The sequence below is a fragment of the Dromaius novaehollandiae genome, chromosome 1 (assembly GCF_036370855.1).
Source record: "Dromaius novaehollandiae isolate bDroNov1 chromosome 1, bDroNov1.hap1, whole genome shotgun sequence".
NCBI lineage: Eukaryota > Metazoa > Chordata > Aves > Casuariiformes > Dromaiidae > Dromaius > Dromaius novaehollandiae.
Window position 1 is genome coordinate 52,024,489 of NC_088098.1, and position 69,528 is coordinate 52,094,016.

A 69,528-nucleotide genomic window follows, 5' to 3' on the forward strand; every position below is an offset into this window, starting at 1 on the left:
TCTTTTGAAGCTTATTTCCTCTAGCCAGAACGATGAAACATGTTTCTGAATATAGCCTTCACACAACATTTGAGGCTGTTTTCCTAGCTGGGAATTTTGCTTTTTTTTTTTTTTTTTTTTTTTTTTTTTTTTTTTTTTTGAGAGAGAGAGTTAGGCAGATCTGGTTCAGCATACATTTATGGTTGTGGAGTTTTGGGTTTTTTTGTTTAGGAAATAGCAATGATTAACTTCTTTACTTTTGACTTTTGTCAGATCTGTCTGAATGAAAACTAGAAGTAAATGCATAAGCAATTTTTTTTTGTTAAAATAAGTAATTAAGTTCATTTAAATGAATGGGGAAGAGATGCATTTTTCTACCTTTAATTTTCAATGTAGAAGTGTAGCTCGAACAAACGAAATATTTCCTGTTTGAAAGGAACTGGACTGACTGTATGTGGCTACCGTACTTGAAATTTTAGCTCTACTGGAACTCATTTCCTGCAAATAAAAGCTTGTGTAAGACTGAAGGACAGTAGCAGCTTTCTTGCTTGCTTGTTTTAATTTCTGTTCAGCTTCTTAACTTTGAATTAGTCCTGAACTGAACTGAAACAAGATAATATATTCTCTTTGAGCTTGCAAAGGAGTCTCCTGCTTTCACAATCTAGGATAGTACTTTAATAAATCTTGATGTCTAGTAATAACTCCTTTTTTAATGTAGCAGCCTGACTTTCTGTAAAACAGCAGTACTGAGTATAGACAGCTAAAATGATGTTAAATAGCTCATAAGCATTATTTGCCTGAGATTGTCATAAGCATTTTGTATAGAAACATATTTTTATTTAACCTGAGTGAAAAATTTAGTTATGTTAAAGTAACATATTTACTCTGATAATATTTGATATCGCATATTTCAATGGATGAAAATACAGCATTGCTGTTAAAGATAAAAGGAGCAGAGGTATTATGGGAAAGTATCATTTCAACTGATATTTTTGACCTCCAAGCATTGTGTAAGAACATTTATAACTGAAGCAGAGGCCCTGCTCCACATTCTCCATTTTAAAAGTTTTATTTTGTGAATTTCAACTACTGCAAGTTTGAAGAGCGGAGGACAGGAAGCTGCAGATCAACTGCTGCTATAATTTATACAAAACACAGTTAGGTATTGGAACTCTTATTCCTGTTTTTCTGATCTAATCAGTGCCTGTAAGGAAGGGGTAAAAGTTACTGGATACAGCATTTTAGAAAGCATATAGGATGTGGGATTTTGTTTTAATGACTGCCACCGTGTGGAAGGAGTATGGTTCACTCTCATAGACATACCACTAATGATCTGTTTTCTTTTAAGTGCATTTCCGGTACGTGGTCTTCCATCCCTTTCTGGATGAGATTCTGATTGGAGAGATTAAAAGCTGCAGTCAGGATGGAGTTCACGGTAAACTGGAACTTCTCACACTGGGGGCACTAGAGCTGCAGAGCTTTACTGAGAGACTGTGATTTCAAGTTGCATAATACTGTATGTAGGCTAGTTAAAGGCTACTGCTGGCCTCTAGCGCTGCTCTGATCTAAAAATAGTTGGTAGTTTGAGCCTGGCAGCTTCTCCTGCACTTGGTTTTGTCTGTACCGCCTCCCCCTTTTGTCGTTTGTGTGTGCCCAGGAAAAACAAGGATATAAACCCATCTGGAGCATAGACTGGGTTTATTTTCTTGCATCAGTTAACAGAACTTGTTTGTTTAAAATGGTAGTATTGGGTCATGTTGGTCTGAACAATCTTCCCCGTAGTTCTGTGAAAATCCGTGATCATTTCCTGTATCTGAGAAGATGATAGGGAAACTTCTCTCCTAGCACAAAGTGCTGTCAGATCCATGAAATACGTAGTCAGTGAGTTGCCTTCCTTTTTTGAAGGAGTTTTCCATGCAAGCAAGCTCCTCTGCCCAGCTGTTAAGATTAGAAAAATGAGACTATAGTGTGTGCATTTGTCACTGAATTTGGGCAGGTCCGCTATCTGTTAATATTCAACATCGTGAAATCTCAGAATCTCAGGGGGAGGGTTTTGTTCTAACTTTATGTTGGTCCTTATTTAACATGTTGCATCTGTGATTGCTAAGCTCTTTTCTGTCACAGACCTCTTTAGCATCTGACTCATTTCTCGGAAGGCTTTCATTGTCAATCCAGCTCCAAACAGCCTTTTCCTTTCCCAGTGAGCATGAAGACTGTGCCCTCTGTTGCTTTATGTACTTTCAGCTGGTGATTGCTTTCCTGCCAACTGAAATTGAACATTGTGGCTCAAGGAATAATTCCCGCATAATCTCAGATGCCCTTCCTGAAAGAGGAAGGATAATGAGTCTACAAATTGTGTTTTAGGAATTGCTGTGATACATAAGTTGTAAAGAAGCATTTCAGTCTCTATCAAATTCTTTCTTCCACAGTTTCTCTTGGATTCTTTGACGATATTGTCATCCCTCCAGAATCCCTGCAGCAGCCGGCTAAGTTGTATCCTTTGACCACCTCTGATAACTTTACTACTTCATTTCAAAAGATGGTGCAGTGGTGTCCTAACAGGCATTCTCTAGTGCATAATGCTAGTGAAGTAATAGTGAAGTATATAAATAGAAAAGTAATAGTGAAGATGCTCAGTGGCAGAATCTAAGCTGCTATGTCAGGCAAGTCTCACAGACTGTTATCACACTTAGACAGGCGTCACACTTGCTCGGTTTTGTAGAATCATTGTGCCAGCTAATAGGAATGAATAGCAATGTCCCTCACACAACTGCTTTGTAATCCCTGCCTCTAGTCTTGGCTGCTACTGAAAACAGAATGCAGTTTTTTCCACATATTGTAATGTCTAGATACATGGTGTGTCCAATATACTTACTTGAGGTAGGTGATGTCTTGCTCTTAAGCTTGAGGATTTTTTTAGTTTGTTGTTTTTGTGGGGGGGAGGGGGGGGTTGTACCACCCATCAGCATATACCTTGAAGCAGGAAAATTGAAGACAGGATCGGGGTCCTGGAATGTGCAGATGATGACCTAGGCCAGTGCACTGCAGTTAGAGAAGTAATTGTGAAAGGATTTTTGAGCTGAGAGTCTATTCTCAAAAGAAAGTGATCTGTCACGTAGACTGCTATTCACTTACCATGCTGTGTGTTTCTGTCCTTAACCCTTGGCCTGGCCAGTGATGAAGCAGAGCAGGTGTGGGTGTGGGAATATGAAACAGAAGAAGGGGCTCACGACCTTTACATGGACATCGGGGAGGAGATCCGCTTCCGCGTCATGGATGAAACGTTTGTTGATACATCACCTACAGGGCCAAGCTCGGCAGAGGCTTCCACTTCAAATGCCACAGAAGAAGTCCAGAAGAAAGAGGCACCCTACACCCTTGTGGTAACTACGTGCATAATTCACATAGCCTTGTAAACCTTGTGGTTTATTCTACGTCTAAAATAACATCCTTTTTCCAAGCAACTGATTGATTTAAGTTGACCATGGAGCAATGAAAGTCAGAGAATGAAAGGAGTGGAAAACAAGAGAAATGAGATGTGTGTGAGAGTGTGTTCTTGTGGTCTGTTTGTACTTGCTGTGTGTTTTCTTTGTAACGAATTATAGTTGTTGGTGGAGTTCAAGCCTGGGAGGCTGATTTAAAACAGACTTTAGATGTAGGATCTGCAGATAAAAATGAGCATACAAGGAATACAGAGCTAGGAGAACCACATCAAGACTCACACAGCAGCTAAACAGTCTTTCCCCTGCAGTGTTTTGGCATAAGAACTACCTGAGTACAATACAACAGAAAGACAGGAGTAAACAGGGAAAGCTCTGTTTTCTCACAATGAGGGTATGTTGGGCAGTGAGCACAGTCGGGAAATGGAACAGGCAAGCATTCGATTTTCAAGTGGTGAACGTTTGGCGTAGTGTTGTCAAAGATTAAAGGAGTCTGGACCAGTGCTGGGCAGGCTCTGACAGGGAAAAAAGTGAATACCTCATCAATAACCCAGGGGAGGGGGAGAATTTATATCTTTATGCATTTACTCCTGTATTCTCTTTGCAGTTTAAAATCACATGCTCTCTTTTTCTCTCTGTGAACAGGGATCAATCAGCGAACCAGGCTTGGGCCTCCTGTCGTGGTGGACAAACAGTTAGCTGCAATCAGAACTGGCTCTGCAGAAAGTCTTTCTGGTGGATGTTTTGGTGTATTAAGGGATCCTGCTGGTGCTCATTGCTCCCTTGAAGCTGAATGAGAAATTAGACCTGCCACTTTCTGTTTCCCCTTCAGCTTCCAACCTGCCAGATCAAGGAAGTCGCGTCCAAGAAATGTCTTTACTGAGCTGTAGAAGTGAAATTACAGGCACAAAAAGTCTTGAGCCCAGCAGCAACAAACTCAGCTGGAGCTTTGGTCTCCTGCACTGGAGGCAAAACTGGAGGTCTTTAGGGAATTGACTTCAGTGAATGAAAGCAGGAGAGAATGCCTGTCTAGAAGTATTGCTTCCTTGGGTTGAGAGCTTGGTCTCAGGGGTGTAGAAGTATGTGCCTGCCCTTCTTTTGACAGCAAACAGCAGGATCTTGCTCTGCAAAGTACTGGGAGAAGAAACAGCAAAATCCTAGAGGTAAGAGAGGTGTGGTCTTCTCATGACTTGGGAAATGCTGCTGCTGGAAGGGCAAGGAAGCCAGTGATAATGTTCTCCTAAGAATGGGACCTTAATCCATGAAGACAGCCCAGAAAAACTGGAATGAGAGTAGTTTACCCAAAAATAACTTAGGTACTGTGAAGATGACCACTGTGGAAAGCTATTGGTTGCTTATTATGGTGAATTGAAATACTTTATTAGGTGGGTTGTATTTATGCCAAGTGAGTTAAACTTCACTGGAGTTTGACTGAAAATATGTAATTATGGACTGAAACAAACCAGTGTCTTTGGGTAAGTTGAAAATACGTGTTTGTACGGGTGTGTTAATACCAGAAAAAGAATAAATAGTAAAAAAACCACACAGCCTGCCTTCTGGTACATATTGTGGAGAAACTCTAAGCTTCCTGGCCAGCAGGAAGAAAAAAGTTGTCTCCTGCAGTTTAGCTACTTGTATTTCAAGGCAGACAGTCTTTAGTGTTGAGACTAACACTTCACTGTGCTGTAACAGCCAATAACAAACAATTGCCATCACCCTCTCTGACAGCAGTGAAAGGAAAGAGGGGAACAAAACAGTGAATCTATGCAGGGCCCATTGCCAAGAGGGGGGGGTTGATGTACATAATTACAAAGCAGGCACATTTGGCAGGAAGGGGGTATAATTCCCTGGGATAGCGGATCTGCTAACCTCCAACTGTGAAAACAAAGCCTGAGTCACCAGCGTCCTCCCTGCAGTGAAGTTGCAACCCCTTAATTCTGAACTGTTATTCCTGGTGCATAGCTCTAATTAAAAGGGAGCCTAGAATTCTTTAGGTTCACATAGTAACTGAGGTCCATCTGCTCAGACAATAAGCTTACTGAATGCTAGCTATATAGCAGTGGTGCTCAGCCATACAATCATCTTGACATTGTGGAAACAGTTTGCAGAAAACCCCCAACTTTTTTTTTTTTTTTTTGGGGGGGGGGGGGCACAAGGGGGAATTTGGGTGAAGCTGACCCTCCACAGCCATGGAAGCTTCTACACAGGCTGTTTTGGGGTAGTGTGCATGTGGAGAAAAACGCCTTGGGCACCTCCAAGAAGCTGTTGTGCTCAGCTCCCACTTCACAGGGTCAGTGCTACTAGGAGGTTAGCAAAGTAGTAGTTGCTTTGTGTGTGATGTGCTATTCCAAATGAACTGACACCAGTGACAGTGAGACATGAAGGTGAGCTGTGCTTGAGGAATTCAGTTTACCATGTAATTCTAGGAGAGCATGCAAATTACTTGCTCCTTGCAAGCTTTGCCTCTGCTGCAGCTGTGTACAGTGTTGTGAAGGAGGTGGTAGTTTTGAGTGCTGCCTGCAGTAGTCAGTGGTAGTGGATACAGAGTGCAAGGCACCTGCTTCTACTGCTTTTAGACCACTGACTGGTGTGTGAGGTTTTTTTTTGCCACGCTTTTTGCATAGCAATGACTTAACAGAATAAAAGCTGAGGGCAGGTACCTTCATATCTCCATGGAGAAGTTCTTTCCCATTCTCCCAGTGACAGTGAAGCAGGGGCTGAACAGCAGGATTATGAATACAAGAATACTTGAGGCAGGAGAGATGGTCACAGTCTTTATTTTCATTTTAAGTCTTTAGCCATCAGTAAAGTGAAGGGGCAGAAAACAACCAACTGAGCAGACAAACCCACCTTAGCTGGTCATTTCCAAATATAAATAACTGTAGGACAACTGAAATTGAGCCAAAATAGAAAAAGGGAGCAGGGGAATTTAAAAGACAAAAGTAAGCCTAGCTGCACTCCCTTTTCATAATGTCAGTGAAGAGGAAGTACCATAACAAAAAGGAAGCTATGGTTACATTTGATCAGACATTTATTCGAACAGTAGGCATGGAATTGCACTTTCATGAAAATGCCAAAGCTGAATCGAGTCCAGTGCACTGCAGGCATTGTGTGCACTTAGCTTCATTTTTGCTGCAGCTCCTTCATTCTGTTCAGGGCACTGCCAGCTTGAAACCACTCTATTTGTGACTCGTTGAAGGTGTGGTTCAACATGATTGTTTCTTGGCTCCCATTGGGATGCTTGATGATGCATTTCAGAGGCTAAGGAAAGAAGACAGTTTTTATTTTCCCCATTCTCTTTCAGGGAGCAAACCAAAGCTCAAGGAGCTTAACCAAAGCTTCTCACTGGAAAATCTCTACACTTCTAAAGGACTTGCAAACGGTAAATTTTAGCCCAGTGACGTCTTCTTGTATGAGTATGGTTGCAGCTGGTTCTAGAAAGCACTACTCATGCTTAAGGCAGCAAGTCCAGGAATTCAGACTATCGTGCAGGGCCTTCTCACAACAGCTCAGAATAGTGCAATCTGACACAGACCTGCTCTCTAGCCAGCAGGACCACTGGTGCAAAGTGTCCAAGGTCTGGCTGGCAGGCTGCACTGCCCATCAGTGGCTGCACTGCTTCAGGCCCTTAGCACACCACTCCACTCTACACTTTCCCCTCTACAGTCAGTGGCACATCTCTGCCCCCCCAAGTGCGGTGGCAAGGCATGCAGACAGGTACCTTTCCAGGTGCAAAGTCTGCCAGCCCTACAATGCTTAGCTTGTCCACAGGATGAATCTTGTTGTAGTCCGCTGGATCAGCAAAAGTGAGAGGCAGTAGACCTTGCTTCTTCAGATTGGTTTCTGCAGGGAATAAACCACAAAGCTTGTGTTCAGCCCCCTTGTAACACATTACAGGGGATCAAGATCATCATCTGGGTGTTCAGTGCTTCTCTGAGTAGTATTCCAACAATAATTACTGTTTGTGTAGCAAAATCAGTATCTCCACCACTTGTGGCATATCTAGCTAGATATGTAACAGGACTCTTGACAACTCGAGGTACCATGTGACCTATCAGCAGATACGGTTCCTTTTCATGCCCCACAGCTCAACACCTACAGGAAACATCTCTTCCACCCAGGCTGAGTACATCCTGTTTATACACATCACAGGCAAGTGTGACTCACCATGGATCCTGGCAAAGCTCTTGGTGATGATGACCCTGCCCCCCAAGTGACGTGGCTCCAATGCTGCGTGCTCTCTGCTTGATCCTTCACCATAGTTTTCATCTCCAACAACTGCCCATTTGACACCCATTTTCTGTGACAAAAGGAACAGATTTAGACTTGTGCCGCCCAGTCACTCAAGTTAGGAATTAACAACAAATATGTGCCCACACATCTAATTTCAGTGCTACGCTGATGACATTGCTGAGGAAGTTTCTCCCAGAAATCACTCTTTGGTTCTGATGAAAGACAGAAATAAAGGAATTACATGTTGAGAGCAGCTAGGCATTGCCGTCCTTGGCTAACGAGGGCTGAAGAGGATTGCCTGTGGGATCTAGAGCAAGCCTTGCAGCCACTTTCCTTCTGTGGTCTTGTGGCAGTGCAGCATTCATGCAAGCTGTGATCCCTGGTCTACTTCTGGAATTGATACTGAGAGCTGTAACTTCTGTCTACCAGAATAAAAAATCTTGGACCACTATCAAGCTATGCAGAGGGTGAAAGGACACTTCCTGAGTTTCTGAGCCAAGTTTTAAAGAATGAACAGGACAAGATTAGATTTTTCTTAAACATCAGACTAGTCACAGGTGAGAAACTCCAGCAGGCAAGACTCCACCACAGCTTGATGACACCAATATCTAGTAAGGCATGCGGCGCCAAGAGGAGTTTTCCCCCTTTGGTCTAGGATTTCTGGTCCTCTCTGGGTCAGAAGACCTTCCTCCCTCTTCCCCTCAGTGGGTAGGAGGAGAATCTGCTACAGGAACTGCCATCAGAGTTAAGTATTGAGGCTTTTTCCTGGGACTAAGTGAATTCACAGCTGCTGTTAATTGAGAACAGTAGGGTGACATGCTCTGCCTTGGCACAGACTGCACAAAATGTAAACACCCTTACAGAAGAGATGTGTTAGCAGAAAGTCTCACCTTGTAGTAACGAGCTGTGTCTGGGACCGGCCCAAACTCCTGGGTTAACGCATTCCTCACAGAGTTGGCTTTGCCATTTTCAACATTGATGGCGCCAATGAGCAGGTTGTTGGAGATGTTGTCCAGATGACCACGGAATTTGAGCCAGGGTCCGGCTGCGGAGATATGGTCAGTGGTGCATTTCCCTTTTACCTAAAGGGTAGTAGAAGAGATAAAGTGTCTCAGGAAGAACCAGCAACTTGACCCTTCCTCAGCACTTTTTATTCTGAAGGATCTTTATATCCCTTTTTAAAAGCAGCAACCCAAGACTACTGTGTCTGTTACAGAATCAAGGCAGCTCTAAGGCAGAACGCAACAGTTGTTCTATATGTTTGGGGAAGGACGAAGAACATCACTACTCCGAAGGGTAGAGTTGCAACAAAGGAGCTTAGCCGTAACACCTCCTGCTATATCCTTACCTCCCTTAGCAGCAGGTTCTTCAACTACAAAAGGCAATTAAGTCCTTCCTGTTACAGCTCAGCCTCCCTGTTGGGGGAGCTCAGCAAGATGCTAGGTCTGATTCCCAGAAGTTTCCAATCCACACGTAAACTTTCTCAGTCTATAGGAGCAGAACTCCCACCCAGAGATAACGGCCTTCCAGCTGGCTGCCTCAAAGCATTTGCAAAGAACTATGCACATCGAAACACTCAGGAATACAAGCACAGATCAGTTTGGAAGGGTTGCCCCTGGGAATACCAGCAACTCTGCCAGTGAGACTCAACAATGCTCCTGAAGGTCCCATTCCTATGGGACTGCATTTCAGCACCTATCACTGTATTAACTGAAGTTTTCATTCTGTCAGCTCACCAGGGACAGTGAAGAGACTGAAATGTAATGTTTAACTGTTGTGAAGGAACTTTTCCTTCTGTAAAATGGAAGACAACACAAATACTGATGGGTAAGAAGTTCCTAAAGACCTCATTTTAGGCAAAATGCATCTCACAACAGTCATGTATTAGAGAGACTAATTAATGAACCTTTCTACTGTAGGTCATAAATGGGACAAATTCTATGGACTGTATAGTATGTGTGGGATCATACCATATGGTATAGGATCATATTACATGGTATAACAAACTTCATTTTTCATGATACTAGCTAACCACTAGGCCAAAGCAGAAATGTCTCTTAGTTATAAACAGGAAAAAGTATCAGAAGGAAACATCAACACATGGGAAGATGATCCTCACCTCACTTTCCATAACAATGCAGGGGTGGGAGGGACCAGGGGAAGAAACCACAGACAGTTCAAGGCATAGCCAAAGCTTCTAGCAAATGATGTGCAAATCCCCGTTCATACAGTCCTATCATAGCTGGTGCTTCCCACCCTTTGCTCCTGACCTTGATGAGGATTAGCATGTCTTCTAGATCCTTGCCATCCCACTTATCGAAGGGCTCAAGAAGCTGGAGGCGCTGACTGGTGGGGCTCACATCCACGTGCTGCCCACTGCCATCCTTGGGAGGGTACTGATAGGTATCCTGGCCTGGGTCAAACTCCTTTCAAAAAAAGGAAGAAAAAGTCATCAGCCTCAGCCATCCCCAACAGCACATGTTGAGAACAAGCCAAAACAGGCAGCTGTACCAATTCTAGCTTTAACATTAAGAAGGAGGTCAGTGCACAAAAATTCTGGTAACACATATACAATACTTCCAGTGACAGGCCTTCCCTCCCTCCATCCCCAGACTGAGCAGTTACCAGCTTGGGCAGCTCATCTGCATCAGGTGCTTCTAGTTTAAACTTCTTCCCATCTGCTCCTGTGAGGTAATCCACTTCAGGATTAAATTTTAGAGTGCCAGCAATAGACAGGGCTGTGACAATCTGAAAGAAAAAAATAACAAATTTAAAGGCATATTCTCCTTCCACCCATCTCTGGATTTGAAAGTCCTACACCTACAGTCTCAAAGTCAGCAGTCAGAGGGCTCCCAAAGCTGCACACCAAGTGCCTGACTGAATAGGTTGCCCTGCAGTCTCAAGCAGAGCAGTCTGAATTTAACAGTGCAGTCAGACCATGGGTAAGAAAGCTGCAGGATGCACTAAGGTGTTTCTTTAGCTGATCTCAGTCCTTACAACCAAATTCTGGACTGCCCAAGAACTGGACTGAAGTAAGAACTTCAGACAGAGGAATAGACACCTCTTCCTTCAAGTGTTCAGTTAACCACATTTTCCTCTTCTGTAGTCCCAGAGCTAAGACAATCTTTTTTGGCAAGTGCTTGACTTAGTAGAGCTGTACTCAAGTGCCATGTTGACCAAGGGAATACACCTCTCACAAGCCACACCTGATCAAACCCAGGTATTTCTATATGTGCTGCCTCCAGTAATGCACAGATACTGTCAGCTTTATAGATGTCAACCACAAGCGGTCAAGCAGGGCAAGCTAGGTCACGCAGTGCTTTGTGCTGCTGTGAGTAGACAGTTGCATGTAGCTCAGTTATCTCAACATACCGAGCAGTTCAGTGGGCTTGCTGACCTTTCTCCTCAACCCCCATCACTTACACTAGGCCCCTTCTGAAGGCAGCAGACTAGCTCACAGGACACCCCGAAATATTCCTTAGTCCCCCTCCGGGGGAATTCTGGAGGCTACGTCTCTTACCTCTGGGGAGGTTACGAATGCGTGCGTCTCCGGGTTAGCGTCATTGCGGCCTGTAAAATTCCGGTTGTAGGATGTAACTATTGTGTTTTTCTCTCCTTTCTTGATGTCCTTCCTATGAAAGAAAAAAACAACAAATCCAAAGGGAGCATCGCTTCTAAATGTTTCGCTGCTAAAATTCACAGGCTTGATTTCGGTAGTGATTGGTATCTTTTGGAAACACAGATGAGTGCACAGACAGGTTTTCCTCGAGTACAGACTTTAAGGTGCAAAACCAAGCCAGACACTGATTCCTGGAGCAGTTTCCATACCTCATATTGTGCACAGTTGAACTGTCTAAACAATAGTCAAACTGATGCATTTGGACACACCATTAGAAATGGCGAACCCCAAGTAAGCATCGTTCCCATCCTTTTTATCACTGGTATTTTCCTCCCTGCCACTCAGATGACTGAATCCAAATCAAATTGCTCTTCCCACTCCAGAAGGTCCATAAAAACTCCAGTCCATCCTCTCAGACATAACTAATCTCTCTCCCCCCATTTTTGCCTACTCTCAGAGGCCTACAGATGTGGCCACGCCTGAGCGTATTCCCTTCTGCAGTTCCATTCATCTGAATTTGTCTGCAGTCTTTCATTTCTCCTCTTCCAGTGCATGTTAGACAGGTATGGCCAATGCCTATTCAATCATGTATTTTTAATTCCCAGTGTATGATATCTACAACCGTGTTTGGCTACAGAGTGCTTTAGGAACCAAAAGATAAAAAGTTAGAGAAAGGTCCATTGTTTCACTTTACCTGTCCCACTGGCCAATGCACGGCCCACAAGCATTGGCAAGAACCAGCCCTCCAACATCTCGCAGGATTTGTGCCTGGAGCAGAGAAGAACTTTGTTACTAGTAGAAAGTCTGGAACCAGTTTCTTTTATGGAAAGAGGACACCTCTTCTGGCAGAAAGCATCAAGGCACATCAGCCTGAAAACATTTCCTTCCTTGCTTCACTTGCAAGTTTTGACTCACTTATAAACATGGGGGGCTTAATCCCAGTAACGCTGTACAGTAACACTGGGGAAGAGCACAGGAAGACTTGACATGATGTTTCCATTCTCCACCTATTTTAAAATGAGCAATCCAGCTACTCACAGATATTTAATTGAAGGGCGCCAGCTGCTCTGATTTTTCTTCTCCAGATTTCCTGTCAGTGTAAGGAGCGATTCAGTGAGAGATCAGGCAAGCATGTGCCATTTCATTTAGCAAAAGATTCGATTAGGAGGGCAGCTGCTGAGAAAAAGTATAACTGGACATATAAGCAAAAGGCTGACTTGCTAGAGGAGGCATTAAGCATTGGCTGGATATACCTGCATGTACAGACCCATATAGTTGGTCCCCAAGCTATGACAGCAGCCAGTGCCAGTGGGCTGGGACATTCAGTAAATGTTAGAACTAATCAAAACATCATTATTCCCTGCTCCCCATAGAAAAGGGGAAACAATATCTGATTATTCCTCTGTGGAAACACTCCAACACTTTAATCAAGCATGAGTTTTGCCATAAATTTAGCCTTACACAGGAGCCATTTCCTACAAACCCAGGGTTTGCTTGCATCATAAACAGTTCTTGAGGGAGAAAACTGGACTGTAGATAGGCATTAGCATATAGTCAGCCCTGGCCACCCACAGAATTCCAGGAGCAAGAGGTGTCCATTACTAGCTGCACTGTTATCTCCCCAGGGCTCCAGTTCCTGATAACAATCTCAGCTCTGTCCAGTTGCAGTCCCATTATTACAAGCCCAGGTAGTAAAGACATCATGCCAAAACACTGTCAAGGTGACAGCAGGACCATGAGGGATAACAGCGCAAGGCTGATTACTACATCAGTTCTCACTCCCCTAGCAATTAGTAAGAAGATGGAGCTTAAATAATTCTAGTAGTTACCTCCAGACCTCTGAGCGTCATCTGGAAAAGAGTTTAATATTTACTAGTTGGAAGAGTAAAGAACAGTTGTACTCACATAACCATCTCTTTCAATGGTGGCACGGATCTGCTCTGAGCCTGGGGTGATTGTGAACATAGATTTGCACTTCAATCCATGTGCAAGCGCCTGCTTTGCCACTGCTGCAGAGCGTCCCATGTCCTCATAGCTAGAGTTAGTGCAGCTGCCAATTAAGCCTGTGGTGTTTGACAGAGATGAGGTGGTTATTATAGGCCCAGTTATAGGATGCTTTTCCCTGACCCATTTCTCAGCAGGAAAAAAAAAAAAAAAAAATAGAGACAACCGCCATTCCTGCTGACAAGGAGTCTGGAATAGTTTCAGGTAATATCATTGCCAAGCCTCCCAACAATATACTGCAGTCACAAACAATTCCTTGTTAGGCTTTGGAGGTCATACGGCCAGAACACACTACCTGATCATTAGTTTGGTTATTGTTGTACGAGATCAGAGTTTCTTCTACTTGCACTCTGGTTAGACACAAATTAGCGCAGAGGAGCATCCTTCCCAAAGGAAAGAAAAGGCTTCAAACCAAGATGGCAAGAAATAGAGGAAATGATGAAAACAAGTGATGGGTGCCCCACTGGCTAGCCAGCCTCACCATTCTAATTGAATTTTAAATTCCCAGCCCTCTCAGTTTACACCTTTCTTTGCTAACCAAAGAGCCCTTTGGTAATTTTTTTTCCTTCAGAAGCATTTACCCACCCAGTTAGCTCACCTCAGTTATCTTTTTGGCTAGATCTCAATGTACTGTTTAGTTCTAGGCTAAGCATTCATTCTGTAGGCCTTGGATAAAACCTCCTTTGTTATAGTATGAAAAACAACATGAGGACATACTGTACTGTCCTGACAGCACTCTGGTCTAACCTGTGAAGAATAAATTCCCTCATTTGCTGCCTTTCATGTTATTTGTAACACTAGTGAATAGAATGTTTCCCACCTCAAAAGTGGCCTTTACAGCATCTGCATTCTTTCCACGCCAACAGTGAGCAAATTCAGAGAACCAGCTAACAGGTTACCATCCCAGGAGTGAGTGTACAAGTATTCAAGCTTGCTCTTTAGGATAGCAAATATTACTTTATTGTCTCCTCAGAGCTCAACAGCCAACTGCTGGGAGGATTGACAGTCATGTTTCTGACAGATCTTTCTTAAAGGAGCCCGTTAAAGAGCACAGGTACAGCCAGAAGTGATCTTCATCAGAAAACATTCTGGTCAACCCAATCATTTAAAACAGTTTCCAAGAAGGAAAAAAAAGTTGGCAGCCCCTTGAGATTAAAATACTTTGGGCTGTCCCAGATCTCATCCTACACACCTGGCCCAGAAGAGAACACTCTTCCCAGGAAGTTCATGTGACTATGAAGAGATCATGCTATGGAAAAAAGTCAAAGGATATACAGTAGTACTTAAAGGGTTGCAGCCCAGGCTACGTGACCAACCACTTATTCTAAGCAACATTTATTCAACAAGGAAGAACGCAGAGGAAAGGGCAAATATTACCCACCAACTCTGATATCAACTGGCCAGCCCTCCTTCTCTGCCACAGCACCAATATCCGATACAGGGTGTGCCAGGTCTGGTGTGAAAGGTCCATTGATATGTGGTTTCAGCTTTAAGAAACAATGACACAGTCAGAAACTAGGGTAGCCAAGAAAAAAAAAAAAAGAAACACAGCAGCAAATTAACTCCTTTCATAGTTTTATCTGGAAGCTGCTTAAATAGGATTCTCTTACATGAGCACCTGAGCAGCACCTGTCACTGGAGCAGACCCGAGTGTCTGCTACATATTCCAGCACAGCCACGAGTATTGCATCAAAATCCTAGCTCGGCTCTCACTCACATAAAGCAGAGTCATGTCAAAGCACCCAAGATGGCGAGCGCAAAGCAAGCCTTACCTCACTGAGGTTGATTTCTATCACCTGGTCATACTGACAACCGGAATCTGGTACCAAGTGTTGCTGGAATTCATCTGCCAGCGCAGCTATCTCTGGAATAAAAAAGAAGAAAGATCTGAAAAGTGCAGCAAACACAAGGGAAAAGAAAAGGTTTGGAAAGGCTGAACGTGGGGTTCACTAGCCAATTCCCCAGGCACTTCACCATACAAGGTCAGAAGTCACATCAGACACCAATGCAGGATGCTGCTGCTACCAGAGTATGCCTACACTTGAACCCAGACCACAGCAGTTGAACAGAGAATTAAGCTCTTCTGTTCACCAAACGGCAGCAGGTAGTCTCTGCAATGCTATTTCCCCACTTGATACTACCACCAGGGAAAAAGGAGAGCAACCAATCTTGCCATATTTCCCCTAAACTCTCTTACCAGCTCTCCCAGTCTTGCCCAAGTACTTCTTCATCCGTACATTATAGGGGAAGATCGATGTGGTAGCTCCAATTTCAGCCCCCATGTTACAGATTGTTGCCATTCCTACAGAAAGGATGGGAGAAGAGACCAAAGGGTCAATGAGGAAGTCCAAATGCATCCAATTCTTCAAAAGTCAGTCCATGGAAAAGAGAGCAAGGCCAGGAGAGATCAAGGACATTAGGCACAAAACCTCCGTTCCACAGCAGATAGGATACACTCACTACAGAATGGCTGCCTCAGTCCCTGACATTTCTGATCCATACAGTGCCTGTGATCAGACTTTTCAACAAGGAAGGAGTTTGGAGCTACAGTGGTTTTTGAAGATACTGGAAGAGGTGATAGGGAACACAGCTGTCTGCAGTGAGCACCAAGCATACTTCCTGCAGTGAGCAGCATCTATGCTACCTGCAGTGAAGTGTCCTGACCCCTCCCTAGCATCTTACTTATCTTTACTGAAAGAGACAGAATGCGTTCGTCTTTCTGGGTGAGGAAGCTGATGCACTGAGTCAAAAGCTTCCAGTGACTGAACACAGTAAAACACTATTTACTTCCAGCACTGGGATCAGCTATGCCTTTCAAGGATACAGCAATAAGGGAGCTAAAAGGATACAGCAATGAAGCTGTATCATTTAAGGGAGCTAGAAGCAGACACCACAGGCCAACTCCCTCTGATTTGAGGGAATAAAAATCCTACATTACCACATTGCTCTCTGTAACCAAGTATTCTAAGTTGTGGCCAAACCACGCTAACAGAGAACAGAAGCCCAGCTTGAAGGCTGCACTTCAAGCCAAAGGAAGGGATGCTTCTCATAATTTGGTCCTAGCTGCATCATTACAGACGCATTTGCAATTTCTGTTGCTTTTGAACTGAGCATCCAAGCCCCACAATTAGCTAGTGTAAGACTCAAAGTTACAAACTGCTGCTTTCTGGTTTCCCCTTTACCCTGCTTTTCCAAACAGCTTTTTCTTCAGCAGTGGTCACACATGTACACTCTCCAACCTGTTGTTCTCCTCTATCTATGACCTGTTTTAGACTGTAAAGGCTGCTATTTTCATCTCTGACATCTCTACCCTCTAAGTGCATGCCAGAACACCTCCATCCTTACTCTTATCCTGATGGACCATCTTATAGGACTCTTTGTAATAAACCATGCAGCGTCCCCAAAGTCGCAGAAAGATTTAATGGAGAGAGCCTACTTCTCCTCTGGGAAGGAGTGCAGTCTTGCTGCATCACTCTCACCTCTGCAGTCCTGCAGAGAACTAGACTCCTAGTTTCCAGTATACCAACCACTCTGCCAGGCTAAGGGGGAACATTTAACAATTCTTGCCTGATTCCCCTCCCAATCTCCGCAGATGACTCAACACCCACCTCCAACAACGACTCACTCCAGGTAAGATTCCTATTGCCTTACCAGTGCAAGAGATTGAATCCACCCCAGGCCCATGGTATTCGATGATGGCGCCTGTTCCACCCTTCACAGTAAGGATGCCAGCCACTTTCAGGATCACATCTTTAGGAGAACTCCAGCCTGAAAGCTTGCCAGTCAGTTTTACGCCGATAACCTGAGAAACATTAACAAAAGAAAAAGTATACCAAAACAGTCTCCTCCAGCAGTCATAATAATGTGCAGCTGTATGGATCCCCTTCTTCCTAAGAATTTAGATGGTCACAGTGCCAAGAGAAAGGAAATCCTGAAGTATCAGAGCATGTGTGCAAGGCCTGAAATCTCTGACAGAGCCAATGAAAGGGAAATCACTCCTCATCTACCACTCTCGGTCCCTGAATAAACATAGTCAGGAGTAGAAACTCAGAGCTGCCAATGAATTGTAGGTCAGCTGCTTGAGCCGCTGTGTGATTACAAACAAGACTAACGACGTAGTGCTTTATATATGCACAGTGCCTGGAAATCAATGTTTCTTCATGTCTTATATCTTGCCTTTCATATAAGGATTAACATTCATTTTACTCCTACCTTTGGACATTTGAGCTCCCAAGGGATTCCTGCCATGACGTCTACTGCATCAGCTCCACCCACTCCAATGCAGACTCCTCCCAAACCACCTCCATTGGGGGTGTGTGAGTCTGTGCCAATCAGCATAACCCCAGGGTAGGAATAGTTCTCCAGAATGATCTGAAAATAAAAATGGATTTTTCACTTGCTTGTTTGTTGGGAAAGGAGGGGGGAAACAGCAGGAAAGAAGACAAGAACAAGTATTTAGATCAGTTTCTATTTACAGATTTCAGTAGCAAGAGTCATTTAATTTGTTTTGGATTGTAAGCTCACTTCTATTTCATTCAAACTTGTTTTAGAGGATGTAGTGACAGAATCAGCTACCAAGCTTTAACCTAAGCTCCTTGTTCATCCCAAGATAGTAAGAATACTTAAAAACTTTTAAAAGTCTCCCTTTTTTCACTGGAAGGCCCATTCCCTTCCAGTTTAGGCTTTTGCTAACATCAGCATTTGTTGGGGCTCAAGACAGTCTATTCCTTATTCTCTAAACCCTTGATCAACTGCTGAGCAAGCCAGCTTGCCTGTCCAATGCTAGCAAGGCCTTCTGTAGACCTTTAGACTCCCATGGCAGAAGAACACCAACAGGCCCCTCCAATCCATGCCGCCAACCAAAACCTAATCACATAGAAGAATCCCCTTGCAAATACACTAAATGTCTGTCCTCCCCTTATTGCTGCTACTGATTACAGGCAAGACTGTTCAAACATTAGCAAAACCACAAAATAGTTGTCTTCTGATGAATTACAAGTTATCTATGGGAGCAAGACAGTAGAGAATTCAAGCTAACGAGCTCTTTACTACATATGCGCCATATAAAAATTAAGGATAGCCTTTCTGGGAAGCACAGAACTCACAGCACATGTGTTACAGAATGCCTTGGAGAGAACTGAAGCAGCCCTTTATTGAGGAAACTAAGACTTTGCCACTAATAGTCCAAGTTTTATTTGCTTATAGCTCATATTAATGTGTGTGTGCAAGAGAAGTCACTTTCAAGCCTTCATTTTGCCAAAGCTGGATTCTGAAACTACACAACATGGCCAATTTTCTCCAGCCAGAGAAAATCAGTCACAAGAAAGCTAGTAACCACGGCATGGAGCTATGTTGCCATGTGACAAGCGTCACGAGTAGTTTCAGAGCAGAAATGCACCTGAACTGTTCCCACAACCTTCTGGAGAATTCACCTGCTGTATTTCCTATTCACCTCAAAAGTTAAAGTAACATTAGTAACTCATTTAGTAGCTAAGAAAAGATGGCAGAGAGTTTTTGACTACACCTGGCCCCAAGTTTCCTGCTGACAAGATGTTTAAGAGTCATCCATTCTCCTCTCCACTCATTTTGCTTTGTGCTGTACTTTAATTTTTCCTGCCTGCAATTCAGAGCAACAATGAAAAATGGCTACCAGATCCATAAAGCAAATCAACCAAGAGCAAGTTAAGGAAATCCTGCAAGAGGTGTTAGTTTTAAAAAGCAAAAAGGATGGGTTATCTTAAGACAGTCACATTCTCATGAGGTGCAAGTGAAAGGAATCTCAGACCTGAAAAGCATTTTGCATTTTATTCGGTTCAGATACCAACTAGCTACAGGTTGCTATTCTTGGATACTAAAGTAGTGCCACTCTATTTGGCATTCTCATCCACACTCCAGTTTTTTATGGAGCCAAATGCATACAAAATAACCTCAAAAAAAGTATGTTTCCAGAGCTGCTGTGTTTACCACAAAAAGCATTATTAACCCCTATGCAGCTAGTTTCATGAAATCACCTTACTGTCCAAATCACACAAAGCCAAGCTAGCCCACAAATAGTTAAGACATTGCAAGGTTCTGTGATTCACGTGGCCTGGTGTTGGCACTAACTAATCATGCATCAGGTTACAGTTTGACCAAAATAACCTTTAAGAAAAACCACTGTTGTCAACATAGCTGAGAGAGAGCGAGGAACAAACCTCACCCCACTCAAAGAAAGCAAATACTTTACCTAAACAGGTGAAATTCTCTGAGGGTTTGCACCCTCTCTTTGTCCCAAGGTAAAGAGCTATTTGTTGTTCAAAGATTGCAAGCGCACACACTTTACCTGGTGAATGATTCCTGACCCAGGTTTCCAGAATCCCACTCCATACTTGGCACCAGCCGTCGCCAGAAAGTTGTACACCTCCTGGTTTATGTCCTATTCACACAGGAAAAGGCACAGCATTAGTAACACATTTTCTTCCTTCATAAATTAAAAGCTCATTCAAACACATTCCCTTGCTCCCAAGGCTGTCCAATTTGTTCCACAGTGATGTGCATCTCCCTCTAGCTACTCCAAAACTATTTTAAAACCAGAAGGGATCAAGACTTAAGAATATAGCATTTAAGAATGCTCTGCCCATTTCTTGTATCCACAGGGTTTTTTTCAACCTGTTTCCCCTCTCTTTTTCTGACCCCTCCTTCCCTCATTATCAGCTGTTCCTTTTGCTTTCCATGTGCTCTGCAGACATTTCAAAGCTCTGAGATAAATATTTCTGCTTTATTTTTATAGACGAAGAAATAGAACTGGAAGTTAAGTGACCTGCTCGCTGCCAGGGGAGTCTGTAGTAGTATGACGAACGGCACCCAGGTCATACAATGCTGCCTTTCATGCTGTACTACCACCATTATTGGTGGAGGTCACACCATGAAAATTGCTTGCAACAATAACTACGGTTGCCAAGGAAGTATGACAGTATTATGCACTGATAATTCTTGGCAGAGGAATGGCAGAGTAGATAAGATAAGCACTAGGAGGAGACAGTTTCTTAAAGACTATGTTCTCATGCAGCTACGCTTCAGAATAAAGGAGAAAGGGGAAACTGGAGATAATGAAAGAATTGTCTCAGCACATGATGCTTGCTGAAGTTTCCCATGAGGCAACAGCAGCTCTTTAAGCCTCGTTTTCCACTGGGAGTCAGGTCACTTCACTCTGTGCATTTCTCTCCTAGTAAAGCATGCTGATGTGCCAGGAGTGGATCCAAGCCACCCTCTGGCCTGCCAGCATTCATTGTGTGCCAACTGGCAGCATCAGAAGCAGAGCCCAGTCAGAAGAAGGCAGGACCTTTACTTGCTGTGCTCAGAGCGGATGGCAAAGTAGGGCCTCTGCTCAGGGCTGCAGCAGAATACAATTGCACTATAGAGAACAAATACAGAAGCAGGGGGAGGGAAGAAGACAGGAGGTGAGGGGAAGAAAAGGAACACTTATTTAGGAAGGTCCCAAATTCTTCATCTCCTGCACAACTTGGGCCTAGGACAAACAATGGGGCAAGAACTCCTCAAATTCAATTGAGTGGCATAAGCTGCTTTTCACTGGCCTGAAAGGAGAAGCCAGAGGCCATTATTTCAGCATGAGGAGTTTCTGGAAATATATACAGATTCAAAGCTTAAGATGCAGCTGAGCCCTCCCACACTACTGAGAACAAATCTGTCTCTTTTGATAGCAAGGTACAAGGCACAGTTCCTCCTGGCCTTGACAGTGGTTGCCTTATCTGAAGGACTGTATTGGGATTTAAGTAACATTAGCCAATGCATTCTCCTACAACCTCAGCGTTAGGGGAGAGAAGGGCTTCAGCAGACCTCCCTATTTTCTACTAAAAGTTCTTACTGTTGAAATCTCATAAAGGAAAGCTGTTCTTCAAGTTGTTGAAATCCCTTCAGGTATTGTCTTGTTCTCTCCAAAAATCATGAAACAATAACCTGTCTCTTGGATAAAAGTCTTGATATAGTTCAGAAAGCTATGTCCACTAAGAGTAACAAGGCTTCCCTCACCTCCCCCCATGCTGACAGGATGTTCTTCCCTAGCAGATTTATTGTTGTATGGGGGACAGAGGTGAATGCATCTATATTTGACAGAAACCCCTAGGAAGGGATAAGCAGTTAAACAGTAAAGGGGAAATTTCAAAAAAAAAAAAAAAAAAAAAGCTTTGACTAGAAGCTGGTCAAACAGCACATTGGAATTCCAAAATAAAACCCAATATCCTTCATGCCTGTATACATATTTACACCCACACTTGCTAACTCTGAAAGCTGCATGTGCTTCAGCTAATGCTCTTCAGCTAATCATTTGCAAGATCTTGGTACACTAAAATAGTTATTTGCTCCCCCTTCACAGGATACACCACTGTGATGCAGACACATGTTCAGGAAGTTTTTCCATATTGTGGCATAAAGATCATAACTCTATAGAGTAGTTTGGCTTCCCTTTTTGCTCTTTGAATTATTTTCCCTCATCCCTCAGGTGAAACATCCTCCCACTCCCAAGAACATACACAACCTGGGCTTCCATCATTAGCAGATTAGGTCCAGCTCTTCCCACAGCCATAGTCTTTTATGGATGGATCCACAATGATGGATGGATCTCAGCTGAAAAACTCCCAGGGACCTGCTTACTCTGTTTTTCTACTGCATTTGACCTATCTACAGAGCTGACCATCACAGACAATCTGGTATCAATTCTGATTTATGGCTGTCCTCTGGAAAACACAGAACCTCTTCTCTAGGCAGGTTAAAGGTTTCCAAACAAACAGAACTCTAGCAACCTTGGCTCTTCGAAGATCCTTTTCACCACCTGACTGGGCTTCAATGAGGTGATCACAGTGGATGGTAGAAGGCACAGCCACTTTTGGCAGCCCGCTGCTGATGAACTGTAGCATTGCCATCTGAGCAGTGGCATCCTGCATGGCCACACGGTCTGGCCGTAAGCGCAAATAGGTCTTGCCTCGCTCAATCTCCTGTTTTTCCGGATCATCCAGGTGTCCATATACAACCTTCTCAGACAAGGTCAGGGGACGGTCAAGCCTGGGGAAAATAATTTTAATATCTCCATCTTGTGTATTTCAATCTTTGCCCTTTAAAGCATGTAACAGAATAAAGATACTCCCCACTTCCCTATACCACTCAGACTGCTAAGACACACAAAAACCTGTACGCTCTTCTTACAGCACTGAAATATCAACTGGCAGCTGGCTAAAGCAGCACAGGGACTCAGTCCAGAGAGTTCAAAAGGATCGATGTCATATTATAATCTTCCTATACAGCAAAAGAAGCTTCCACTGTGCTCATTTCTTGAGATTGTAACTCAGGAAAGCAGATGTGGAGGTGAGACAGAGGTCATCCCATTCACAAATATGAGATCCCACAGCAGGGGCAATTAAGGACAAGCAAGGACAACTAAGCAAAGTTTCCTGCTGATAGACCTTGCATCCTGCGGGCTCCTGACTAGCACTCTCAGTTGAGGAGCCTATTTGTCAGCAGTGAGATCTTCTGGGAGGTAACCAAGTAGATACAATGATCTGAAATGAGAGCTACCTTATTGAACAAAGGACGAAAGGCCAAAGGACATGTCTTTCAAACCACTGCCACGGTAAGTGAAGCAGGAATGACAACTAAGCAGACACACAAGTCTATCAGCAGATTAAGGTCACTGTCTTTACATGCACTATGAATTCCTAGCCCTCCTTTCCGTGCCTAATGCCTACAGTGGAGCACAGGAGAACATTCACTGTGGTAAGGAAGTGCAAAGGAGCATTAGCCCATAATGATCACTACCCACACACTACTTCCCCAACAAGGAGTGAGGGCCAAAATAAAGGCTTCTGAAACAGGCCATTAAACAAGGAGGACAGAGCCCTTTCTAGCACCTCCTCTGCATGTCACAGTGTTTCTGCAACTTTCCACTCTCCCTGCAGTGCCCCCCTACTACATGGAGACACTAACAACTTATGTTTCATTACATTTGCAATTGCCGTTCCTCAAAGCTGCTCTTCCTAGTAGATAGTCCCTACACCAGGGCTCCACGATACATTATTTTTTTCTCTTCTTCTTGCACTACAGAGCTAAATTCTGCACAACTGACTCCTCCCACCTCCAGCCTTACCTCTTTCGAACAATGTTGATGTTCTTCTCCAACTTCTCATAATTTATGTATTCATTAGGCTCAAAGTGGCTCATGGCCACCTTGGCCCGCTGGCACAGGACAGGAGCAACATGGTAGCGCCGCACCCCACTATTCAAGGCATGCTGAAAAGAGGAGAGCATTAGGAGAGAGGAGAGTAAAGGAGACTTTGCAGAGTAAATTCCACTAACAAATACCAATAAAACATTGGTTTTTCAATTGTTCTCCCTGGGCCTTTACAAGCTGAGAAACAGAAAATTTGCAAAGGTTTTTAAAGACACCTAGTGAATATTTGATCATACAACATTGCATACTGTGTTAAACAGTGAGACATCAGGTTACCCAGAAGTGGTACTATTTACCAAATTATTTTACATTTGTTTGTAACACCAGATGCCTTAGGTTTTCAGTAAGAAATTTGCTTTCAGGCAATAGTCAAATATTCAACACTAGCTGAATAAAAAAAATATACCAGCTTGCTATACTCCTGACATATTACAGTTACGGGAGAGAAGAACCTATGCAGTTTCCAAAGCAAGATAATTCTAGGTCTGTGTTCACTCACTGGTCGTGAGTTTATGTTGAAGGCAAGACAGAAAACACAGTATGAGGCTGAGCAGATGCCCTTCTGTTTCTCCATCACATACCAAGTTCCCCACACAGGGTCCTTGCACTGTTAGAAGCTTATTGTATTTCTAGAGTGACTTCCACGTATGTGCATGGGTTACATCCTAATGCAGAGCAGGAGAGAGGCAAGTCGTGGAACAAACACATTATCTTCACCAAGCCAGATGTGCAGATCCATGTGCTATTCCTCTTCATCCTCACAAAGGCATACTCGCCTTGCCCGTATTGCTTAGGACCAGGAGAGCCTTGCACTTGCCCCACCAGTGAGATAACAGAAGGAGGGATGAAATATACTCCTGGTCTGAGCACATCAGCAGGAAATCCAAGGAAAAAGGCCCAAATTTCCCTTGGCAGGCTCCACAGTGAAACAGTTCACCAGACCATGGGAGAAGGGCAGACTACAGCAAAGCAGCTTTGCAGAACCTGACCTGGAAGGGACAGGTCAGCTCCCAGGGTGAAAAGGCTCTCATGCAGCTTTGAAAAATAAGTCAAAGGACAGCCTCCATAAAAACTCCCAAGAATTTGGCACATGCATTCCTTAAATCTTTTGAAAGTCTCAGTCATCAGTGCTAGAAGTCTATAAACAGACTGAAGACAAGAATTCAGAGTTCCTCCTCTTCCAGAATTACATTTTAATCTTAATCCTGTTTTTTTCTATTCCTCCTCCACACTGGCATTATGAGGTTTTGTTAAGTACAGGTTAATAAATAAAGCAGTGTTTCACTGAACATCCCTTTTGTATTCTGGAGGATTGTGCCCATGTCCATTTCATTTCCATCAGCAAATATTCTTTGTGCAGAACTGAATCACAGCACTAACCACTGTTTTCACACTATCAACAGCACTAATCAAATTGTTAGATCTGCTCAACTAGTTTTATTTTTTTGCTGTGAATATTTCCTCCCCAGTTTTCTTGTTACCAGCATTTAAAAACATTGCCTAAATTAATCATGATCGATGAGATATAGTCACCAATTTATTTCTGAATCTCTTTTCTTTTGTTGTCCTTCTGATAAGATTTAATAGCATCTGCATAATACAAAGGCCAGGAAATCTAGGAGAGGCCACAATAGCAAGCACATCTGCAATAAGGCATATACAGGTTTCTGTGTGAGCAATACAGATCAACGGTATTTTAGCAGTTGCACATTTTTATTAAAAAAACCTGAAGTAAGGGAAAACGACATTACAGGAACGAACACTGCTCTTCCAAAGGTGCAAATGAGGGCCAGTCATTAAATTTCACTGTGCTGTACCTAAGTTTAGGTTTCAGAACACATCACAGAGTCAGAGGTGAGAGCTTCCATTCTCCGGCTGGCAAAAAAAAAAAAAAGAACAGTGCCTGGATTCAAGTATGAATTCTCATTGTTTAATGTGCATAAGCTGCTCTTCATCCAGCTAGGTAACTTTTGAAGGTAGGGGGGAGGCGATTTAAATTTACCATCCACCCAGCACAACTAATGTTGTGGGTCACATTGTCTTTAATTCACAACATAGCCCACATCTTGGGAAAGCCTCCAAGTGCTGGAATGGTTGGAAAAACAATGAGGAATTTCACCACTCACTGTTCATGGAAAAACAATCTTTTCCCAACCCCAGACCAGGAAAGGTACTTTGTTTTAATGAAGTAATTCCTTCTTTCTCCCACAAACTAACTCTGTAACACAACTAATTACTGGAGTTTTTCCACATCACCTAGTAAACTGAAAGTTACATTTCACTATAATTCAGTGTATAGAGGAAGAGATCTGCAAATTAAAATAATCACAGAGTCTTCATGACGCATTAGTCTAGCCTGGGATCAGAGTTGACTATGACCGAAATCTGAAGCAGGGCTCTCCAAAGGTCTTAAGGAGAGGTGCAAACATTTTTTTTCAGATAAAATCCAGGTAAAATCTTTTCAGTTTGAACATGCAAGTCCACATACCTTCTTGCTTCAGGAAATGGTTGGACAAAATTTGGTATTAATTAGAATAGTGGCACAAATATTCAGATGGCAACCACAGAAGCAGCAATGCCAGGTAGCTGACTCCTGCATGATCCCTGCCACAACTTCACACTACCAGAAGCGAAAAGGGAGAGAAATGAGCATGTCTGAGGTGAACAATTCCACCTGGGTATGCAGATGGGCTACAGAAATCTGGAGACTCGAAGGTCTGTTTCCATGAAGGCCAGTAAGACTAGGGAAAAATAATCATCCAGGCCAGTCACTTCTAGAAGTCAAGAGAATGACTTTTTCTCTACACAAGACTTTAAAAGGCACCTTTTAACACAGACAGACATCTTCATTTTACTGAGATCTAAATCTAATCCTGTATCTCTATTCTTCTAGGACTTATTTGACTCAATATAGGTGTTCTTATGTTGGAGCCCAACAAGCCTAAGGATCCATTTCTAACAATGAGCAATAGCATACGTTCAGGGAAAGAGTACAAAAAACACACTAACTAGAGAAGTATACATATCTGTCTCATTCTAATCAGCAGTGTAGAGAAGCTGAATCTATCCAGATCCTTGCCACTGACAGATCTACCCTCCATAAACCTCTTTTTTAAGCCATTCAATATCTTGAAACAAGAAGTTCGATGATTTGTTATTGTACGAAACAATGGTCTCACCTGTTCACTTCAGATCTGCTGCCTAATTTCAGAGTATTCTTTACTATTTATGATTTTGCAGACCTCCACATCATATCCACTTCAGCTGACACTGCCTGGTTGGAAAGTCTAATCTCTCCTCATAAAGAATCTACAATATATTGCTGATCACCCTTGTCTGATTCTCTGTGCCTGTGCTGTTTCTATTATATCCTCAGAAATGGGGTGGCAGAACTACAAGATTAAGGGAAACCCAACAAGTCTAGCAGTTTCCAGCTGAATTCCCTCCCATCCCTCCCTACTGCTTGCTAGTGAGTAGTGAAATGTGCTTTGAGACCACACAATAGCTGAGGGAAGCAGGCAGGCAGTAGTCTACCCATTTTCCTTTTTATTCAGGGACTGCTAAGAGGCCCCAACAAACAGAATAGCCAGCCAATTGCCAAGATTACTGATTAAATAAATACAAAGCACCAATGAGATGTCACTTTGAAACAGCTCTGAAAATGTCTCTGCACAAACCATTAAGAGCTTTGGACTGACCACCCAGCAGACAAGTGATCTCTCATTTGGTATCTAATTTATGATCCTAGTACCAGAGCATCTTTCTTCAGATCTCAGTAAAAGAGATCACATTAAGTATTTAGAGGACTCCTTAATCCATCAGTATTTTGATAGGGAAGAAAGTTCCTTGTAAGACATGAAAAGGCCAGCCTATCAAACAGATCATTATCTTTGAAACCTCCTTAAGGAAGTCAAATCATATCTTTATAGATTTTAAAAGCTCATCTCTAAAAGCTAGCTATCTTGCATTTAGCTCACTACAGTAAACAGTCCAGATGCAAGTCAAGTCTGCATTTCAGAAACTGACATTTTGACACAGCACACCACATACGGTAGATAAGTGGAGTAAGCAAAAGCTTGGGTTCGAAGGAGTAGCAACTGTGCTGCATACGCTCCTATCCAGGAAATCAGTTCTGAATTCCAGCTGAAACTCAAAATATCATCTTTCCTCATCCTCCCTGATTTATGAACACCAACCATGTTTCCAACATTCACCATGATTCAGCCTAAAAAAAGCAGTATGGTATAATCAAAATGTAAATGCAGTCTAGTTTTCCAGACCCACCTCCAAAGAGCAACTAAAAATAGTATTCTGAAGATCAGTTTAATTCTAGCCAACATTGCTTTCTGCCAGCATATAGAAATCTCACTATATGCAATTTCAGCACTTACAAGATCTTCAATAAAACCCTACTTTTTAGAATTTTACAGTACTGTTCTAACTGTTCTTTCAGTCACTTGTCAGCCAACATGGCCTAAGAAATAGGATGCTACTAAAAGCACCTTTCAAGATAGGCGTGAAACAAAGATCTTGACCCTTTGAGGCTATTAGAAGAGTCACCATACTTTAAATAGGATAATTAGCCCGAACCAGGCTAATTCCAATTTATTTCTCTCAGAGGTAAGCTTCCTATGCAGTTTCAATTCTAAAACTGTTCGAGAGCAGAAGACGAGTAGACCTAATACTAATAATATGTGCCATGCTCAATGCTGGCACTCCTGCAGTGATTGGTAAGGTGATTCACATATTCATTAAATCTCTAGGCTGCTACACATGAGCAAAAAACCCTCATTTGCTTCCTAAAGAGATCAGCTAAAACCATGTTTGATTACCTTAATAGATTTACTTAGGTTTTTTTTTTTTTTTTTTTTGGGGGGGGGGGGGGGAGAGAAAATGTAGCATTAGCTTGACAAGAGAAGATAGCCTCCCAGAAAACCAAAGTCCATATATTCACTGTGCTGACACAGCCTTTGTTTTACATTATACAACATTCCTTTTAGCAAATGACTGCATGTACTCATGTGATAACACACCACAATATAAGAACCAATCTATTACCCTAATAAAAGATTTGCCCTCATTTTATGAATAGTCATTTAGAAGCACTAAATCAATTATTTGCTCAAAGCAAAAATTAATAACCATTTAGCAATTAACACTGAATGTACTGGCTTAATCAAAAGAATGGCGTTCTGTAACTTTTACTTAAAAAATAAAAGCAACACTTTTCTAAAATACCTACCTCTAAAGTAATGAAGCAATATAAAATAAGAATTAAGTTTCACAAATTTTTTTCAGAATATCAGAAGAAAAGTTCTTACGTCAGCTCCCTAAGAAAAGGGAACATGTTTGTCAAGGTCACAAGAGGCAAACTGAGAAGTTAAATTGACTGACTTCATCACATACTTTAATTAAGGGAGCACAGCCTTCCTTATCTCTACTAAGAGACCTAAAAAAGAAAAATGTATTCTGATATTTGCCCTCTTGGCTTTAAAAGAGCATGAAGTCTCTGTCATTGAGTACACATCAAACACAATAACGTCCTGAGTAAGAGAATCTCTGCGGCCAGTTCATGTTGCAAGCACATATGATTTTTAGAGGTCATTATGGGCAAGACCGCAAAAATTACTACCAATTCCAGTTCAACGTATTTTAGAAAAAGGCAGTTTGTGTGTCTGTCCAGGCTGGCTTTTTTCACAGTTTCCGTAGATCCATTTTCTTATGAGTAGACCTGGCTTCTTTTCCACCCAGGGGCCTCTGCTAACATTAAAACTAGCAATTTTAAAACAAAGTTGCCAAGAGAGGGAAAGCGTTTACACTCACACGGGTACGAATCACCTTGTGCTGCTGCTTTGTGCCGATAAGGGGGAGAAAAAAAAGAGACGGAACAGGGAGATAAGAGCACGCTCCCGGGAAAGGCTTTCTATTGCACCGCTACGCCAGCGGCTCGCACTACGGGCCCGCGGCCTCAGCCCCCCACAGCGCCCGCCGCCGCCTCCCGGAGGGCGCCCGGGCGTTGACAGCGACCCCAGCCCGCCCGCCCTCTCCCGAGGCGGCGGCGGCGGCGGGGCAGCGGCGGCAGCGGGCGGTGGAAGGGGCCGCCCGCGGCCGGGCCGGGCCGCGTCCCCCGCGCCGGGCGCGCTGCCCCGTTCACCTTGCGCTAACCTTGAGCCACGGCCGCGGCCCCCGGCGGGAGGAGCCGCAGCCCCGGCACCCGGGAGGAGACCGCGCCGACGCCGCCCGCCCCGCTCTGCCGTCGCCATGGAAACGGGGCCTTGGGCCGCGCCGGGGACACGCTGACCTACACGCGGAGGCGGAGGAGCATCGGCTCGGCTCGGCTCGGCCCGGCCCAGCCCCGCGCCGACGGCCGTCCGGCGGGCGGATAACGGCTCCGCGGGTAACGGCCCGCGCCCAATCGCCCCCCACCCGCCTCGCGCCCCGCCGCCGAGCCGCCGCCGCGCTCACCCGCAGCCGAGCCGCCAGGACACAGTACGGCGCCATTTTGTTCACTGACAAAGATGAAGTCGCGCCCCGATTACGTCAGACGCCCCTTTTGAGCCCTCCGGCGCGCGGGCGGGGCTCGCGGCGGCGCGGTGAGAGCAGCGGGGCGGGGCCCGGCAGGTCCTGGCAGGGACGTAGCGCGGAAAATAAGGCTGCGGCCGGCCAGCCTGAGGGGCTCCGTCGCGCAGGAGGGGAAACCACGGAGCGAATCCGCCCAGTCGGTTTGCTTTACAACGCGGCCTCGCGAGCGCGCCTCAACGTTTCTCTTTGCGACGCCGTTTTATCGGGAGGCCGCCTCACCCCTGCCAGGACCGAAGGGGTGGTGAGAGGAGCGCGGTCAGAGGTGAAAGGTTCCCCCGGTGGCGGCAGCGCTGCGTGAGGTGCCGCGTCGCCATGGCCAAGCACCACCCGGACCTGATCTTCTGCCGCAAGCAGGCGGGCGTGGGTGAGTCCTCGAGGCGTCCCCCAGCCTGAGCCGTCTCTCCTCCTCCGCCCTCAGGAGGAGGAGGTGGCGCGCGCGACGGTTGCCGGCCGTTAGGCGCGCGCGGGTGGCCGTTAGGCCTGGCGCGGGGGAGGGGCGAAGCGGGCGCCACTTCCCCGACTCTACGCGGGCCATGGCGGCCCGTTGTGCGCGCGGCGCGCGGGCTCCGGGCCCCAGGGGGGAGGCGGAGCGGCCCTGGGGCTGGCGGGACGCTCCCCGGCCTCCGCCTCGGCGCCTCGCGGGCCCCTGGTTTGCGTGCGGTGTCAGGCGCTCACGGGGGAGTTGGTGTCTCCGGGCGAGGTGCTGGGAGCTCCTCGCAAAGCCCAGAGGCGGCGGTTTTCAGACTGCAACTTTTTTTTTCTTTAAATCTGCCCTGTTTTTGAGTTTTTTTCTTTTAGTGGGAGAAGTGGCTTTGTAAGGGATTGGTGTTCAGGAAATAAAGATGCAGATGGGCCGACCTCTTGATATATGTGGGACATGAAGTCTCCTTGCTGTAATCTTATCCTCCTAGATGCTTTGCTGTAAGAGCTGCCTGTGAAGTGCGGGTGCCTCTGGTCCCCTTTAAATACAGCTGAATTACTTTAATGCATACATAATAATTGCCTCTTATTCTCCGTGTCTTACTGGAAAGACAGATGAAGTTGCTAGTTCTGTTGACAAAAATATCATGTTGATGCTCTTTAATCCTGTTGTGTTGGCCAGGTCAGTGCCGCCTGGAGAATGAAGCTGAGACTTCAGCCAGGACTGGGAGCTTCTTTCTAGTTGCAAGATAAAATTGTGTTCTGGTTTATACCTGTATACAGATAATGGATTTTATTGTTGTCATTTGGGCCAGAATTTGCCCTGCTAAATCTTACTTAAAGATACTCAGATCCAGAATTAGAAGTGAAGCTTACTCTTTCAAAATTTTTTTTCTTCCTTATGAGAGTAAGTTTGACGTGTGTTTTCTGAGATAAAATTGTAAGCACAAATATAAGGATACACTGTTCTTAGGCAATCTCTTTTTAGAACAGTTAGTGCAGCTAAAGGTCTGTCTCTATTGAAGAGTCATTTTCCAGCCTGAGGAATCCCTTGACTCCTCAAACTTCAACTGAAGTTGCACATCATCTTTGTTAGAGTAAGCACGTGGACTTACAACTCTTTGGAACTTGATATTTTTGGCCTTTATTAAAGTTAATAACACTGTTGCGAGTTTCCCAGACAAGTGATAAGACTTTTAAGATGCATTTAATTAGCTTTGTGTTCTGAAGTGAACAAAATATATGGGCATTCTTAAATCAAATGAATGCTTATTTTTCCCTCTCTTAAACATGATCTAAATCTCAATATTACCAGTAGAAAGGCCAGAACTTGTGTGTAGGATTTCTTGTGGTCAGGTATGTTGGATATGTTTAAAATGGAATAATTAGTATAGTTTTTTACTGTCAATATGAAGGGAGTCATTGAGCATGGACAGTGAATCTAACCTTTGATCTTAGCAAATGTGAGATATTATTTATCATAAACATGTCTGTATTTACACTGTTTTTATGTTTTGCTTTTAAAAGACTGTTCAGTGCCTGAAATAAAATGGACTTTACATCAGTTCTGTATTAATTTGTCTTTTATTTGTATTTCCTCCCCAAATAATTTTTTTCTTTTTCATCTTACAGCAATTGGAAGACTGTGTGAAAAATGTAAGTATAGCTTTGTGCTTGAGGACATTGGTGTGTGATTAGAGGATGCAGTTTGAATTTGGGGATTGGATGCTATTTTTGCTTTACCACTAACTTCCGACAGGAGCTTGGACAAACCACTCTGAGATGGGAAGAGTTATTTTTCTGTTGCAAGTATAAATCAATGAATATTTGTAAAGATAAGTGCTCAAATAGATTGTCACACAAATGTGTGCTATTCTAGTGTATGTACTGTTGACATTTTAAGTTGCTGAGGTTGTAATGACTTCTTGATTGGTTCCTTGTAACCTGTTTGTAATGCAAAATGATCAGCCTGATCATTTCAAAGCAGGAAGAAAACAGGCATTTTTCAGAATCTGACTTCTTCATGCTTTCATAGAGGTTCCTATCAGAATCCAGGAGCATAAGAAATGGAAAGCAAAGCCATCTGGAGTTAGAGCAGATTAAGAACAACAGAATCAAATGCAGTTTTCCACTGTAGAAGAGAGGAAAGAGTTTGCTTGGGCATTAGATTCTTGTAGGGGCAAACCAGATGACTAGTTTGGGACTCAAAAATAATACGAAAATAAGCAAAGAGGGGAGAAACTTTGTCTGAGGCAAAGGAATTGTTTTCAAGAGCAATTCAGCAGTTGAACGGTAGTACCCCTTAGTAGTAGTTGAGGGCTGTCATGATGGAGATTTAAGAGCAGGTTAGATGAGCTGTTTGTGGGAGTTAGGATTAGATGGCTTGGGAACTGGTAATAGGATATGAAGCCTTTCATCTCTAGGTCAGTGTTTTGGATAAGGTCCAGGACAGCAGAGACTGTCACTGGCATCTGATGACTGGCTGTATGATATGAGTACTTGAGTTTCACTCAGTTCCTTGTGAGAAAGCCACTTTACGAAAGTTGCTGTTGATGTTTATGCCAGTTTGCACTTTCCTTGGCCTTCTCACAGATGAAGGATTAAAAAGACCACAGGTACAAATTCTTATCTCATTGCTTTGAGGACACTAACTTCAGACTCTTGTTGATTGGGTGCTGTAGGAGAAGCTTACACTGCTGCTTCTGTGTAGGGAAAGACACTGGTCCTGTCAGTTCTGCGTGGGGGTTTTTTTTTGTTTTTTTTTTTTGTTTGTTTGTTCGTTTGTTTTTTAACAAGTGAAAACATAAGGAAAAGCTATATAGTAAAAGTAATGTTATGATATAAGCAGGTGTTGGTTAATCACAGGAGATGTAACTTTATCTTTCCTCTCTGATTGCCAATGCAAGATCTAAAAAAGAGGAACAAGGGCCAGTAGCCTGCAATACTGAAGTCAGCATGCAAGTACAGAGGGGCTCCTGTGCTTGTAAAATAGATTTACTCAATTCCGTTGAATTATCTTTGAGTGTATAAGCAAGTTCTTTGACTTGGAAGCTATTCTTCTTCTATGTGGAAGTGTAGAAAAGGACATTCTGTAAACAAAGACTGTGCTGTACTTTCAGGTGATGGCAAATGTGTGATCTGTGATTCGTACGTGCGGCCCTGCACTCTTGTGCGCATATGTGATGAGTGTAACTATGGTTCGTATCAAGGACGCTGTGTGATTTGTGGAGGTCCAGGAGTATCTGATGCCTACTACTGCAAGGAATGTACCATCCAGGAAAAAGATGTAAGTTGTCATTTGGTCTCCTATTGAACTGGTTATGTCTTTATTTAATAGCCATGCTTATCTTTAAAGGGGCTTGGAGCTAGTGAGATAAATAAGCTTTGAGACATGGGACACTTGGGTTCTGCTACTAATCCTGCCACTGGTTTTCACTACCTTGTACCTTTCTTCCCCTGTTGGTCGTTCCCTATCTTTGTAAAGCATTTTGAGATAGCCTAGCAAGCAGTGCCCTAATTCTCTTGTGCCTTTCATCCCACAGGGTCTGTCAGTACTATACACTGCATATTTGTGGTTCACTTCCTCCGCACACTGCTTGTTACTGCATTAAGTTATCTTACTCAATCTCACAGTCTGTTTTATCAGGGTCAAAGATATTTCAGACTCTGCGAAGGCTAATGTTTTGGTAGGAGCAGCTTGTAACTAAAAGTCTGTGATCAGCCACTGACCAAGGACATGTGTGGTACTGTAAGGCCTACCAAATCACAAATGATGTTTTCCTTTGGAATAGGAAATAAAGTTAATTTTGGTGTCCTGTGTCCTTGCTCCATTAATTGTCTTTTGCAAGTTTAGAATTTCCTGTGTAATTTCACTGGGCTATTAATTTTTTTTTATTCTTATGTGGAAGAGCCTATATTGTAGACATTTCTTTTTCTGCCAACACTTTTTGGTGTAATGATCCTATATTTCTGTAGTCAGTACTGTTTAATCTTGCCATGCCGAAAGATAAAGATAGTCACCATGCATCTAAAGTGAGGCAGCTGTTCCCCTCTGCTTCTGTGTTTGCTAATACCCATCACAGTGAATGCAGGATGTGAAGAATGTCACCTGCAAATGAAGTAGCAAAAAGACTTTAAGAAGAAGCAAGAACTTAGTGCTTAACAACTGTTGGAATATCCCCTGAATATGGATCTAATGGCTGTCAGAGTGTCTATTAAGGACTGGGGGTTTTTTTGGCTTTAATAAGCCCCGATGACTGAGACAGCCTTCTCTTTTGCAAATAACATCTCCAGCACACCCTAATGTCGGTAGAGAACATGCTGACAGAATGGTTCTGATTGATTTAGAGGAACAAGTTCAGCTGACTGAGTTGCTGGTTTAATTTTCTGCAGCACCTATATTTTCTCTAGAGGCCTCCAGCTAAATTCAGGACAGGGACAGGCCCAGTCTTAATTTAGTCATAAGATCTGACAACCATAATCTGTCTTAATATCTAAATGATGTATTTGGGTATAAGTGCTGTGATGGTGGTGCTGCCTCTTACTTTAGAAATGCTATGAGAAACAGTAAATGGTTTCATTAGTTTACTGAGAAACAGTAGATGGTTTCATTAATTTACCTTTGGAACCAAGACACCTGACTTGATGAGACATGAGATTTTGTTTTATTTTTACTAATTCATATTGATTCTGTGCAGGTATTTTTCATAATCTAAGCTCTCCTGTAGCTTACGTCTGGTTCAGATCTGAAATAGCCAGTTGCTCTGCAAGGCAGGATTGTAGAAAATCTAGAGCTGAAACAGCAAGGGAATGACAAGTCAGAACTGAGGTATTTTGACAACTGGATGAAGGCTGCTGTGGGTGAAGACAGTTTTTCTGTACCGCCAAACTCAAATGTTGGGGACTGTTGCAGATGTGAAGTTGCAGATCTGAAATAGCAGGCTTGACAGGATCGACGTGCAGAGTTGACAAGTGCTGGTGCAACTTTAGGACGCCCAGAGTGAGAAAGTTAAGTGTAGTACATGTCACAATTGTGGTAGTTGGTGCTGATATGAACGAGAAAAGCAGATGGACAGAGCTCTGTATCTGAAGTTCTAACACTCCATGGTTTGAGTCAGAGCAGTTGATTTTCCTTCATTCTCAGACAAACCGAAATGGATAATGGAGCAAGAAAGCAAAATGGATGAAGTGGAATGCTGTTGGGCACAAAGAAAGGGCCTGGTTTATCTTGGTTTGCACTGATGGAGGGAGGAAGGAGGTATTGTTTCAGCTCAAATTCTGTGTGTGGGTCCTGCCTTGTTATCTGGGACAGCTGTGAATTGCAGAAAGTAATCCTTTCTTGGGGACAGGAGCATGCTTATGTGCTACCTTCTGAGGAGGTGGAAGAATGAACAGAGCCCTGCAATAAACCTGTCAAGTTTGTCACAGACTCTCTGGGTTGTGGGAGGGAAGACTTGGAAGAGTCCTGCTACTGAGGTTCAAAAGCAAATCATGAGATGATGGCTTGTGGCAGGCATATGGGAAAGGAGTGATTTCTTTTTCCCCTCTCCTGTTATTTCTGCCATGCAGACCCTCCCCACCAGGTTGCTTCTCCTGCACAGCTGCAGGTATTGGTGGGGCAGCTTAGGTGCAGTTTTCACAGTGGCTGACATCTGCCCAGAGACTTTGTAAATCTAATCCACTTGGGCTTGCACAACAGTCAAGGACGTGTGCTTCTCTGCCTGCTGGGCCCCTCAGCACAGCACAGCTGCCATTGCCAGCCTCAGCATTTCACCATCAGGTGGCCCACTGGTATACAGAGAGGCAAATATCTGATTTGTATTCAGTTGTTTGCAACTACACCTGTCCATCCCTTTTACTCCTCTTGTGGCTGTCTGTCTCACCAGCTGCTGGAGCTGAGGTACAAGAACTTCTCCATGTAGCTGCAGCGAATAACAGTTCTCCCCCAAGATGACCATAGCCTCTGCAGTAATCCATCCAGAATGCAGGAAATCTGAGATTCAGTTCTGCTGTCACAGCTGAGAAGGGGTCTATAAACACAAGAATGGCTTGATGACTTCTAAAGCAACAAGATTCTTTTTGGCTAACGATGGGAAAGCTTATTCTTCTGGTCCCTGTAAATCCTATGCATCCTAATTTAGAAAAAAATCCAGTCTTGAGGCACTGAACATCCTCATTAAACTGCTGATGTAATACAAGCTGTTTTCCATCTTCATCCTGAGGAAGAATATGTGCTAGAGTAATGTTAAAAAGGTGTCCATGCTCTTCTCTTTCCACTCTCTTGCTGGTAGTAGCCAGGAGAGTTGGAGGGCAGTTTGCCTACCCAGGTGTCTGAGATGAGCATTAATGCCAGGGCAGGGAGAGGGAATTGGGAACCTGCTGAAACTGTGTTGTGTGTGATAGTATTGTTTTGTTTGTCCATGTCTTACCTCTTCTTTTCTTCAATTCCAGCGAGATGGTTGTCCCAAGATTGTCAACCTGGGCAGTTCCAAGACAGATCTCTTCTATGAAAGGAAAAAGTACGGCTTCAAGAAGAGGTGATTCTACCTGTACGTGGCTGCACCTGCTGTTGGGTTGGCGAGAGGGTCTTGGAACATCTCTGGACTTTGCTGTTATTGAAAACCAGTTGATTATTTTTCTGAAACAATACAAATTCAGTAGTATACTTGGGGTTGGAGAAGTAACAGACTGAGTGGGGAACTTGATTAGAGCTGAGTATCAGTAAGAGCAAATGAGGCTTGCTATCTTTTAGCTTTTCAGAAGCTTTGCTAGTACCTGCTCCAGCCCGCTATAAAAATCCTGGTGGGCAAGTGGAGGAGGCCAGCTCAGTAAAAGCCAGGAGTCCTTTCTGGTGTAGGGAACACCCTGCATCTGTTCTTACCAGCCCCCTTCTCAGTTGGTAGAAATCTCCCCACATACCGCTACTGAAGAACAGAGTGCCTGTCCCATGTGTCCAACCCCCCCCCCCCGATATTTTCATGCTGCCCTGTTTTGTAGGGAACCTAGCACTGCTGATGGCTGGTGCCTTCCTAGGCACACCACAGCTGTTCTGTGTTTTCTTTGACAGATTAATCCAAGGCCATGTATGTAACTGTTTTTGTAGAATGCACACCAATAAAGCTTTTACTTTGTTTTTTTGTGGTTTTTTGTTTGTTTTTTAATAACAGAAGGATTTCTCTCTGGTTCATTCTGTTCCTAGCTTCTCTGGAGCTTTCTGGGGACACACAGGATTAGTCCAGCTAGAACTGCACAATGGGTTATCTGGTTTCTGACAGGGTCTGCTTATGGCCATGCGACCTTGCTGCAAGGAGCTTCAGGGAATGGCTATTGCTTTTGTGTGCGTGTGATCCTAGCGACTGATCATTTTGTCCTGTAGCATGAGGATCGCTGAGCTTGTAACCCTTATCCTAGCTAATACGGCTGTGGATGTTGTTTCACCATGCAAACATCCAATCCCTTTCTAAAACCTAGTAAGCTATTTGACTCACTATCCTGTTCTTGTGAATAAGTTAAAGCCTTCCCTGCTGTAACTGGAAACCAACTATTGTGTTCTAGGCTATTAGTTGTATGCATGCTGAAAACCAGAGCCTGCCTTTTTGTCAAATACTAGTACAGGCTAAAAGCAGTCTGTTTGCTCAGCAGAGGCCTGTGAACGGGTGCCTTACATGCAGAAGCATAACTGAGGTCTCTACTAGTGAGTGTGCTTCCCAGGTGGTTAAATGAAAGGCCTAGCTCAGCATGCCCCATGTATCTAAAGCCTTCATACTCTGACCAGAGTCCATGTGCTAGAATAACAGAATTCCCTTTACACAGTCTTGGGGTACAGAGCCTGTATTATCCCCCTTTCAGGATTTCAGTTGTTCCCCCGAGGCTGGTACTGACTCCTCAAACCTCTCTGGCTTAAATGCTTCTTCTGCAGGCTCCTGCCATGTAGGTGTTCCAGCTTTAACATTTAACAGTTTCAGGTAAGAGTGAAAACAAGAAACAAGCAGACAAGATACAATCATCCTTCCCTTAAGAGTCACTTCTTTCTGCTGCAGCTCAGCTGGCTCTAGCTGTGACTTGTCCTTACAGCTATATCAACACCTTCTTCCCCTCCCCTCGGCTATTGTACGAGTTCTCTTCTTCCAAGCTTTTTGTGGTCCTGAGAGTATGTGTCTTCCCTTCGCTCACCTTTGTTTCCTTACTCAGCTTTTGGTTAATTTTTACTACATGTGTGGATGCCATTTGCCAACACATTAAGAGCAAACTGGTTTTCTTTTCTAGCAAACCCACTGTCTCAAAGTATTTCACCTGAATAAGCAGTTGGCTCTTGATCCTGACTGGGAAGCTTGTGTCATGACCAATTGTCAGCTGTGTTAAATTCTGTATTTCTTTAGAAGCAGCCCATGACATGCAGATTTTTTTTTTTGTACTTGCAACTTTATCACTTCATCCAGAATTTATCACTTGCTCTCAGCCAGGCCACCCGGATTATCACACTGGTAATGCAGGTTTGTACATATCTATCTTTCTTGGAAGTTTCTAAAATAATGAAAGTTGTTCTGTGAATGCAGAGGGCAGACAAAGTTTGCTTTTTTTTTTTTTTTTTTTTTTTTTGTCTCTTGGAGTTACTGCCCCTGGTGTAGGAACTCGACTCCTAGAGGATCTAATTTTAGAGCAGCCCTTGTTTCTGAACATTTAGCAGGATCAGCCAAGCAGGGGTTGCCATAGAGATGAGAGTTTCCCATCCCTCTCCCCTGAAAAAAAGAGCTGATCATACTTATTTTCTTGGCACTGCTGGTACCCTCACTCTCTGACTGCTGGGTGTATTGGTCTGCATTCTGGCAGCAGTGAGAGTTAAGCTGCCATTTCTAGTTGTTCTGAGTCACTGGGCAGGTGGAGAGAGGGGGGGGGGAATAGGCTTTTTTCCTTTTGCCTTGTTTGCTCAGACAGCACTGGGGAGAATGCCAAATGCTGCTGGTGCTCGGATCAGTTCAACACCACTGCCCTTCTGCTACCTTTAGAGCATGGATGGGACATTGCCCTAAAGCTGCTAATTCAGACACGGGTAATGGATACAGTTGGTGCAGTAATGATTTGTGTTCACCAACATATCAAATCCAGCCAAGGTCCCTAGAAAAGTAGAATATTTTAAATGTAAATAGAGATAAAATTAAACTCACTGAAATAGCACTGATCCAGTAGAAAGAGATTTTCTGACAGTAATGGAGACTAAAACACATACTAAAAGGGCAAGCTTCCCTGGGGAAAAGTGGGACAACAAATGTCCTGCTACTGTCTGTCTGCCAAGCTCTGGAAGGGCCTCATCAGACGGCAGAAAGGAGTCTTAAGTAGCCTGACTCAGGGGCTCCCTGGATGTGTGCTGTGAAACACTTGTATGGCAGCTGCAAGGAGGGGTGGGAGGGACGCTCGCTGCATGTCTGTAGTGGCTGAACCCCCATGGTGCTGGCTGCAAATCCTAATTATGTGGAGCTAAATGTGTTTTCCTGCTGTTACTTTTCTAAACAGAGTTATTGGTTAGTTTCCTTTATATCAGAAGGATGTTATGCAATAAGTATGTTTACACTGAGGAAAAAAAACATGAGGCCTCTTGGCCTATTAAGTAACTGGCTCTTTGTTGCCAGTACTAACAAGGTATCCCTGGATTCTGAAACATAGACGTTCCCTGTTGCACGCCCCTTCAGAGCAACTACCTGCCACGGCGTGATAACTTACCAGCAAGCTCAGCAAATAGCTCAGCAACACACCTCCAGTCCACTGAATCACGTAGACCTTGCCTTGACAAAGCCCTTGAGCCTGAAGCAATACCCTTTTAAAAAACTGAAGGTAGGTAAATGTCTTGAGTTTGCCCGTGAGCTTTCCCTGGGGGAGTTGTGTAGATGAAATCCTGCTTCTGAAACCTTATCTTCACAGGAGCTGTTATTTTCTCATTATGGGGATCAGCTGGAGATGTTGTTTGCCTGTTTCTATAGCAGGAAAGAATTTTTCATTTCCTTGAGGTTGTCATGTGACTTGAATGTAAAGTGTATTCAGGCTATGGGAGTGTTAATTATGCTCAATTATAACCCGACTGAATTATAATGCCCTTCCTTGGCATTAAATAACCGAGCAGAACTAGCTCTAGCCTGGTGGCTTGGAGATTCCTGCCCTGTCCGTGTGCATGTGATTCAGGAGCTTTGCTTTGACGTAATAGCCAAATGGTCGAGAATGCAGGAGCGGATACTATGTCAGAATTCCTCTGTGTGCATGTGTACAAGTGCAACTGGATAATTAAAGGAACATGGTCAAGACACAAGTATTTTAAAGAGGTCTAACACGCAACACCCTCTTAGTAACACCTTATTAAAACAACAATAGAATTTTAGAAATGTAATTGCCTTTTTTTCTTAATGATGCTAAAAATAGTGCTGTCATTTTAATTTCCTGATCTTTGGCTGACAGCATGATTTTGTTTCCAGCAAAGCAAGGGAGCATTAGAAAAAAAGGCATTCTCTTATAACGATATTCATTTTAAACTAGAAGCGATGAAAATAATGCTGCTCATAATAGCTCTCATAAATCTTCCTGTTCTTTCCCCCCCCCCCTTCCCCTCAAGGAAAAAAAAATCTTTTAAAGTGTTTTCTTTCTAACTAGTGAAAAGATGAGCAACAGTGGCTGCTATAGCACTGTGTCTAGAAAGGACAATATAAATAGATTTCTTACTGCACAGCCTTGACTGGGTTCAAAAGAAGGCCAGTTGAATGGCAAAGGCAGTACCTAAGGTAAAGCTTCCCAAGTGAGGGAGTGTAAACAAATCCCAGAAAGGGATCCCAGAGGATCTTTCTGGGGAAAGGGCAAGGGAGGAACTGTATACTTTTTGTTTGGGGGGGGGGGGTTGCTATGGAGAATTATTTAACCAGAGGGACACGGAGCAGCTCGGGAGGCATTTGTGGTCTCTGTCTCTTTTGAAAACGGGAGGTAAGTTTAGCATTTGAACATACCTCTGTATATTGAGAGGATCCAATTACACGATTAAATGAGACTCCTCAGTATGATTTTCTTGGGAATTCTTCAGAACGGGGAGGATTTCAGGGGCCCAGCCCTCGGCCAGGCAAGCTCCCCCCACTGTGACAGCGGCCGCACTGGTGCTGTGTGGCCCTACGAGGCTACTTCTCCCCTCCATGGTCTATTTGTGTTGCCTCTGAGGAAAATTGTCTGAAAGATGGCTGGGAGGGCCTGGGAGCAGCGTTGCTGGTGCCAGTTACACGTCTGGAGCTTTATCCCACTCCTGTCTTAACAGGAGCGCATATGCCTTGAGAGCCTTTTGCAAGGTGTCAGTCCATGCAACTGGTGCCCTAAAACAATGTGTGGTTATATCCTATGCGAGGAAAACACAATAACCCCTGTAACATGCTTCACTGGGCATTGCTACTTTATGGGACCTCTTTCTTTCTTGCCACACCTGGATATCACGTCATACCCCGAAGCAAGCAGGCACGTTTTTAATTCCTTAGCGTTTGTTGACTTGCCCTTTTGTATTTGCAGAAAAAAAATGCATTTCACAGTACATTAATAATAACTTCAGCTTGCTAATGTTGCAGCAAAGACTCTTCTCAGTGGTGTCGGACTCTTTGGGGAAGGGTAAATACCCGTGATTCACCTGCAATGTGAAAAGCAGAAGCCAGATAAAGAATCTGGATGGCAACCAGGGCGACCGCTTTCCACAGCCGTGTCTTTCCCTGGGATGGCATTTACAGCTGAAGTTGCACCAGCTGTGGTGCCAGCTTACATAATTGCTTATCTTGCATTTACACAGGGCAAGCTCTACCTTTCTAACTCGGATAAAACCTTAAAATAATCTGCTGCTGCCCGTGCCAGAAGGGAAGAGATGGCCAAGCCAGGCCCCACGGTAAAGTCTGCGGAGCCCATGGGAGCGCCGGGAACTACAAGTCCCAGCAGCCCCCGCGCCGCGGCCGGGGCGTCCCTTCCGCACACACCCCCTCCAGCTCACTGGCTGCGGCAGCGCACCAATCCGCGGGCGCCGCCGGGCCCGGCCAGCCAATAGGGAGGCTGTTGCTAACACGCCGCAGTTATTTTTAGCACAGGCTCCACTCGCGCACCTTGCGGGTCCCTCGCCTCTACCGCGGCCGGGCCGGCCCTACGCTGGCGGCGGCGGTGCACAGGCGCGCGGCGGCTAAGTAGTCCGCGGGCTGCGCGCCGGGCGGCGCGGCCCCAGCGGAGAGCCCAAGTATCCTCCACGCCTCGGGGGGTGCTGGGCGGGAGGGGTGGCTGTGGCCGTCCTGCTCTCCTCTCTGGCATGGGCTCCAGCAGCGAGGGCAACACTTGCTGGGCCTCGATTTTGCATTCCCCGTCTGTTTCCTCTTGAGGAGCTAGGGCCCAGGAGCCCCGTGTGCCCCAACTGCCCCTGCTGCCCTGTGCCGAGGAGCGTCTGCCAAAACGCCTGGCGGCCCCAGAGGAGTTTGCACCCAAGGGAGCCAGCTGGCGTTGCCCTTCTCACGCGAAAGCGGTCACGCAGCTCCCCAGGCCTCGCCTGAGGAACCTCTTGTCCACACAATCAGCAGGATTGGGGAGTCCTGGCGCATAACTTTTTGAAGACTCCTCCTGGCTTTCTCTAATACCATATACCTCAGACAACCTCCCCTCTGCCCTGAGGTCCGTTTTGTAGGCCAAGCCAGGGGTCCGGCACAGCCAGGCTGTCCCCAACCCGCTTGCTGCTGGCCCTTGGCGTGTGCCTTTTCTCCCCTCTCCGATTATCTTGCTCTGCCCCCCCCGCCCCCCCCAGGCCTGCCGATAAGCAGCTTGGGGAAATCCTCAGGTCAGTCCAACCTGGCTGTCTGATCCCTTTTAAATCCCCTCTGCCCCCTCCTTCCCTCCCCGCTCCCAGGCCGAGGGTCCTTCCCCTGGCACTAATGCCGAGGTGCGAAACCCACCGCGGGGGACGCTCTGTAGCATCCCCCGCTGCAGCTGCTGCACCGGGACCGGGCCCAGCACGGAGAAAGGGGGGAAAAAACAACAAAAAAAGAAAAGTAATGGGGGGGAGGGAGAAATAAAGAGGGGGGGAGCCCCCCCGCGCGGCGCGGCGCGGCGGGGTTAATGGGCGGCGAGGGGTGGGGAAAGTAGTCCCGGCCCGCCCTTCGCGGGCCGCATCACGCTGGGCGGGGAGCGCGGATCCGTGCGCGGGGTTGCTAAGGGTGAAAGTTTGCCGTGAGTTGGCTCACTTGAGGCTAGGGCGCGGGCGGCTCCGGGCCGGCGGGGCGAGGCGGAGCTGGGCAGGGCAGGCGGCACCGACACCGGCACCTCGCGGGGCGTCTCACGGCACCCTCCGGCCCGCGCTGCCGCCACCGGGAACGAAGCACCCCCTCCCCACGCGCGCACGCCCACCCACCCCCGCGCGAGAGCCGGGGATAACGAGAGGGAGGGACGGACCGGGGCAGAGACCCGCACGCAGCCGCCCCCGGCACAGAGCTGCGAGGAGCCGCCGGCCCTGGAGCCGAGGGAGAGGTGAGTGGGGCCGGGGGGCCCGCGCCCCCTTTGTGAGCTCGGCGCTGGGAGGGCGGTGCGGTGGGGGGGGGGTACTGCCGCCCCCCCTTCCCGCCCCGCTGTGGGGGTATTTTTCTTTCTTTGGAGCGTTTCTATAGCTGGCGGCCTGGGGGGGGAGAATTAATGAGCTTTCAAGGGGGGGTGAAAGTCATCGGGTCCGTGACGCTTCGCAGTGCCCGAGTTCACCATTTTGTTCGGTCTTTCTCCCATTTTTTTTAATCCCCCAATCTTTTTCTTTTTTTTTTTCCTCCCGTTTTGCCTCCCCATACCCCCTAATCTGGTGAGAGGAGCCAGGTTTTACAGCGGGTTGCGGATCAGCCCCACAAAAGGGAAAGCGCGGCCTGGTGGGGGCGGTGACAGGTTACCGCGGTTCGGTCTGGGGCTGCCGCCGCCGCCGCCCCCCAGCCTTCTCCCCCCCTTCCCGGCCCCCTCTGACGCCGGGGCCGAAACCCCACGGCAACAAAGGCGCCGCCGCCTCTCGCCGGGCGCGGGGGTCCCGCAGGCCTCGGATGGGCAGAAATGGTCTCCCCGCCCTGACCCCTCCCCCAGCCCCCCCCCCCGGGGGGGGCACAACCGCCGCGGCTTGCCGAGGGGGCACCCCGGGCCCCCCGACCCGGCCGGGGTGCCTCTCTGGGTGCTGGGGAAAGGGGGCGGCCCGAGGGCCCGGCTTCCTCTGCGGAGGGGGCCCGGCCTCGGTGCCCTTCACGGGCACGCCCGCCCCGGCGGGGGGGGGGAACGGGACTGTCACTGGCTCCCCAGCAGAAGGTCAGGCCGAGGTTGCCGCCGTGGGGTGGCTGGAAGAAGAAGCAGCTTGGTGCCTGGCCCGCGCCGCCGCCGCCCCCCCCCCCCCCCCCATTCCTGCCTGGCCCGGATCCTCCTCCCGGCCTCGGGGGTGCGGGGGGAGCAGGAGGGGGCGGCCTGGTGGGTGTGTGGGGCCGGGAGCTTGCCCTTGAGGGGCGCTTTCCGCCCGGATCACGACGGGCCTCTTTTGGGGACGGTGTTTGTGATCCTGCGGGTCCGCTTCCCGCATCCCCTAACAGGGGGATGGGGATAAGTAAAGGAGAGAAGCGGCTGTGCTGGGGGAGGGGAAGGAGGCAGAGGCTATTTTGGACTCCGGCTCCTTGTCGCCCTCGGTGGCGCTGCCCGGCTCGGGGAGTGTGTCCGTGTCCCGCCCCGGGTGCGGGCTGCAGGCCCGGGGGAGAGGGAGGAAGGGACCTGCCTCTCCGTCCCCTAAAAAGAGGGTGGGGAAGGGAGACAAATCGCTCGCGCACGTAGGAAGGGGAAGGGGGGGGAGAGGCCGCCCGGCGATCCCAAATGATGGGCGGCGGGGTGTGTTTCTCGCGTTGGGCAACTGCCGGGGAGGGAAGCGCCGCAGAGCGCATGTGCCGTGGAAAATTTTGTGCCGTGCCCCACCGAGCAAGCGCCGGGGCGGGCGGGCGCGGGGCACGCCGGGAGGTGTAGTTCGAGGGCGAAGTAGGTCACGGGGCTCGGCGCGGCAGCGGGGCGGGGGGGGGGGCGCGGACTACAACTCCCAGGGTGCCGCGCGGCGGGAGGCGTGAAGGGGGCCGGGAGCGCCTCTGGCTGGGTGACCAGAAATGGCTGCTCTGCCCAGGAGGTGGGCGGCGACGGGGGGGCACAGCCCCCTCCGTGGTGCCCGCCTTCCTCCTCCCCACGGCGTGGGGCGGGAGCGAGGTGCCCTGGCTCCACGGGCTGAGGGGGGAGCCTGGCTCGGTGCCTGGGACGAGGCCGTCCAGAGGGGTGGTGGGGTGCAGGGCCGCTTGCCCTTGGGGGGAGCCGTAATTAATCCGATTAGCGCCTTTGCTGCCTGTGGGATGAGAGGGGAAGCCTGGAAAGAAGCTGTTGTTTTGGTAGGGTGTGGCCTGCGGTTGAACATGGGAGATTATTTGGGCTGCATACTTCTAAAGTCACTTTAAATGTCGCTGTGCGCCACTAACCGTGGTGACACTATAGTGAGCCTGGTCTTAGAGGAAAATTTTCCTCTTAAAAGTTTGAAGGCTTACTCACAAGGTCACTTCTTCTGCTTACACAGTGAGGAGAAGAGAGCATTCTCCTACTGTTTGCTCTTGTCTGATGTAAATTATTTGGCCCATGTCCTTTAAAACACGCTGATAAAAGAGGGAAATCAGAGGTAGCTTACAATTTTTTTTTGGCAGAGCATGCCTGTAGAGGAACATTGCTCTTGTAATGCTGGTGCTTCTGTGCTCTGCCCACCACAGAGTAAGCTTTTGCTTTGGAAATAAAGGCAGTGTGGGCAAGGCTTGCTTTCTTGGCAGACTTGTCAGAATACATTTTAGAGTTGATACTTAGTTGCCTGTTGTCTTGGAAGCTGTGTTCCTTCAAATACTTCGTAATTACCATTTTGGTGCAGAAGAAAAGGATTAAGAGGTCCTCCTGGAGCCCATTTTACTGTGTCAACAACCTGAGGTGGTGTCTCTGACTTCTTCAGAGTTCTGCAAGCATCAGCTATATGTGGCTACCTTGGCAGTTACTGGTATTACTAGCTTAATTAACTCATCTTTTTCATAGTGAAGATTATTCTGCTTTTAGAAAGGGGGAGCATTTTTTATTTATGAAAGAAAAAAGGGGGGAGCTAAAATGTATTACTGCATCTCCTCCCTGCTGTCTTCAGCAGAAGGCGCTACTCTGTTGTTTAGGATGTGGCATTGCCAAGGGGTGCTGAGGCATCTGTGTTGCATATAGGGTGGTAACAAATTTTGATCTTTTGCTCAATTTCCAGGCTGTAACTTATGATCTCTTAATCTCATGTGATAAATTCTAACCTAGACCCCAAAATATTAAAAGATTTTACAAACTGATTAGTCTTTTCCTGTTTAATTTGCCGAAATCCCAAGCTGTCCTCTTTGTCAGATGTCTCGGAGTCAAAGGAGCAACAGAGTTTCATGTAATCCCTTCTTGAGGTAGTGTGGGCTGTTTAAGCTCTTGTTAATATTCACATGTGCTGTTTCAGGGGTTTGGTGCCATTTCCTCTGGAAAAGGCTTTGTCTCAGGACTGAGACTCGTGCCATCTGAAAATGGCTCTCCTTGCTCTCTGGAAAAAGTTTGGTTGTTCATTTCTTCTTTGTTAATCTGTTCTTATTTGAACTTTGTCAACTCTTGGTGACCTGACGAAGCTTGTTGTAGTTCAGTAATTCCTTAAACCAGGTTTTAAAAGGCAAGACTTCCTTTTCTCTTTTCCATCCTCTTAATCCTGTGTTTTTCTTGTTACCAAGTTAAACCTGAAAGGGATTCCTTCCAGAACTGGTCTTTTTGTAGCTGACTTAAGGTGTGGGGTTTGCTTTTGGTTACTATAATCCTAAAAATAAGCCTTTTTGAACTCTGACTAGCACATTTAAAAAAAAAAAATCCAGCTCCCTCCTTTTTTTTTTTTTTTTTTTTTTTTTTTTTTTTTTTTAATGAAGCCTCAAAATACTTGAGAGTGGGTGTTTGTTGGTTTTTGTTTTGTTTTAGTCTGCTTATTTACTCCTTTTTCTCCACTAAACTAGGCCAAGCAAACAAGCCTGGTCAGTTCTTCTTCCTCCTTCTGACCTGGGCTGGCATGGAGGCTTGGTGGTGCCGCTGTGATTCCTGTTTTTTTCAGGGGAAGGCTGACACCTTATGTTTGTACTCCATCCCCACCCCCAAATAATTGGCACATGATACAAACATTGGCCTGACTGCTCCATGAGAGCATCTCTGAAGCCCATTTTAGGAAGACAGTTGAACACAGTGTGTTTGCTTGAGCAAGATGAGGGCAATTGAAGAGTGAACAGCTCCTGACTAAGCTGCCAATTAAAAACTGGATATTCTGCTTCCCCCTGGAGAGGTGTGTAGGCTAATGGAAGTGTGTTTCCTCTTAAAATATCTGTGGGATTCATTTTCTTTGGATGGGTGACAGAGCACAGTGCTGACCTACCTGGGGGAGGTTGTACACAGACAAATATTGTTTGCAAATCTTTATATAATGGGAGAGTGGAGTGTTGTGGTTTCACATTATGCTTTTGTGGCTTCTCTCAATTTCAGAGACTTCCTTGTTAGGGAGGGAGGGAAGGAGGATTACTTCAGTTTTTGGCAAGCAGTTTAAGTTTTTATTAAGTAGGTACCTGATCCTGCCAGAGCTCATCTTCCCTCTGTTCAGGGATAAGTGATATGAACTGTACTGGACAGGTTGTTGGCACGTGTGTGTTTTGTGACCCTGTGTCACCGTGCCCCCCTCCACCCCCCTCAATGAACTGAATTAAAATGGGATTTTAGGCTTGTAGCTAGGCAGAGTGTCCACTGGCTATGCTTAATAAGGTATGTGCCTGCCAGTCAAGGGGATAGCAAACACGGCATAGCAGCTGGTGGCGCAGCTCCCTCCGTTGTTCCTTCTTGTCCCTTCTGTGCTTGTGCCAGCAGGACACAGTACTCCACAGGACCACCCAGCCTCTTGGTGGGGAGGCTAGCCCTGCTGTCCGGAGCACGAGTGGGTCTCTGCACAGGCTCCTGAGCGAGTCACGGGGTTTTCCAGGTGGTGCATTTATGTTCTAGAGAGGCTGGTGCAGGTGAACCGCACCAGAAGCAGCCGAGTGCTGAAGCGTAGAGAGACAGATATACTGAAATAGCTCTACCAGAGCAGACAGCTGGCCTGCTTCATTTCAGCAACGGTACTTGGCAGCAAGGTAGGTATAATGCACATGCCTGTGTGGAGATAGTAGCTATGCCCTGTTCCTTCTGGACAGGACAAGGGAGACTGTTCCTCACCAGCACTTTTGTGTCTTGAGGGCCAGTAGATTTGGGGCGACTCTCCTAGTCGGCATCACTACTTGGTAGTGTTTGTACGAATGTTTCCTTCCACTTTTGTTAATGAAGAAGCGTAACTGTTCACTTCAACAGGCTAAGAATTGTTGCATTTTCTTGTCTTTATCCATATTTTTTCCTCTCTTTTCCTAGGTCTGCTTGGAGCCAAATCTTGTCTATGTGTTTGTCACTCTGTCTCTTTTAATACACTGCCCTGACTTGCTTGCTGTGAAGGGAGTATGCATCTGGAGATCAAAGTTGCTCTTAACTTCATCATCTCATACCTGTACAACAAGCTTCCTCGGAGGCGGGCAGACCTGTTTGGTGAGGAGCTAGAGCGCCTGCTGAAGAAGAAATATGAGGGTCACTGGTACCCAGAGAAGCCTCTGAAGGGATCTGGCTATCGCTGTGTCCATATAGGGGAGACTGTGGATCCGGTGGTGGAGCTGGCGGCCAAGCGGAGTGGGCTGGCCGTGGAGGATGTGCGTGCCAATGTGCCAGAAGAGCTGAGTGTCTGGATCGATCCTTTTGAGGTTTCCTACCAGATTGGTGAGAAGGGCTCCGTTAAGGTCTTGTACCTGGATGACAGCGAGGGCTGCAGCGCAGCAGAGCTGGACAAAGAAATCAAGAGCAGCTTCAACCCCGATGCCCAGGTGTTCGTCCCCATTGGCAGCCAGGACAACTCGCTGTCCAACTCTCCATCCCCCTCCTTTGGCCAGTCGCCTAGCCCCACCTTCATCCCTCGCTCTGCCCAGCCCATCACTTTCACCACTGCCACGTTTGCTGCCACAAAGTTCGGCTCTACCAAGATGAAGAAGGGTGGAGGAGCTGGAGGAGGCGGTGGCGGAGCAGGTGCTGCGCAGCAGCCGAGGATGGTCAGGTCTCCCACTAACAACCTGCTGAAGCACAAGGGCCTCTCTCTGTCTATGCACTCTCTGAACTTCATCGGGAGCGCTGGGAGCCAAGCCCCGCAGTCGCAGCTCTCCCCCAATGCCAAGGAGTTCGTTTACAGCGGTGGGTCACCAGGAGCCAGTAGCCTGTTCTTCGATGGTGTTGCCAGTGAGAGCCAGGCTAGCAACATCCCACCGGCATCGCAGTTCAACACTGGTACCGGTGGTACCTTTGATATGGCTCAGGTCTTCGGTGGCAGCACCAACAGCCTCTTTTTGGAGAAGTCTCCCTTTGTGGAAGGACTCAGCTACAACCTGAATGCCATGCAGTATCCCAGCCAGTCGTTCCAGCCTGTTGTCCTGGCCAACTGAACACAAGGAAGGAGAGTATTTGGGGTGGGGAGGGAGGGGGGTGGGAAACAAGAACTAAAAAAAAAAAAGAGGGAGAGAAAAGAAAAATAGAAATATACAGAAAATATTCAAATCTTATAAATATAGCTTCTTGGAAAAAGAGAGAGCCCAGTGTTGTTGCGCTGTGCTGGCCACGCTTCTGAAGCACTGACTTGTTTTTTAACTCAGTCCCTGTGCTTTTTTCCTACTAACTTTTTTACTCCTTTAATGAGTCTTGGGTTTTTTGGTTTGTGTTCACCTTTCCCCTGCCCCACCCCAGGAATGGTGCAAACATAGGTCATGATGCTCCTGTCTCCCTGCACCCTCCCCAGCACTGGACACTTGATTCTTCTACCTGGGGGTAGAGATGGCTTTGTTCTGGGCTGTGTCCCCAGACACCTACTGCCTTGCTGGAGGCTGGGGGAGGGACAGGGAGAGGATGAGTCAGTGTTGGCGGAGGTGCATGCTTTTCTTGTGTGCTAGCCAGAAATGGGTGAGTGGGCTTGCTTTTCTGTTACGGCTCTGCGTTCTGAGTGTAGACGGAGAGCATCTACTGTGCCCACAGGCTAGAACTGCTGTGCTGTTGTTACTCGAAGCTCTCCAGACCAGGCTGGCATCAGCTGTTCTGTTTGTGTGCTGAAAAAGCACTAACTCTTCTTTACTGTCTCCCAGCAAATAGCAGGGAGGCCAGAGCATTACTGTGAAATGGCTTCTTCCTGCTCCCTTCCTCATCTGCACTTCCAGCCATGGAGGGAAGCTGCAGAAGAACGGCACTTTGAACTAAGTGACTGGTTATAATCCCCTTCTGCGTGTGAGCAAAGGGGCCTTTTCATGGCCTCTTCGGGCCAGCTGGTTGGTTCAGATGACAACCCTGTGGTGTAAAAACACTACACATGTCCCTGCTGTGTGTGGGAGGTGGTGCTGAGCCAGGCAGCTGCACTTGGATCCTGCCCCCACTTTGTGTACTTTCTCCCCACCAGCAAGGGCAGCATCCACTGACGGTCACTTGGGGCAATCTCCTAGGTCTGTGTCCTCATTCCCTGCTGTGAATTAATCTTTTTAATCTTTGAGAGGGAATTCCTTTCTTTTTAGTTAGAGAGGCAGCACTGCTTTTGGAGAAGAGAAAGGACTATATTATTGAAGCTGCTCTCTTGAATGATAGCCTAAAGGTTTGTGCTTTCAGTTAGGAATAAATCTGACTGAATCCCCTCCTCAGCCCTTCTGGAGGAGTGGGAGGAGATGGCTGATCTGGTGCAGAAGGGAAGCGCCTAGTGTAAATTCGTCATTCCAGCCAGATCATGTCGGTGCAGACAGTGGCAGGCTTACTGCAGAGCAGGGATGGACGCTCTGAAGCTGAGCGCGTGTCCCCACGTGTGAACCTACAGCAAGAGGGCCAGAATCTGGCAGCGCCCCTGCAGCTTTTCCCAAGGCCGATGCGCTGCAGCGGGGCAGTAATGGCTTTTCAGCTAGGTCACTTCTGTGCCAGGGAGCCCGAATCCCACCTTCAGGGGGAGGTGTGGAGGGCCTCTTTTTGCCAGGCAGGGCTGGTGGCTCCCTAGGTGGGAAGGAGGTCTCCTTGGAGGCTGTTGTGAGAGTAAAGAAGAGTGCAAAGAGAAATGAGACGGAGATGAGGCTCCAGGTAGTTTTGTTTCCAAAAAAAAAAAAAAAATCTTTCTGCTGCCTCCCAGGTGTGTGGGTTTGGTTTTCTTTTAAGCATGTCTCTGGAGCACCTTCTGAAACCTGCTTCTGCTGTAGCTGTTGAGAACTAGTAAGCTCTTTCCAGATGTCCCTGTTTCAGGGGAGATGGGCTTGAACTCATGCTTTTCCCTCTGCCTTCCCTCAAGCTGAGATAGAGGCACTCCAGCCCTCTTGTACTTGTGTTGCCAGTGAGCCTTTGCAGGGGAGATGGGATGTCCCAGGGAGACTGCCACTACCCATATCTCATTAGGGAGAATTTCCAGCACACCCCTTTCCCTCGCTGGGTGACTGGAAGAGGAATGGTCCCAACCTTGTGCCCAGCCTCCGTTCCCAAGCAGGCTGCTTGCTGCTGTTAAGCTATGACCAACACGGTGGGTGGGTGAGGAGAGTGGAGCCCAGGTCACTTCCCTCGAACTGGCATCTGCAGCCTCAACCCTGCAGGTTTCCAGGCTAGGACAAGCTGCCCAGGAATGGCTGAGCTGATTTTTTCTTTTCTTTTTTTCCTCTCTCATTAACCCCCTTACCAGTGTTACCACTGCCACCCCATCCTTCCTCCCCAGGAGTATGCTGCTGACGGCCAGCCAGCTTGCCACACTGGCCCGAGGAGCGCTCAGCCCGCAATCATGGGGTCCCAGCTGGCATCCTGGCTCAGCCGCCTCCGTTTCTTCCACTGTTCCCACATCTTCTGGCAAAGCCTTCTGTGAACCGCTGCCATGGGACTGCGTGCCCTCCTCAGGCGTAGGAAGGGAGGGGAGAGGTGGGATGCCCCCAACCACCTGCTTATGTGTGTGAAGCTTTGATGCCGCTTTGCCCTGCCACACGTATTATACCTGCTTTAAAAATAGTGTGTGTGGAAGGAGGAAAAGGGGAGGGACCAACCTCTTTGTATCTTAAAGGAAAAAAGCGTGCTTCAGAAACGTTCCTCCAGCATCAGGCAGCAATGGAAACTAACGGCCTTTTAGGGTCTTTTCTAGTCTTGGATGTAGGCGTTCAGCTTCAATTTTATTTTTTAAAACCTGCACTAATTTACCTTGTTTCTTAGGAAGAGAAGAGAGAATTTTTTTTTAACTTTTATTTTTTATGGGTTTGTGTTCTTTTTGTTGATGTCCGTTTGTATTGAATAATTTGCTACATTTGTAAAATGTAAGAGGTATATATAATATATGTATATTTCTAACGTAAAAAAATTGTAATTTTTTTCTTTTCAAGATTTTTTCTTAAAAAGAGGAGAGAAAAATATTTTTTCAGGAAAAAAACTTTAAAAAAAAAAGAAGCAGTGAAGATTCCTTTCTCCCCACTCAGCCTCCCTCCTTTCCCTCCCAGCCCTCTCTGAGGAGTGAATCGACAGTCGTCTTGTGGAGAGAATGAGTGAAAGAGGACAGAAGTCTGTTTGTCTTTGAGTGGAGGGTTTCTGTGTGTGCTCTGCTTGGGTTTCTTTCCAAGAAGGGGGCTACTGAGAGTGGGAACCGGGGGGTTGCTGTCTTTTTTCTTTCTTTTTTTTCTTTAGCGAAGGAGGAATACAATCAGAGTTTTGTATTCAGAATGTTGTGCAATATTTTGGAACGGGACATTGGTGTGTCTAGAGATTTAGTTAAAAACAAAAACAAAAAGGTTGATCAAATCTGTACAGTTTCTATTGTTCCAGATTTTTTTAAGTTTGTATTAAAAGCATGATATAATAATTGGTTGTCATGTGTTGTGTGCTCGGTGGGGAGAGAACACCTCGGTGGTGCCTCTCCCTGAGAGTAGGCAGTGGTGCTGGAGAAGAGGGACCAGGCTTCCTTCCCAGCCTGCCTTTAGATGAACCAGTGCTTGGTGCCTTCCTCTTTCACATGAAATCACTGGTTCGTAGTGTGCTCGTGCTTGGTGACGGTTTCAGTGTGTTGGGAATAGCCCAGTGGTGCCGGGGCGCTGTGCGAGACAGCGAGAGCAGCTGTCTTTGTGACCTCTCCTGCTGCCGAGAATAGCGGGTGGCATAGGAAAAAGGCGGTCTGCCTTGCCTTCCACGGTCAAAGCTGTGATTCAGCTCCCTGGAGTGAGGCTGAGAACTGGCTTTCCTTCCCAGGGGCGGGCGGGGAAGAGGAGGGAACATGAAACTTCACCTTTAGCTTCTGGTGCCTCAGGGGCCTTCAACAGAGCAACACCAGAGTTCCTAAAACAGCAGGCTACCTGCAGCATCTCGTCCCAAATCAAGCAGCTTGCCAGCTTCTGCGTGGTTAAGCTGGGATGGTTACCTGGTTCCCTTTGACCAAACCTGGTTAGGTGTAGACAAAGCCTTCACAAGCAGTGGTTGCTGTGGAGGAGGTGCTGTTTGTGTTTTCTTTCCCCTTTCCCCTCTTCCCGCCCCCCCTCCCCTCCCCGGACTCCCCTGCAGGGGCTGAAAACCAGTTTGGGTTTATCCTTGGGCTATTTTGGGTGCCTTCTAAGCAAAGGAAGCCTCTGGAGCAGTGTGTGTGGGCTGTGTCCTCCCTGCTTTTTCATTCTAGGTGGCTTCTCGTAGCAGGGTGGCCTTGAGCCTGGATATGAGAACAAATGGTGATGAAGGTCTAGTCTTTCATTTTGCTTTTATCCCTCATTGCTCAGGTTTAATAAGAATTTCTCTAAGGGGTGCTGCTCCTTTCTAGTGAAAAGGGGTGAAAACAGTTCTTCTGTGCTGAGGAAGATGCTTGCAAGCTTCTTGGCAGGCAGAGGGAAGGAAAGATGTTTCCTATGCTAAGTGACACAGCTTCTCCAAGCCATAACACAGCCTAATTGTGCTCCTGCCTGCCTTCTGCTCCAGGGTGGGTCACAGATTCCTATGCTGCCTCCTCAAAAAGCTGTGTAAAGCTTTAGTTACAGCTTATTAAAATGTGTTTGAGGAAACCAGCTGGCTGGCTCCTGCTAGTATCCTTCCCCACAGCCCCTCTAGCCTGAATTTCTTCCTGGAAGGGCTTGTGTTGCTTGCCCTTGGATTTCCAAGCCCTGGGAGCTGGGCTCCTGTTCATGCATGCTGCATGCCATGTGACTGTCACACTCTGCTAAGCAACAAAACTATTTTTTCCCCTTTGTGTCTCAAAGCCCTTGTAATCATTTATCTAAAGCATGCACAAACTCTTGCCCTTAGACATGTTTCTGGAAATGGAAAATCAAGGCTGAGTTTGTGCCTTACTGATCCTTGCCCTGCATTTGCTTGGCTCTGATGCAGTGGGACACAGAGCCTTTCCCTTTTTGGGCACAGGTATGCTGAGTGGTAGGGCCTGGAGTTTACAGCTGATAGCTGTGCAGCCTGAGCAGAGATTAGGGAAAAGGCTTAGTGTAGCCTTATTTCTAGTCAGATACATGCTCCTGTGTTGTCTCAGTGAGACAGCAAGGTGTGGGGAGGTAAAGTGCCCTTTTTCCACCTTAAAGCAGTCCTTGTGTGTCAGCAGAAGCAGGGGAGGAAGTAGGGCAGGGAGCTCTGCGGCGAGAGTGAGGGCTTTGCCCTCCTTCATAGGCAGCTGCCAACAAAAAGCCGAAAGAACGTGCCAGAGCCTGGCGCTCGCCCGATGAGGGGTGGTGCCCGGGGCAGGGTGTGGGAATAATTGCGGTGTGCTTGACACCAGGTTTGGGCAAGTGACCAAGTCGGTCCCCAAATATGGTACTCCAGCAAGGCATGGTAACAAGATGGGACTTGTCTCCTGAAGCCACCGGGTAGTTTCTTCAAAGCAGGGGCGTGGGGTGTTGTTGAGACACGTCACAGGGGACTCCGTTATTAAGAAGGAAACTTTCAGCTTGAGTCACTGAGCGGGCGGGCTCCCACCTGAAAGGAGGAGACAGCTTTGGTAAAAAAAAGTGCCAAGCTTCATCCTTGTGCTTTTCAGTCTGTGAAAGCAGCAATTTTTGACATGAATCAGGCTGCTCTGGGAGATGGAGGGGGCTGGGGCCTGGAGGAAAGTCTTACACAGGCATGAAAAGCAGGGTCTAAGATAGCTGTGCTGTGGATTTTATTGTAAACACAGGCCCAGCAAAACAACCCAAGTTTGCTCTGGCAGAAGAGAGCATCTCGCTGCCCCAGAGCCTCTCGGAAATTTGGGTTATTGGGTTTGAATAATGCCCCGCACAGGCGGCATTAACAGCAGGTGCCTCCCACACCCCGGCTCTCACCTGTGTGCCAGAACCTGGACGTGGAAAAACACTGCTCGGAGGGGAGCTGGGGCCCGCCGAGCCCTTGGCTTTCCCGGAGGCCCACATGTGTTCCCTGTAGATGCCACCTGCTTCCCTCTCATGTGGCAGCCGGCCGGCGCTGTGCGTGGCCCTCAGGCTGTCCGCACCGGGCGCGAGAGGGGAAGGCCGTGCTGCGGGGCATCGGCCCCCTTCCCTCCCCTCGCTTCTCTGACTGTGCTGCTGGCTTGGCCTGGCCGGTTCCCGCTACCAGCAGGCTGCTTTTCCAAGCTCTTCTTGAGTGTCCCCCCACAAATGCGCAGTGACAGCCAGCTCTCTCCAGCAGGCTTCATCCGCCTTCCTAAGCAAGGGTGCAGATGCAAGCCAAGGGACAAATCCTGGCCAAGGTTAGCGGTGTGTGAAACCTTTCGCTGTGCAACTTTCCCTTGGCTTCTGTGGCCGGGCTCCAATTTAAACACAGCCTGGAACATGCTCGCCTCGACCCTCTCAGGGTTATTCTTGCACTGTTCCCCACTGCTGCGTGCACTCCCCTGTGCATGCACCCTCCCGTGAGGATGGCCTGTTCACCTCAAGAAACCTCATGTGCTTTTTTTAAAACTGCTGAAGAATTTGGCTTTTATTCCCCCCTCCCCAAACACACACCGTTGAAGCTTAATGCTCTGCTAGCGTGAATGCTGCTTTTTATCTTCACTGGTTAAGGAAGGGCCCCTGTGTAACAGCCAATTTGTGCATGGCCGTAGTCAACAGCAAAAATGACTTTACCGTGGTAAGGATGCATGTCAGGGAGGGGCACGTTATTTTTTTCCAAGGAGCCCATCACCCACAGAGGCACAGGAGAGGGTTAGAAAAATGAGATCTCCGTGAAGAAGGTTCAGGTCCACATTTCAGTTTGCCTTTAGGCAGAGAAGAGACAGGTACAGCTGGAGGCATGGGGGAGCTCATTCCTCCTTTGCTGAATGGTAAGGAAGCAAGTCCTGTCCATGTGTTATTCTGCAGCTGATGAGACACAGCTGGGGGGATTTGGGGTTATTTTTGTTGGTCTTGCTCAGCCTGCCATGCTCGTGGTGCAGCGTTACTGCTGAAGGAAGCAGGTCCACTGTGAGGGAATGTGTCCCTCCCACTCTGCAGGGTATTTCCACCACGGGCAAAGTTTTCCTTGGAGTGAATCAGCCAGCGACAGCTTGCAAAAGGTGTGCTAGGGCTTTCATTTAAAGAAAAAAAAGAAAAACAAAACAAAACAAAGGCACACAAGCTAGTATGTAGCAAGGGCAACAGACAATGTTGCTGCAGCTCTCCTGATGACTGCAGCAGGAAGCCCTTCCTCCATTAGCCTCGCTTCGCCTGCAGAGCATGCTAAATTCATGCAAGGGCCAGCTCAAGCTGTTCACAGCCACGCGCATTTCTGTATTTCCTGATATTCCTGTGTTCAGCTATGCCATGACCAGTACATATCACTGTAGGCTTTGGAATGCCATTGCACGGCTGTTAACTCCAGGAGTTAACAAGGACTCTCAGGGCACCTTGGCGAAGTCCGTAGAAAGCCAGGCCCCGTTGCCTCCTCTCAACCCACGCTGGAGAGCTCTGCAGTGGGAGTTTCTCACCCAGCCTCTGCCCAGGGCTGAGGATCCTACAACGCAGCTGCTCTGGGATGCCGAGGGCACAGCTCCTGCAGGCCCAGCATGCTGATGACCCGAATTGCCTGGGAGTGAGAAACTGGGGATGTGAACAAGGAACGCCCTGCAAGCAAGGAGATACCAAGAGCCAGATCTGCCCCTTCCCTTCCTGCTCAGCTGCATTGGCATCAATGGAGGGTTTTGCTTATTTTTCCACCTCAACTACCCACCTGCTAACAGCAGTCCTGTTGCAACAGCCCTAGCAGTGGTGCTGGTGCAATGCGTGGTGCAGCCTGGTGGCTCAATGGGCGTACAGGAGACCCATGGAGCAACCCCTGAGAGACCGTGTCTGCAGGAGGAGCTCTCAGGTTTGTGTCCTTGCAGGGACAGATTGGCAGCACAGCTGATAGCATGGAGGGAAAGGAGAAGCACAGTCTCCCTCTCCCCAGTTCAGACTAGTCCAAGGATAGTGGCTCCCACCTTTGCAGTGAGGTCGCCCAGCAGGCTGGTGAGTCAGGGCAGTGTCACCATCCCCATGACAGATATGGAGATGCTGAGGTGCAGGGAGGAGCCACGACGTAACCGCGGCCGTGGGGAGCATGAGCGAGCGGCCGAGCTGGGAGCCATGGGTCTTTCCCACTGCCTCAGGCATTTGTCCACCAGTGCTGTAAGCTGCCTGTGACGGGGAAAAGGAAAAGGTGCAGGGGGGGACCAGCCGGAGACATGCTCGGGAAGAGCTGTGTCCCAGCCACCATGTTGCCCATCGGCCACTGGGGAGCTGCTCCCGGCCCACGTTCACCCCCACCATCTGCGCTGCTGTGTCCTCCCACAGCGATGAGGACGTGCCAGTCCTGCCAAGGGGTGAGCAGCAGCCGGGGACAACCTGAGCTGCTCCTCGGCCTCAAGGCGACCATGTGGTACCTGGGGAGTCGCATATTCAGAGAAGCAGGTGAGAAAGGAAAGGGCTCAACAAATCCAGATTAAAATAGGATCCAGTCAAACAAGCCTCTCAAACCCAGCAAGGGAGCAGATGGGATGTGGCGCTCCAAGGCCCAGCCAAAGGTGTCCAGCGCTACCGAGTAAAGCAGTTGCAATATGTAAGCAACCACTTTTGGACAGAGCATTGAAAACCATAACCTACATCCTAAGTGTTAATGTATCAGCACAGGAAATCACAAGTTTCTGATTTTTAGGAACACAAGCAAAGAAACTCTCCAGTATTCAACATCCTAAATCACAGCACAGATCATGTCTAGAAAACCATGCAAGAGAGATCTCCTGAACTAGAAACTTGGCCATCAGACTGAGCGGTCAATACCAAAGCCAACACAGAAGGATTATTTTATTCTAAAAAGACTTTATTTTTAACCTTAGGAGGAGATATTCTCCTCTCCAAAGGCACAGTGTTCTTCACCCCCATGAAAATACTTGTTCTGGGAATTTTTTGCCCTGCCAGTGCACGTAGGTGGAAAGCTCCTCAAAGCCGATGGTTACAGAGGTGCTTGCAGGAACTTCAATAGCTCTATAGCAAGCAAAGACTAGTACAATATCTAACCAACACATACTCCATGAAAGCCTGATTATAGCAGTATTTATCGCAGGAGGAAGCCAGTAGGTCATTGTCGTACAGGTATTCAACACACAGGAAACATCAAAGCCGTGGAGATCTTCCTACTGTATAGGCTTTGTCATAAAAAACTTCAGCCCTCCCATTTTGCACCTTAAAATGCTATGAAAGGACCTAACTGAGTCCATCCAATTTAGGATACAAATAAGAAACCTGCAAACTGAGACCCTTCAAGCAAAAGACAAAAAAAAAAAGGAGTAAATCCAGGCTGTAAGCACAGATCGAACCTTTTCAACACCCCCTTCAGCAAGGTAGCAGCCCTGCCAGTGCTATCTCCATGCACAGGACATCCCTGGCCACGCTGGGATGAAATGCTCCCAGCGTGTCACTGGCCCAGCCACGCTGTCACCAGCAAGGCAGTCGGTCTCCCAGGAAACTTAGAGCACGTAGAAAACAGCTGCCATGCATGGCTCATAACAGGGCCGTGGGGGAGGCGGAGAGCAAACACTGATGTTGCATGAATTCCACTCCAAAATGGTCATGACCGACTGATACAATAACGCAGGCACCAAGCAAACCGATGTCTTATGCACACATATGCTTCCTAAGAAGAGCATCAGGGAGAGGGAGTATACGAGCACGGCGCACACAAGCCCTGCAGGCCTTCGGAGCCCTACGATATCCCTGCTCTGCACCCCGCCCCGGGCAGCCCGGTACGGCGTGGCACCGGTTCAGACAGGGCAGCCCGCCGCATCCCCCGCGGGGTGCGTGCGACATGGGTGCGTGTAACATGGGGCGACGTGACATGGCGGCCCGCGTGACGCGGGGCCCAACGGCCACCGTGGGGGGTGGGGGTGGGGCGGCCCCTGCCCCACGGAGTGGGGGGGGAGGGGAGGCCTCGCGAGCGCGTGATGACGTCATGCCACAGGCAGCCGCCCCGTCCCGCCCTCAAACAGGCCTATAAATAGCGCCGCGACGTCAGCGCGGCGGGGTTGGCTGTTGGTGTGCTGGTTGTTAGTGGTGGTTAGCCATCGGTGTGCTGATGTCTCTGCGGGGTGGATGGCCGGGTCTTCGCTGAGGGCCACCCCGGCACCGTTGGGCAGGGCCGCTGCTCGTTCCCAGCCCTGTGAGCCCCAGTGAGCGGGGACTGCGGGTTGCTGGCAGTGCCTGAGTCACTTGGAGGCCTGTGCCCCTGCTGCTGCTTTCCAGCTCAGCAGCAACGGTTCCTCTAGTGAGGCCCAGACTCAACATGGAAACAGCGTTTCTCTCCCTGCTGTCCACCCATAATAGAAACCCAATCCACTGCACAGCATTACTGCCTCTCCAGTCTGGAGTCACCTCTGAGAAGAGACAGGCTCACTCGGTGTGTGTGAAGCAGAGAGCAGCACGTACCCGTGGGCCTTGGATGCTGAACCTGGTTGCTGTCAGGTTGGGGATGTGCTAGATGGGCACTACAGAAATCCCCAGAGCACCTATGTCCCATGTGTGCCCCACAAGAGTTCATCTGCAAGTTTCTAGCCATGCTCTGGATTACTACACAAGCTGTGTAGTAAATCCTCTTGCTGTTTTGGCCTCAACAGTTAGCTGAAATCCAGTGCCTTTGCTCTGTTATGTCCACTTGACTGATAATCAGTTTTAGGAGTCATGTAACATTGCTGTAGTTTTGGCTGCTTGCAAATGGCAATCCAAATGCAGCAGGACCAAGACCCTTTGGCTAGGGACCCCCCCCCCCCCCCCCAGCACCCTCTCCATGAAGGAAGCTGCATCTCTGCTTTCTGCTACTGCCTCTCCTGTAACTCCTGCTGCCTTGCCTCCTTTGCACTATCCACCTGTAACCTACATTTTGCAGTCACTTTTAGGTGTGTGCAATTGTAGCCATAAATCTAAACTGGAACAAATTTTAGAGCTGCTGGGCGTCGGCACAGAGATCTTGAAAAACTAAGAGTGCTGGCCTCCTGCCCTTATTTCCATCCAGTTCTTTCTAGCTGGAGCATATGGAATGAGCAAAAGGACAAGCTGCTTCCTTGGACTGCACCTGCCTTTGCTCTGTGTCTGTGGCGCTTTGGCAATGACGGGTGGTTGTGGAGTCCCAAACATTTGTCCCAAAGCTCCTGGCATGCCAATATCCCACTTCCCTTTCCTAGCACATTCTCTGTGTTACATTTCCAGAGCTTCTCTGAGCCTTTATGTGAATTGCCTCTGACCAACTAGTGACCCTGCCTTTGGGGTGGAAGAGGATGAGCAACCAATTTGACTGACTCAAGCAAAAACTGACAACCTCAGGCAGGCTCAGAATGACCTTCGCCCAAGTATTTTATACCTTGGGATGCCTGAGACAGAAGAATGGCCTCTGAGCATACAGAGTACCTGGCAAGGACTGCTACTGCTGCTGGAATCTGTATGTCTTTCTGCAATGCCTGATTTATCTCTGCTGCTGTGTCACTAAGCTTTCTTGGAAAGCAGGATAAACTTGTTATACAAGGTCATCTGAGGACCACAACAGTAATCTGCGAAGCATTATCTAGGAAGTGAAGACCTCTGTTAGCAACTGTGTGCTGACCCTTCCCTTGTCTGTCCAGTAGAACTTCATAGTCCAGAACCAGTTGGGGCTGGACATCTTCATTTAAAATACCTGGAGTATCCTGTAAAGTTACTCAGCTGTCTTCCTCAGAGCGTGCTCTGTGCACCTAGGGCTGCAAGAGCTGGTGGGAGCTGCCAATTACCATGATGAATCCCCAAAACCAAAAAACACAGTGTTTTACTGGAGAAGTCAGTGTAGCCTAAGTGGTACAGCAAACTTCCTGTAAAAGACTGGCATTTGGGTTCCACAGCCTGGCAGGTAAAAGGAGGTTCATTGTATCTACCCAGATGAAGCAACTCCCTCACTGACTTTACTCAAAAAGTGAGCCTTCTTGACCTTCACAGAATTGGGTACACAGAGTTGGCTATGATGATATAAAAAATACCTTCCATAGTTTTTTTTTCCATGATACCTCTCTATTATGCAGGATACAATTACCTTACTCATCTTTCTTAATTTTGCCCCTCTTTCCCACCAAGGTCTGCAGACAGAAAAAGGGTGTCTTTAAATGCGGCCCAGGTTGCTGACTTGTCAACCACATGAATATACAGCTGTTCAGCTCCTTCCATGCCTGACTAGGCTGTTGGCCACTGTTCTTTACCTGCTGGCCCACCTCACCCCAACTGCAGGATTAAAACAGTAGCCACTGTTCGATCCACTTCTCCCTTGGAGATGTTTTGCCCCTCTTTACAGGCCCTGGCAACCTGCCATTACCTGTGCAAGGTGGGCTTCCTCTCCACCTCCTGAATTCAGACCGTTGCCTCCCTAGCATCCTGCTGGGGGGAGAGTCTCCTGCCCCAGACATCATTGTCACTGCTGGCCGCACATGGCGCTGGCCTAAGGTGTCTTGGCTGAGTACACAACCCTGAATTTTGTCTCCCCAGGTACAACAAGCTATAGCCTACTTGGGCAGAAACTGCTGGAGAGCTGAGTTTCCTGCGTTTAGGGAAGGGAGGGAAGATATTGGGGGTGTGTGTGTGTGGGGGGGGATTAGTAACTGCTGCTCCTAGAGGGAGCCCACTTCCTCCTGGAGGTAACCATCACTTGGCAGGATCTTACACATTCTGTGGTGGCAGTGGCGAAGCCTGCTTTCCAGGCTCTGCTATGGGCCAAGCAGGCTGCAGGGCCACGGCTCTCCACCTCTCAGCCGCTCAGAAGCCTCCTGCCCTAGGCCACAGCCTGCTTTGCTGGTGCCTAGAGCATGCCGTGCCAAATCATTTGCTTCTGCTGTCACCAGGTGAATGATATCTTCTTCACACTTTGCCAAGTAAGGCAGGTTGGACCTCAAGGGGTTTAACACTCATGCTGGCCCATAGCTGCCACTGTCTGCTCTCACTTGCTTTTCACTGGCCAGACTAGGCAGGAAGGTGAAGGGATGCAACTGTATCTCTATACTGTTTTCCATTAAATGCACCTGCTGCCAGAAGCTATAGGAGACCCCTGGAGTATGAGAAAGTTTCTCGGGTCTCTAGCTATGAGACCAGAAAATGCCACTATAGATGCCAGGATTTGTCAGGTGGGAACTTACCCACCTGGGGAACTTGAGAAACTTTCTTCTCTAGCACCCGCATTCTCTTATTTGTATCCTCTTTTTCTAAGTATTTGTCTGGGGTGTCTTAGGCAGCCCAGCACAAGCCATGAATAAGGAAGAGTTTGACTCTACTCTGCACCAACATCTGTGCAACATCCTCATCACTCTGCTTCCCAGCCAGCCCCTGAAAGGAGATGTGCAGGGAGGGAGATGAAGTTGCCTCCAAGGTGTCTGTCTGTTGAGTCCTCTCCCTCATTCTGACCCTCCCACAGGAAGGGCAGAGCTAGCCCTAATGCTCAGACTCCCCCAACCTTCTCCTCTCCCTTGCCTCCCTATCTTCCTTGCTCCAGTGGCTTATTTCCCCCAAACACAGTGGCCTGATCATGGGACAAAACAGCAGCCAGCAGCAGAGAGAACCTGGGTGCAAGAGTTCTGCCCCCAGTAAGCAGCCACAACTCTCCCTACAGCACCTCGCCTCCCGGTGAACTCAACCCCCCTGTGCCATTTGCCTCTTATCTACCCGATTTCCCTTTTTCCCCCACCACAGCTCATGCTGGTCTTCTCCTCTTCCTACACATGCCTTCCCCAGCTGGCAATGGTGACCCTCCATGCAGCGAAACAGCATTTGCAAAAGTATCTGTGTAGTGTGTAGCTGCAGGAGCTCATCACTACATTGTAGTGCGAGGAGCTTCAAGCACAACGAAAACACTGGCTGCACGCTGGCACATCCTGAAGCAGTTGGCTTGGCTGGCAGAGACTTCCCAGCTATGTTAGCACTGCTGCACTAGCCCAATTACCAGTTCAGGTGTTGCCACCATCATTGGCTCTGGCCCAAGAGTTAACGACAGAGCAGGTGGCAGATGCAAGGATTGCAGAAGCATAGCTAGAGGTGAGGGGAGCTAGTTCTGGACAGCTTGTTCAGACCAGTCTCTGCTGGCCAGCTGGGAGGATAGATTTTGCAAGGTGAATTCTTTCCCTGGGAACCCAGCAGCCTGGCTTGCTTTGTGGAAGCCTCCTAAACACCCCTCAGCCTTTGAAGGATTCTGCTGCTGCATTTAGTTCTGCCACCCCTCCCAGGATGTCCAGAATTATCCTGGCATCACTGGAGTGACGAGGCCTGTGACCACAGGTTTAGGGCAGGAGGAGAGCTCATTAAACTCCAGAGGTGTTTAATCAGAAGCAAAGTGGCAAGGTAGCATTGACACATCATGGGTATCCATACAACATGATGACAGAGGGGCATAAATGTCATCTGATGAAAGAGAGGTTTGTCTTAACAGGTCCCTGCACTGTGTCTCTAACACAAATGGCCTGAGGCACTTGGGAATCACAGACCCTAAAGCAAAGCTACAGAGAGAGTCTGAGAGGAAAGGAGAGGCTTTGCTGTAGGAAACGCTGTAGAAGTGTCCGCAAAATGCAGCAAAGAACTTGTAACATGACACGCAGAAAAAGCTAGGAGAGATTTTTCCGAGCAGGTTAAAGAACTGGTTCAAAGAGGCTTAGAACTGTGACCAAAGCAGCCATCGATGCAGTTCGACTCCTGCTGTGCTTACAGAAGGAGGAGTTTGTATATTCTTTGTAAGCAAAGAGGATTATGTCAAAGTACCTAATGTCATCATTCAGCTCTCTTACTAATGGAATCATTGAATATGGGCTAATTGCTCAAGCCAAAAGGGAGACAGGTTTCTGTGCTCACCACGCTTTGTTAGCTATGAACACAAACTATTCCTACAGTGCTCTGTATGAAGTGGAAGTGTAGATGCAGCTCTGCTTGCTTATACATAAGTGTGATCTCTCCACAGAGGAGTCAGGGTACATGAACCCTCTGAGCCTCTTCTGTCCCAAGCTCTTGTCATTGCCATCCTTCTCCAGGGTCTGCTTCTGCTGCACCGAGTATCAAACTGAGTTGATTTCAGGGGGAGCATTATGGGTACCTGGGTGTCAAACCCCAAGTGGGCTGTGAAGAGAAGGAAGCAGAAGGTCTGCTCCTGGTTCCGTTTATGTCACGCTGATGCTTTTCCCCCGATGGCTCCAAAACCTTCAAGATCACCCCTTGCCATTGAAATACAAGCCCATCTTAGAACGAGCTGTGTAGAAGTGGGGATGAGGCAGAAAAGGGAGCCATTTTGTACTAATAATGAGTAAATAATAAAAGGCCTAATAAAAGGCAAAAATGACTAATTAAAATGTTGGGGAGATAGTCAAGTCATGAGAGCATTACTCAAGTGCAATTTAGCTGGGAAGCTGCAATTCACAGCTCTACTATTACAAAAATACCACTGGGCATAATTCACCAGATGTCGTTGTCAAGGTATCAGGTTAATATTTTACCTGAAAGCAGCTCCAGGCTACCCATCGCCCTGCCTGGCCATTGGTTCACAGCAATCCACAGAGCATGGCTCCACCTCCTGTCTCTGGTACCATTTCCAGCAACCGTAATTTTTCTAGCCCAGTACCAGACAGGCCCAAGATGTCTCAGCTTGCAAACAGGATCATAGCTCAGTCTGGCTTTGTTCAAGAGCTGTGTATTATTGTTAGTGGAAGCATGATCCCCAAACTCTACTGTAGCTCACATAAATACTTCCACATGCCCTAACTCATCTGCAAATGTTGCAGTCCATCCTGAGCCCTCTCCAGATGCTTGTATGAAAAAGGTGATGAGGGAACCACATAGTGATGGGTGAGACCTGAGAGAACAGCTTGGTGCTTGTTAACTGGGGGTTAAGCCAGTCTCAGAGTGGACCCTACATAGCTCCTAAGTGTGTCCCATCACTGCAGTGAAGGTACAGTGTGATCTTACTGCTAGCGTCCCAGTGCATGGGGGGCCCTGCGGCACATGGACTTCGGGCAGTGGAGAGAACAGATGCAATAAGCATCAGCCTCTGAGGGTCTGATGTAGATTAACCCAGAGAGCTGGTGCTTGAAGCTCTCTGCACACATTTCTAACAGCTACGATCCCTCCCCTGCTATGTCTGTCCCTGCTTTTACAGCTGCAGCAACAAGTAGGGGAGGTCTGATGTAGTGGAACTGGGTAGTAGAAGGGCTTAGCTGAGAGAGATCTGAGCTGCAGATGGGCTTGGAGCCCAAGGTCTCAGATGGGTAGAAATGGTGTTCAGAGGTATAATACAGTTTGTAGGAGTTGGAGGGCTCTCTTTTAGTGACAGCACTGTTTTGGATAGTGTTCACCACTGACTGGTGGATGAAGTGAGGAAGATACAGGGTAATGTGGGGAAAGGAAAAAGGATAAAATGAGGGAGAAGAAAGAGCAAAAGAAATGCAAGGATCAAAATCTAGCCAAGAGAAAAGCTAAGCATAGAAAGCAAAGGAGATGGAAGCAGAGGAAATCAAGAAGTAAGACACAGGGAGAGATGGAAGAGATACAGCAACTCTCTGTTACCGGCCAGCAGGAAAACAGCTGGCCAGAGAAGGGAGGCAGGATGGAGCAGGGTTTGGAGAGGATAATAGCTCCCATGCCTGGCATATTTCTCTCCTGCTGTTATCATCACTTCTTGGAAAAGACAAGTTTGGCTTTTTCTGGAAATGCTTAATGAGCAATTAGCACAAATATCTTCCCTGATACCTTTGTGATGCTTGAAAACCAAGCGAGGTATGGTTAGAGGAGAGAAAAGTGATCCTCTGGGGGTTCTAGGAGGCACTGAACCTCCGCGAAAAGACCATCCTTGAGAGGCTAATGCTAGGCCTGTGCAAGAGGCATCACAGGCAGCCATGCTCTGTGGAAGGGCTGTTTCAGCACAATGCAGCCTGGCCCACTAGAGGGAAAAGTTGTGGATGGATCCTGGCAGCTTGATGTCCTACAGTCAGTGAGAGCAGTGCTGCACTTTGACTCACCCAGATCTGGAGATTGCAGGTGATTCCTGCTCTGGGCCAGAGAAAAGCCCTTTTACAAGGAAACACAACCAAGACCTTCCAGTCTGGTTGGTCTGCATGTGATCCCCCTGCAAAACTCTGTTCTGCTCTTTCAGCTCCTCTCAGATTACAGCCCATAAAGATGTCATACCCACTAGCAAGGCTTCCCTTTCCATACCCTAGACATGCCCAGTCTCACCTCAGCTTGACCTGCAGCAACATCCTCCCTGAGCGAACTCCTAAACCTCCTGCTAGGGCATGACGTGAATGGGTGGAGGCTGTTACGATGTCTCCTTAGTGGGGCAGGACAGCGGTGGCAGTGGCAAGGCTCAGCCTAATCAGTGTGTGCCTGGGACCTCCTCTTGCTGGCATCTCTGGGAGCTTTGCAGCTGGGTTTGTGCAGTGCAGTCCTGCCTCCAGGGAAGCCAGCGGGAAGCAGAGGAAGAATGAACTTCTCCGAGCTTGGGCTCATTCATAAGCCAGAAGCCTCTTGGCTGGTCCAGCTGAGTAATGCTGAGCCAGGAAGGCCATCGCTGGGACTTAGTCATTGTCCTGAGATGTCAGTCCTAATGGAAAATAGCAGGGAGTAGTCAGAATATGCCATAAATATTTATTAGGCAAAACATGCATTTCCCTAACAGTTTTTAGAAGTCCGTAGCTGCCTGAAGTTTCAGGATTAGATTCTGGCTCCTGCTCCAGCACCGGGAGACTCCAAGCACAACCCTAGGGCCATCGTAATGGCTTTGGGTCACGCCTCCCCTGCACTGGGTGGCCGCATGGCTGAGAAATCACATGCAGCTTCTGACCAGACCTAGGCCTGCTGAGCCCATGGGTGACAACCTCATATGAAGCATGGTCAGTTTGTGGTTATGGAAATCATTTGGCTTTGTTTGAGGCTGGACTGAACTGCTTTGTTCTCTTCACTGAGGAGGGCTGCTGAGAAATGCCAAGGATTCGCTTTGCTTCAGGAGAAGCTGAACAGGACTCAGTATCTCTTTTGGTGGCTGTCCCTCCGCATGTAAACTCTAGGGTCCAATTGTGCTTTCCTTCTCTGCCTGCACAGCGCAGGCACGTGGCTAGCACTCAGAAGACACACTTTAAATAACCGCACCACAATGACTCATGCGTTACCCAAGGCAGTCTGGCTGCTGGCATCAAGCATGAAAGCCGGTGATCTTTGGAAGAAGAGAGGATCCTACAGTGAGCAGACATATGGCTCAGTTCCTGGGCAGAAGGTGGGAGGGGTGGAAGTGTTTCTAGATGAGATAGGCTGAGAGGCTGCAGCTTGCAGGCAGAGCATGGCAGCCTCCCCACCACTGCCCAGCTCTGTCCTCCTGACCTGCCGCCACATGCACAGCCCCATTTGCTCTGGAATTTGCCAGAGTCAGCAGTATTCATCGCTCTGGGCAGCTTTGGGAGGTCGGGAAAAGGCATGTGGGAGCAGCACTCGAGCCCAGGCATGGCTGACAGAGGGGGGGATGTGGAATGCTGTTCAGCCCCTTCACAGTGCTCGGCCCTCAAGCCCTGTAGCACCCAGGAGGAAGACGAGGTCAGGCAGTCCTGATGGCTCCAATGAGCTGTCACCTTTCCCTCAGGCACTTGAATCATCTTCCATTTCCCCAGCCCCTACTCATCCCCACACTGCCTTTCTCACTCTGCTTCCTCTCAAAACTCTTTCCCCATCCACTCCTCATCCCCACACTGCCCTTCTCACTCTGCTTCCTCTCAAAACTCTTTCCCCATCCATTCCTCCTCAGCCTCTTCCTCTCACAGCCCCAACTGGGCACCGTGCCCCCCACTCCTCCCCACTCAGACCTGCTCATCTTGCACCTCCTGCATTCCCCCCTGTGTTTCTGATTCTCCTGGGGATCTGCTCTGGCTCCCCATTCCTCAACAGCCCCCTTGCCTCCTGATGCCAGTGCTCCCCATCACTGCATTTCCCCCCCTTCTCCTCTGCTGCTTGCGGCTGCATCTTCCCAGTGGCATGTGGGCCACCCCTCAGGACCTCCTGAGCCTTGCCCCCAGCTGTCCCTGCAAAGACCCTGGGCCCTTCCCGCAGGTGTCCCCCCAGAAGCACCTCCACCACCTTGGCAGCTGCTGGCTGCTTTCTGCCAGCAGGCTCTACTGAGAGCCCGACCTTTGCCTTCTGGCTGCACCCTGCTCGCCCTCACCTCCTCCCTGGTCCATCGCTGCAGCTAGGTTGCCCCCCTGCTTGCCACACACCCTGCTGTCCCTGGCCCAGATGCTGTTTTTCGGGGACCAGGCACCTGGGAGCTGCTCGGTATTTATTGACTCTGGCAGGGCTGGGGCACAGGCTGCACAGTGTAAATGTCATGTCTCTCCCTGTTCCCAGCCTGAAGTGATGCCCGCGTGTCTCCCATTATGTAACTTGCAATGTGTATGGGAGCGGGGAGGC

The 69,528-nt window shown here is 47.4% G+C and overlaps 4 protein-coding genes across 5 annotated transcripts in view; 3 read left to right on the forward strand and 1 right to left on the reverse strand.

Annotated features, from left to right (window-relative positions):
- The window catches only part of POLR3H (RNA polymerase III subunit H), a 7,354-nt gene extending 2,390 nt beyond the window's left edge, over positions 1-4,964 (forward strand). Inside the window, exons 4-7 of the mRNA XM_026101406.2 lie at positions 1,328-1,414; positions 2,409-2,472; positions 3,155-3,362; positions 4,065-4,964. Coding sequence (XP_025957191.1) covers positions 1,328-1,414; positions 2,409-2,472; positions 3,155-3,362; positions 4,065-4,118 — 413 coding nt within the window. The 3' untranslated portion in view covers positions 4,119-4,964. The remainder of the gene's footprint in view (positions 1-1,327; positions 1,415-2,408; positions 2,473-3,154; positions 3,363-4,064) is intronic.
- Positions 4,965-6,180: 1,216 nt separating this feature from the next.
- ACO2 (aconitase 2) lies at positions 6,181-30,073 on the reverse strand. Its single transcript, XM_026101341.2, has 18 exons — positions 29,960-30,073; positions 23,411-23,553; positions 22,074-22,332; positions 19,598-19,690; positions 17,488-17,646; positions 16,927-17,077; positions 15,473-15,577; positions 15,048-15,139; positions 14,657-14,762; positions 13,177-13,334; positions 11,966-12,039; positions 11,173-11,284; positions 10,278-10,400; positions 9,923-10,078; positions 8,543-8,734; positions 7,587-7,719; positions 7,141-7,262; positions 6,181-6,680 (listed from the first exon to the last, which is right to left on the reverse strand). Exons 1-18 carry the CDS (start codon positions 29,993-29,995, stop codon positions 6,543-6,545), a joined length of 2,352 nt encoding a protein of 783 aa, XP_025957126.1. The 5' UTR covers positions 29,996-30,073; the 3' UTR covers positions 6,181-6,542.
- A 140-nt stretch (positions 30,074-30,213) lies between these two features.
- On the forward strand, positions 30,214-37,629 carry PHF5A (PHD finger protein 5A). Its single transcript, XM_026101441.2, has 4 exons — positions 30,214-30,440; positions 32,129-32,152; positions 33,616-33,782; positions 36,947-37,629. Exons 1-4 carry the CDS (start codon positions 30,389-30,391, stop codon positions 37,034-37,036), a joined length of 333 nt encoding a protein of 110 aa, XP_025957226.1. The 5' UTR covers positions 30,214-30,388; the 3' UTR covers positions 37,037-37,629.
- A 6,017-nt stretch (positions 37,630-43,646) lies between these two features.
- TOB2 (transducer of ERBB2, 2) lies at positions 43,647-53,495 on the forward strand. 2 transcript variants are annotated; one of them, XM_026101456.2, is made up of 2 exons: positions 43,647-43,999; positions 48,989-53,495. In XM_026101456.2, the coding sequence occupies exon 2, from the start codon at positions 49,075-49,077 to the stop codon at positions 50,095-50,097; it is 1,023 nt and encodes a 340-aa protein (XP_025957241.1). In that variant the 5' UTR covers positions 43,647-43,999; positions 48,989-49,074; the 3' UTR covers positions 50,098-53,495. The 2 variants fall into 2 exon arrangements, with proteins under 2 accessions (XP_025957241.1, XP_064367960.1); XM_064511890.1 differs by lacking the exon at positions 43,647-43,999 and adding an exon at positions 47,472-48,717.
- The last annotated feature ends 16,033 nt before the right edge of the window (positions 53,496-69,528 follow it).

Bases quoted from the DNA above. Each gene is read 5' to 3' on its own strand.
- TOB2 (XM_026101456.2), top strand. From the start codon at position 49,075: ATGCATCTGGAGATCAAAGTTGCTCTTAACTTCATCATCTCATACCTG.
- ACO2 (XM_026101341.2), bottom strand. From the start codon at position 29,995: ATGGCGCCGTACTGTGTCCTGGCGGCTCGGCTGCGG. The intron at 23,554-29,959 runs GTGAGCGCGGCG...TCCTCTTTTCAG, and splicing joins TCCTGGCGGCTCGGCTGCGG to CATGCCTTGAATAGTGGGGT. The intron at 12,040-13,176 runs GTGAGTACAACT...TCTCTGCTCCAG, and splicing joins CCATTGAAAGAGATGGTTAT to GCACAAATCCTGCGAGATGT.
- PHF5A (XM_026101441.2), top strand. From the start codon at position 30,389: ATGGCCAAGCACCACCCGGACCTGATCTTCTGCCGCAAGCAGGCGGGC. The intron at 30,441-32,128 runs GTGAGTCCTCGA...TTCATCTTACAG, and splicing joins CCGCAAGCAGGCGGGCGTGG to CAATTGGAAGACTGTGTGAA. The intron at 33,783-36,946 runs GTAAGTTGTCAT...CTTCAATTCCAG, and splicing joins GTACCATCCAGGAAAAAGAT to CGAGATGGTTGTCCCAAGAT.